The sequence below is a fragment of the Adiantum capillus-veneris genome, chromosome 17 (assembly GCF_014529385.1).
Source record: "Adiantum capillus-veneris isolate H3 chromosome 17, ASM1452938v2, whole genome shotgun sequence".
Taxonomy (NCBI): domain Eukaryota; kingdom Viridiplantae; phylum Streptophyta; class Polypodiopsida; order Polypodiales; family Pteridaceae; genus Adiantum; species Adiantum capillus-veneris.
Window position 1 is genome coordinate 93,982,765 of NC_140947.1, and position 72,089 is coordinate 94,054,853.

The 72,089-nt window shown below is 40.4% G+C and overlaps 2 pseudogenes; both read left to right on the forward strand.

Annotated features, from left to right (window-relative positions):
- Positions 1-29,833: 29,833 nt before the first annotated feature.
- LOC147437724 (chaperone protein ClpC1, chloroplastic-like) lies at positions 29,834-30,768 on the forward strand (annotated as a pseudogene).
- A 694-nt stretch (positions 30,769-31,462) lies between these two features.
- On the forward strand, positions 31,463-32,348 carry LOC147437725 (syntaxin-52 pseudogene; annotated as a pseudogene).
- The last annotated feature ends 39,741 nt before the right edge of the window (positions 32,349-72,089 follow it).

Genomic DNA, 72,089 nt, shown 5'->3' on the forward strand with positions numbered 1-72,089 from the left:
TCAAAGTGCTCAAATCCGACATCGGATGAGCAGTTTACGGCCAAAACAGGCTCCAAAAACCCCAAAAACACACCTGCGGCTGTTCCTCCTCTCTTCTCCACATTTTTTCTGGTCTTCTCTCATTTTTTTCAGTTCCCATTCTAAGCTTTATTAGTTGGGCACCCTTGGCCTTTTAGATGACCTCAAACGGACCCCGAACAGGCCAAAAGCTGACCTCGCAGTGCATAGTTGTCACCTTTTTGCATCATCCGCACACTTGGCACTCATTTCTTTTCAATAATGCGTCTCGCAACCACGTGAAGTGGTCCCAAATAAGTGGTCCTAATGATGACCTTTCTGCATAACTCTCACAAGAAAACACCCACGTTGTGTCCGTATTCATCCACGTGCAAATATTGACCCCGTTCGGCCTCCTGACGCCACTAGATGCCATCTGATGCACCTGCTTACCTCATGTCGTTGACCCGCGGATAGCTTCCTTGAGAAGTTTTACGCGCTACCAACTCCTTCATATTGTAGAAAAAACACACTGGTATTGGTACGATGAAAATCGATGCACTATGTACACTCTGTCCTACCTGTACACATGTGGGCCCCACGTAACCACCTAGATCTGGAAAATGGGCAATCCTTTATTTTATGCACCATGCATGTATACGTACATATGCACAATCTCTTACTCCAAAAAACTTCTGACAAAGACATCAAAATATTCGGCCCCACTGTCACCTTGGTGGGCAACTTAAGGTACAAGTCATCCTTGAAGCTGCTAAAGCCCCAAGGATTCCACTGACTTAAAGGCTGAGGGTTATTACCAGATCAAAAGATCAAGACCCATCATGTCAAGGGCAACATGGACGCAGAGGGGGGGAGTATTGAGGACTGAAAACACAAGAAGCCTTTATTGATGACTGAAAATAGAAGAAGCCTTTTCCAACTTTTTGTCTCACTATTTTTTAAAAACGGAGTGACATTTTATAATGGTTTAAGCAGCCAATATTCTTTGTGGAAACAAGCCTCTAAGGAGAAATTGTATATAGGCTAATTTTTGTAACCCTAAAACAACTTTTGAAATAATTTAATCTCACGTTTACTGTGCGCTATGTGTGTGTGTGTGTGTGTGTGTGTGTGTGTGTGTGTGTGTGTGTGTGTGTGTGTGTGTGTGTGTGTGTGTGTGTGTGTGTGTGTGTGTGTGTGTGTGTGTGTGTGTGTTTGTGTGTGTGTGTGTGTGCGTGTGTGTGTGTGTGTGTGTGTGTGTGTGTGTGAGAGAGAGAGAGAGAGAGAGAGAGAGAGAGAGAGAGAGAGAGAGAGAGAGAGAGAGAGAGAGAGAGAGAGGTTTCTTCTCTTCCCTACAGGAATTGGAGCTGATCTCTTGAGACAGCTAATTCCAGTGTTGAAAGATTTCAGCTACTAGTGTGGGAAGATTTCAGACAGCAGACTGGACAGAAATCAGAGACTAGACTGAAATGTAGATACTGAAATAAGAATCAGACTTATGTACTGGGTTTAAGGTTCAGATTTAGATTCAAAAGACTGGACGAGAAGTAAGTATAACTGAAATATATGCCATGATTGGGATTATAGATCAAGATTATAGCGAATATTATTACAGAGAGAAAGTACAGTCGTCAATACTGCCAATGATGCTCAAGTACAATTATAGCCAAAGCGCTAACCCAAGTGATAACAATTGCCAACCCGATAACAATGTAATGGGCCCTATTTATACACTTCGGGTTTACTGTAGTAATTACTCTAGTAATTACTAAGTAATTCGCTGCCCATATTCTAAGAAGACGTTCCCACATAGTTACTATTCAGCCGTCTACATCCTTCCCTTCTTTCTTGAATTTTGGCAAGATTCCAAAATTTCTAAAAAAATTCCCTGTCTGAATCTGATGTGAGACTGAAAAATCCATCGTCTGGTTCTGATGTTGGGATGCCAGCTTGACCACTGAGAGAATGGCCATTCAAAGATTACAAGTAGGAGTTCAAGAAGGACCAGGGATTGCGAGAGGCAGCTGTAGAGCTGTTATCTCTCCCTGCCTGCTGAAAAGAAAAATCGCCACCACTAAATTCTGAGATGGAACTACCCAGTATCCTTCCAGTGGACCGTCTTCCTTTTGCCTTTGCTCTTTGACCAAGACGGTGCTTGAGAAGTCCCAGCACTAGCATTCTCCTTCTGAATCACTCGGTAAATGGCCTCCTACTGAAGCTAATTCCGCCGGTCGGTGGTCATCTCTACCTCATAAGGCGTGAGAGAATGAAAGGTTTTGGTGTCAGGATCATAGAGTGTACGCCTGCCCTTACTCAGTCTAGTTATAGCGAGCTTATGACAATGCGAAGCAGTATGGATCCATCCTTCTGGAAGAGGCTGATTAGTTTTGACGCGAGCTTCGAAAAGAATCTCAGCCATCTCCCTGTACTGTGGTGCTAGACCCGACTTTGCTGCAATGTATTTTTCAGGCAATTTGGAAGATTCGACCGTAAGTTGTAGCAACTGATTAGTAATCCTGGTCAATCCTCGGACTTGAATCTTCCACTGGCCCATACATAGCTAGATCCTATGCAACTCCTCTTTCATTGCCTGAATGTCATTGATTTGGAGGGCATCATTGAGCAACGTCTGCCGAGTCTTCCATTCTACAGTTGACCGCTTATACCAATCCTGAAGCTCATCAGTAATTTTGAAGTATGTGAGACGATGGTTCTTGATGTTGAGGATACAGCGCTGGAAAGAATCTTGGCAGCTCGGTTTCTCTTGCTGGAACAGCATATAAGAGAACTGGAGAATCAAACACAAATTCTAAGAAATTGAGAATAGCCTGGTTCTCCTGCTGCATCATCTTTCTGGTGATTCTCACTAGCTGGAACAATGTTCGGAGAGCAGTTGCCTGTGCTCCTACTCACATTCGCGTTTGAGGTCCTCTGCTAGTGGCTGTCTGATCCTCAAGAATTTCTTTGACTCTCTGATCCAAAACACCTCTGGCAGTTTGCATTTGTACCAAAACTTCCTTGAGTTGTACCCTAACATCCTTCATACAGCGGTAAGTTGGTTTGTTACCCAGCAGAAGTTCCAGTTCCAGAGCTAGGGAATGACAATCTGCAGTAGATTGCCTTTGCCAGTGCAGGATTGCCACTCTCTCATCAGCATTGAGTATCCATTCAGGAACTCGTTCCAACAGCTGGACTGTACTGGGATGCGCTGGTAGTCTACAAGCTTCTTTATCATGGAAAGCTGTTGATTTCCAATGTTCTACCATTTCCCTGGCTCCCACATATAGTCTTTGAAATCTTTCCAAGTCAGTCTAGAGATCATCATCCTCCAGATATCGTCTCGTGATGGAGGCTTGTTGATGTCTCAGTTGCCTATTTAGGGTAATGCGCTGCAATGAATGCTGATGATCAGCAACAACTGGTCCCTCATCCTGTACTTTCATTTTCCCTTTAGCATCTCTACTGAGATGGGACTGATCAGATGGCTGATTCCCAATGTGACTGGGCTGTTTCTCTTCAGTCTGCTGATTACCCGACTGGTGCTCTTTGTCTTGTACTTCCCGCTAATCCTCATTCTGGTCTGGCTGGTCTGGTGACTGGCCTCCTTTATTTGGCCATGTCCCACCAGTACCAGGTCCTGGAGGTGGGGCATCATCAGCATCCTTTGTATGCCAAGCTTCTTGATCATCCTCCTCCTGATCAGCTTCATCTTCTTCATCTTCTTCATCCTCATCCGGAGAAGTCTGTTGCTCAATATAATCCATTATAGCTTGGTTCATCAGAGCATTATTGAACTCACCCACCTTGTCCTGCAAATCGCTCTGCATACTTTTATCAAAGATTTTTAATTTTCAAAGTTGAAAACAACATTGCCTGAGGGGTTTAAAATTTCAGACAAGCTATTGTAGATGTATCTTTTAGTCAGGGAAGCCTTCAGAGCTTTATGGTGCAGTAGCAGTTTTCTGAATTCCGCCTGCTTCATCCTGAGCATTGTTTCAGCTTTCTCGGCTGCTCTTAGTGCTTCATTCCTTTGACTCTTGATGATCATGATTTCAGATTCAGCCTTAGCTATCTTTTTGTTTAACAACTCATGAGTCCTTTCTAATTGAGCTTCCAGTACCCTGTGCTATATGTTCTTCTGCACTTCCTGGGCTTTCTGGAGCGTTCCAATATGATGTTGTGCTTCTGCCAAGTCAGATTTGAGTTTTTTAACTTCATCTTCTGATCCAGCAACCTCCACCAGTTGTCCCATACAATTGAAAATGGTATTCCAAGAAGACTGTATCAGGATTGAACATCTGTCCTTGACTGTGGTTGGATCAGAATCAATAGGCTCATATATTGCCACTGGAGCCACTTAGGGTAAAGTTGCATAATTAGCTTTGCTGAGCATAAGATGCCCTCTCAATTTTTGAGTCTGTATTTGCTACAACTTATCCTGTTTTACCAGTTTGCAGAGGGTTTCCAGTATCTATAGGAACTCCACCAAGCCAAGTCGAGAACGCTGGACCTTTCCCTTTGTTCAGTTGACTCTTGCCTTTGTCCCCTGACTGGTCTGTTATCTTCTCAACAGTGACTAGTTTGACATAATCTTTTCCAGACCCAGTAGCAAATGTACTTTTTACAACTGACTGGTCAGCCACAGTCATCTGAGCAGATTGCTGCTCAGTCTGACTCACTTCAGCTTTCTCAGTGCTTACTGCCTTGACCTGGCTTTCTATTTGTTTCAAAAACCCACTGCTTTTTGTCAGTGTAATTTTTGGCTTCTTCGAACTGCCAGCTTCATCTGCACTTGCTTTCCTCTTCAGGTCGGTGGGAATGGTTTGACTATGTGTTTCCTCATCGTCTGAGGAAAGTTCAATTCTCTTTGGTTCAGAAATTGGCTTCTCACTCCAAACCTGCTTTACCTGCTCATTAACATTTGCAACAGTAGCCCAATACAGGAATTGCCTAACATACCAGGCCTTGGAAAACAGTTTGAGATTTTCGCTTAGTAGTCTGCTGGAGTACATTATGCGAGAGTATTTGACAAAGCTTGATATGGACTTGTGGATCCAGTATCTTGGCCAACACCATAGCAAACAATTTTTCTGACACATACGTTGGGTTGTTCTTAAGGCTTACTGCTTCAGCTACAAACCTGTAAGCAGCGGAGGCTTCAAGTCCTCTGGAACTCCTTGAGCACTGGCCTTGCGCTTCCTTCGAGCCGTTTCATCCTCCTTCAGAGCGATAATTATTTGCTGCACAGTTTCCACAGAAGGTTAAGGCTCATTGGGCATCCAGAATGCAAATGCAATGGCTTCTGGTGTTATTGACACCTTCCTACTATTTACCATAGCACTGCCACTTTCAGCATCAAAGGAATCAAGAACTTTCTAGATGATATCTGAATCAAAAGCAATCCTTGTAGCTTGCAGCACAACTCAAAGATCCCATAGTTGTAGCAGAGTCATTGCTTGATCAGTAAATACATAACGCTGGATTTTACTGTATGGGAGAATGGGAAGGCTTGCCTTTGCCTTAGCAACTATAGCCTGGGTTTCCTCAAGAGACTCTGCATCTTTTCCGAGCGTTTCTTTCTACCCATACACTGTGAGGTCAATGACGATGAAACAGGCGAAGGAGAAGATGACTTACTTGTTGTGTTGAAGCCGTTTCCGGGTGTCGCTGGCAAGACTATCTGACAGTCAACTGTCTCGTCAAAGGTCAAAGTTTGCGGCTGTATTGAAGAAACCTCGGAGCTCGGCGATGGCGAATGGTTGACAGAAGGAAAGCGTCGCGCAGGAGATTTATGAGGAAAAATGCTAACTCGTGCTAAATCTCCTGATTGTTATACGTGTTCGTGCCATAAAAGCTCCACCACTCGCCGCTCCTAGACTTGTGTGTGCCGTTGCTGTCGTGGCAAACATGAATTGGACAAGACTGCGACCCATCCTTGTAATAATTACCACTGGCATGCCATTTGATCGTTGGCTACTTAAAAATTGGAAAGTGTGTCCATACTGGTTCTGAACTGATTCCCACTCTAGCTGGACCATACTGGTAATGATTCTAAGGTCAACCTGATCTGGTTCTTCTAGTACTGGTTCTGAAACTGGAACTGGTTGCACATGAAAAAGTCCAAAAATATCTGATTCCGGTATCTCTTGATCAGCAACCTCTAGTTCCTTAGTAACTTGTTCCGACCCAATTTCTCTGGTCTCTAGATAATAGAGCTTGATCTTTGCTCCATTATATACTCCCAGAAACATCAGTCCAGATAAATCTTTCAATCTGACTGTGCCATTGGAGAAGACCCAATCTACCTCAAAAGGTCCTGCCCAGGCAATCTTCAAGTTTGACTTCTTTGGACCCAGTCTAGACTGATATAGAAGCACTAAGTCTCCTTTCTGGAATTCTCGAATTTTAATTCGGTGATCATGCCAGTGCTTCCTTCGTTGTTGAACAACTTCTTGTTCCAATATAGCCATCTGACTGAGTTCATCTAGCTGCATCAGTTCATCCAGCCTTTCCTTAAGATTATGGTTGAAGTCTAATCCATACTTCACAGCCATTCTCAGACTGGGGATTACAAACTCCATAAGAACCACAACTTCAGTACCATACACCATTCTGAATGGTGTTATTCCAGTAGTAGTTACCTTATAAGTTGTCCTATAAGCCCATAGAGCACTCTGAAGTTTCAAATCCCACGGGTCTGGTTTCTTTTGCACCACCTTAGTGAGAATAGTCTTTATTGTCTTATTACTACGTTTAGCCTGCCCATTGCATCTGGGATAGTAAGGAGTAGATTTCTGATGCTTGACTGAAAGCATATCCAATAGGATTTCCATAGTGTCATTGATAAAATGTGTGCCTTGATCAGTCACAATCTCTACTGGACATCCATATCAGCAGACAATATTCTCAAATAGAAACCTTGCAGTTGACTTGGCTGTGTTGTCAGGAAGAGCCTTAGCTTCAACCCACTTGGTAACATAACAAGTAGCCATCACTATGTACTTGTTCTTCCTGGGAGTTACCTTTTTAAAAGGTCCCATAAAATCCAATCCCCATTTCATGAATACTCCCAATGGTTGTATTGGCATTAAGGGAGTCATATCTGCAGCTGTTGGTCGGCCCATTATTTGGCATATGTCACAAGTTTTACAAAAACTTATGACATCAGCAATCAGTGTTTTGCACAGAATCTTCTTGTAGGTTACTTCGTTGGAAAAGTGTCCACCAGACTCACCATTATGCGCTTCTGAAATCACTTGCATTCTTTCTTCCATATGAACACATCGTCGAAGTATACCATCCACACCCAGTCGATAAAGTAATCCCTCTATGATGGTAAATTTCAGGCTTTTTATGATCAGGGATTTCTTCTGGTTCTGCTTCCAATCTTCTGGAAAGGCATCTTGGGAAAGGAATTGATAAATATCATACCATTCAAGATCCACTGATTCTTCTGCTTCTAACTGAAATAATTCAGCATCCACTGGCTCATCTGTCAAGGGTGATTCTGAATATCCTTCCGTACTTCTTGAAAGAAAGTCAAGTCCACAGTGGTTTCGGCCAGGCTTATGGAAAACTTTGAATTCAAACTCCATAAGGAACATCATCCATCTTATCAGCTTGCCTTGAATAATGACTTTGTTAATCAGAAATAGAAGAGCTTGATGATCCACATAAAAATGAAATAACTTTCCCAACAGGTAATGCCTGAACTTCGTGGCGCTTAAAACCATTCCGAGAGCTTCTCTCTCAGTAGTCGTATAGCCTTGTTCAGCTCTGACTAAATATGTGACTAGCAAAATAAATTGGATAGTCTGTTCTGCCATCTGGCTGAGCTAATATTGCCTCCATTGCCAATCTTGAAGCATCCATATGTACGTGGAAAATAATATCCCAATTCGGCTGCCTAAGGACTGGTTTACTGGTAATGGCTTTTTTCAATTTTTTGGAAACTCTCCTCACACTCAGCAGTTCAATTGAACTTACTGGTCTTCTTTGTAAGCTCATATAGTGGTACTGCTTGAGAAGCAAACTTGTGTACAAATCTTCTATAGAAATTCACATAACCCAAGAAAGAAATCAACTTTGAAGTAGTTCTGGGTGCTTTAGCTTGCTGGACACGTTGTATTTTGTCATTGGCCATCTCTATTCAATTGTGGGAACCCACATGTCCCAGTAGTTGTCCCTTCCATACTAGAAAAATAGATTTGAATGGATTCAAACGAATCCTCTTCTCCTGACAGCATTTAAAAACCATCTCTAGGAATAAAAGGTGCTGGTCCTCATCTGAATAGACAGTGAAGTCATCCATGAAAATGGTGAGGAACCGATGAAGAAATTCATTAAAAATCTCCATCATACACCGCTGAAAAGTAGCTGGTGCATTGCACAGGCCAAAAGGCATCACCAGATACATGAAAGCTCCCCACTCGGTGATGAAAGTGGTCTTAGCTCTATCTTTAGTAGCGATCTGTAACTGGTTATAGCCGCTATAACCGTCCATGCAGCTATGCATCTCATATCCTACGATCTCATCAAGCAACATATCAGTAAAAGGTAAGGGAAATGGATCCTTAATAGTCTGGGCATTTAGTTTCCTATAGTCGACACAAACTCTTAATTTCCCATTCTTTTCAGGAACGACGACTATGGGAAATAGCCAATCACTGCTTGCTACTTCCGTAATGAACCCAGCCTTGAGAAGATTATCAATCTCCTCCTTGACCTTCTTTGCATCATTGGGGTTCATCCGGTATCTTTGCAATCTTACTGGCCTAGCATGCGGTTTCAGTGGTATTTGGTGCTGACAGACTTCAGGATCTACTCCCTTCAAATCTGTATGTTTCTAGGAAAACACATCTTTATAGTTCTGGAACATTCCCCATGACTTTTCCTTCATTTCCGGGTTGAGGTGCTTGTTGACCTTGATCATTCTGGGATTTTCCTCTGATCCCAGGTTCCACTCTTCTACTTCCTGATCGTCTGGAAGCAACCAGTTTGGTCCGCCTCCTTTTCGTTTGGTCGATTCTTCAACATAGTCCGAGGATGGTCCATTCATTTCTGAATCATTATTCTGATCCAGTGGGTACTTTTCAGAACATACTGGCTCCTCTACTATACGAGTATCAGCTGGTTCCTCCATCCTTCCAGTTAGCTGAACTGTTCTTTCCCATGCATTGACTTCGGTAAACTGATCAGGAAATTGTCTTTTCTGCTTGTCAGCCTGCTCTTTATTCAGCAAGACTGCATTCAAATCGATTTCTGCCAAAGGGAATATGTTCATAGCCGCTAGAATTTGCTCAATTTTCTTGGCTCTGTACTTCTGACACAACTCCTTCGGTCTCAGTTCCTTTTTCCAGCTCCTGGTGTTGCTGGTTTGGATTTGGATTCTGCGCCACTGGCCCCTTCTATGGTCAAAGTTTGGTTTGCATAGTCATGAACATCATGTGTTGTTATTAACCATGGGCACCCTAGTAGCATTCCATATGCTCGTGCACATCTAGGACTAGGAAACTGGTTTTGAATTTCTCCCTCCTAACTCTTATCTGCATGTTTTCAATATTACCCGTCGCTTGTACGACTCGATGATCTGCCATTCTTACTTTGAATGGTGCTGGTTTCATATTAGTGATACCCATTCTTTGTTGAAGATGGGCTCCCATTATGTTGACTCATGCCCCTCCATCCAGAATAACGCTTGACAGAGGTTCCCACTACTTCCTGACCTTGTAGTCTACCTGAATAAGTGGAACTTCATCATCCCGGACAGATGTCGGGTCCATTTTTCTGGCCTCTGCTTTAGTCTTCCTGCGCTATTTGATAAAGTTGGCCACCTCAGGCAAGGTTTTTCTTATATCCTCCAGCTCTACAGTCAGCTTCTGGATTCTATCACAAATTTTCACATGAATTTCTTCTCGCTCTTGGTCAAACTGATTGTCAGAGCTTGAAGAGCTGGTATCTTCACACTGCCACTCTTCTTTTGCAATGATTCTACTCTTTCCATCCACTCCAGTTTCATCAGCTAGTCCATGTACCACAGCCAGCATGGTCTCTGTCATGGCCGGTACTGACTGATCTTTATCAGTCGATTGGACTGGTATTCTCTGAATGACTCTAGCTTCGGAACTTTTCGGCTGCTCTGGCAGCTTCTTACTAAATCCTCTGTGATTTTAGCTGCTAGTTCTCGCTGCTCTTGCCACTCATCCACCACCTTTTCTTTACCTTTGGCCTTCCAAACTTCCCTTTGTTGAGCCCACTTGCGGTTGTTAGGATTGACTGGTACTGCTGAAATGTCTGGAGTTTCTTCAATAACTACTCCCTTGCTCCTGGTAACCACCTTGACTAGGACTGGCTCTGGTGCCTTAGCCTCAGTAGTAGTCGTTACCGATGTATCTGGACATTGGGCTGCAAAATGAACATACTTCCCACAAGTGTAGGTATTCATGCTCCTGTTCTGGAAGTTGCCTCTTCCTCTTCCTCTTCCTCTGCCCATTCCTGGTTGGTATCTGCCACGTCCTTGACCAGTACCACTGGTACGTGGTCTCTCCTCTTGAGCTACTTTGAATGGTTCTACCTTCACTGGTTCAGTGTATGCAACCATTGACAGATCCTTTCCTCTCTTAAAATGGTGAATTTTGATGCCACAATTATTCCATAAGTGACCAAAGGCTTTGCAGTAGGTACATTGTGGACATTCAGTGGAGATGTGATCCTTGGATTTGCATCTTGAACACCAAGTCTCCATCTTTCGGACTGGCTGTCTTGTGTGGCTAATTTTTGCAATCTGCCTAGCCATCTCTTCAATTTTCTTGGTCCATGATCCCTTCTTTGATTTCTCCTTTGTCCTTTCATTGGAGCTGCTCTCGGAGCTACTGAACATTTCACTGGAATCAGAAGTTTCAGTAGCAGAGCTACTGCTACTAGTTCTTCTCTTCTCGTGGCTCTTCTCCTTCTTAGCCTGCTGTTCCAGCTTTAATGCCCTTTGTACCAGATCATTGAATTTTTTTGTAGGGGCTGATACTTCTTGTTCCCTAAGCTTCTTGCTTCTGAACCCATTCAGAAACCATGCCCTCAATCTCTTCTCAAACGGCGGTTCTTGCAACTTCGTGGTTAGCTCTTTTATCTTTTCTACATAGCTGCGGGCTGACAATTTCCTCTGTTTGATCTTATCTAATTCATAGAGAATATCTTCGTCCCCCCTATTGTCGGAATATTTCAACGTGAAGGCCTTCAACAATTTGTTATATGATCTCAGCTGGCATGCAGGGTAATGGTAATACCATTTCCTCGCTGCCTCCTTTAAGGTCTGTGGAAAATATTCCCCCCAATCATCTTCATCAATGTTTTTTATTTCAGCATACTGCTCGAAAGCTTGTATGTGAACATCTGGATCATCCTTTTTCCCCCCTTTGAATATTGGAAAGAAAATCCTCAGAGAAGCTGTGTAATCATTTCAATTACTACTGATCCCACCACTTCTCTTCTTGGCTTCAGAATGACGCTTGGGAGCCTTCTTGCAATTGTCAGTGTCAGCATCCCAATCAATCTCTGTCTCTGTCTCAGTATCAATTTCTTCTCTGTTTTGTCTGCTAGAAGTTCGGTGACTTCCCACACTGCCCTTGGTATGCTCATCTCTCTAGCGAGACTGAGAAGTCTTGGAACTCTTTGCCTTTCATGCTTCCCGTTCTGCCCGTCAGCGATGAGAATGACTGGAGTGCTGTGAGTCCTGTACCTCATCAGCCTGACTATGCTCCTCCTGAGCCTCAGTATCACTCATTTTCTCTTGCTTGGGGTCAGACTCTCTTCCTGACTCCTCAGGAATGGGGTCCACATGAATGGTAGATTTCCGACCACGATTGGACCTTGGTGCCATTGCTGAAAACTTCAACTGGGAGAAGAGTCTTTTAGTCAACGAGCTTCAGCTCGAGCCACCGTGATCGCCAAAATGGAATTGGAGCTGTTCTCTTGAGACAGCTAATTCCTGTGTTGAAAGATTTCAGCTACTAGTGTGGGAAGATTTCAGACAGCAGACTGGACAGAAATCAGAGACTAGACTGAAATGTAGATACTGAAATAAGAATCAGACTTATGTACTGGGTTTAAGGTTCAGATTCAGATTCAGAAGAGTGGAGGAGAAGTAAGTATAACTAAAATATATGCCATGATTGGGATTACAGATCAAGATTACAACGAATATTATTACAGAGAGAAAGTACAGTCGTCAATACTGCCAATGATGCTCAAGTACAATTATAGCCAAAGCGCTAACCCAAGTGATAACAAGTGCCAACCCGATAACAATGTAATGGGCCCTATTTATACACTTCGGGTTTACTGTAGTAATTTCTCTAGTAATTACTAAGTAATTCGCTGCCCATATTCTAAGAAGACGTTCCCACATAGTTACTATTCAACCGTCTACACCTACACACTCTATAGAGCCTCCATTGCGAAAGAAACACCACCAAGGTGTTAGCAATAGCCATGGCTTTAATCCAACACCAAGCTTGCACGATTCTGGTGTCGTCATGCGAAGCAAGCTCCTACAAGCTTCTAGGTGAGTTTTCTTGCAAACCGTGTGTCCAATTGGTGATTTGTTTATACCTGTGGGTTCACTGAAAGTAGAGCTACACATTAGGATCTGCATTTTGCTGCCTGTCTTTATACGTGATTGTTGCACATGGTGGTTCTAAGTAGGATATCAAGTCAGAGTCTATAGGGTAATGACCTCTTGATGAGGAGAGTGTTTCCTATGAATTTCATGAATTTTCAAGAGTGTTTGGTCTAGTTTTGTATAGCATGAGCATTGTAGGTTGAGTTGTACTCACAAGTGCATAGGACGTCTAGATTTCGTTTCCTTGGCTGACATAGAGTTGTTGGTCTTGTTCTTGCGGCGTATCTGCCAACACTTGGTCATACATGGAGCATGTGCCAATCTAATGGCCAATGCATTGCCGATATACCCATATGTTACCTTGTGTTCATGCTGAAGGTCTTGACAAAATTTAAAGAAACTTGACCGCATCTGTTACCATATACATGTGGTAGTGATGTGTGTGAACACACTAGGACCGATCGGGCCATTTTTTCCCACTTTACGAGGTTTTTCCCCTCGTGTATTGTATATACGCCCATCACTCCAGGGCTATCTATCTTTCCATTGCACACTAAGTAATACACTCTCTATTGTGTGTTTTGAGCTTTCTTTGTCTTCTCCAAGCTATGCGCATTTCTTTGCAACCCTAATTCCAACAATTGGTATCAGAGCAGGTTGCATCCTCCCGGGCTTAGTTGCCAGCTACTCCAGCACACGCTTGCTCACTTTCTCCGATTTCAATGAGGTTTGGCAAGCATTTGCAAATTGACAAACATTTTGAGAAAGCTCGTAGAGCTTAGTCTGCTCAGATTTCTGATTCGGACTCATTTCGTCCTCCTTTTCCACTATAGGCAGGCCTGCACATACAATTTTGTCATTTTGTGCAGAATTTTTGTCTAGTGTAGTTTTTTGCATAACAGGTGCCTTACAGTCTTCTACGGTTTGTCTATATAGCATGTGTTATTATCGCTTCATTTCTCCTTTTTTTGGGTAGTTTTCACATTAGGTGCAACATTTACCATGGAACAGATGTATTCAAGATGTTTGCTATTGAACGGATTGGATGGGGACAATTACCCTATGTGTGCTTACATGATGCAACATGTTCTTGTGTCAAAGGGCGTTTGGAATATTGTGCGAGGCATTGATGTATGTCCTGGTTCTAAGGATGTAGGCGATATTGAGGATGTTGCAGGTCTTGCTGCAAGGATTGCTGCTATTAGAGTTGTTTTGCCTATGGTAGAACAAGATCGTTGGGATGTAAAGGATGCACAGACTCATGCATTGATTGCGTTGTCTATGAAGCGCACCATTGTTCCTCACATTCGTTCAGCAAAATCTGCAAAACAGGCTTGGGATACTCTAGCAGGTCTTTATGCAAGCGGCAATGAGGCTAAAATTGCTTTGCTGCGTTGTCGTGCTATGACACGTACATAGTGGGAACGCATGCTACAAGATCTATCTTGTAACTTTTTAGATACATAATTATGTTTCCTATAATGTACATATGCATATTTAAGTATAATAATAAGCCTTCTATCTCATCCTATTATTTTTCTCAAGGGTAACCTATCCTTACTTTACCATCAGAAAATACTATGGGAAAAGCATCAATAGCTTCGTCTCTTTAACTTGGGGCAAAAAGCATTGATTCTTTATTTTTACTATCTCATTATCATCTCACACCCTAGCTAGATCCTATATCTAGGGTAAACTCCAATATATATATATATTCTATGTATTTTTTATACTTTTCTTATATTTCTTTTTAAATAGCTACTAGGAGGGAATCAAATCCTAGTGGGACACTAGGTGGCATGATTTCAAAGATACACTTATTTTAATGCATTATTGCAAGCATGATTACAAAACTTTTTCAAGGAGCAATTTCATGCTTTAATATGGCATGAGGTGTCCTTTGGAATTAAATGAAAGTCTAAGCTAAGGGGACCACGGGAAGACTTTTGCTGCAAAAAATGGACCCTATTTTGATGAATTTTTTACACAAGGTTCAAATCCGAATTGGAAAATGATTTTAAAATTAAAATCTTAGCTAATGAGCTGAAGTTTTTGCCCATATTTTTACTTTTTTATTTGAAGCCACGGTTGAGGAGATATAATCAAAATACTGGACCCCAATCTGCCCACATCATGCAGGGACAGCTCATTTTCAACTTTTCCAATTCCTATTCACACTGGCTCCTCTCTTCTTGTGTAAACCCTTGGGGGTTCCCTTCAACTATAAAATGGGACCTCTTATTCCTTGAAAAGGGAACTTAAGCATTCAAGCCATTGAAGAGAGGAATTCTTGAGGGAGTGAGTAGTAATGCCTAATTGTACTTAGCCATTCACATAAGCCCAAGCCTACACTTTCTCCTAGAAGGAGACTAGCCATTCTTGAACCAAGCTAACCTTGGAAGATCAAATCTAATCAAAGAAGGTCTTGCACTTGGTGTATCAATCAAAGTGGAATTATCCACTCTTCTTCTCTCTCCATCAATAATGGTGCCAAAGGGTTTGTCAAGGAAGATGTGTTCTACATTGATGTTTTCTTGATTTCTTGTTGTTTTCTTTTTCATCTCTAATCCAACATATATATATGTATCTAATCTCATCTCCTTAAGCAAACCTATCTCTCTCATTCTTAGTAATTCATCCTCTTTGAAAATTCTAGGTTCTCTTTTCTACAGGTATATCTCTCCCCGCAGTAACCTTATTGCCTACGGGCAAGAATAGGGCTTGGGAGGGAAACTTCTCATCTCTTCACTTCTCTCATATCTACATTTCTCACATACTATCCTAGATGAATAACCCACATAATGATCATTTCTATCGCTTTCACTTTGTACGATCTATTAGAATTAACGTATGGATTAGCCGAAAAATACACTTTCAACAATGTATAGTGGTTCTCTTTGGCCCAAAAAGGCTTAATGAAATACTTCTATCATCGGATCCCATCATACTACCTCTCATAGACTATGATTTTTCTTTTGATGTAAGCGTAGTTATCTTGCTATGAACCAAGAGGATTTGTACACACAATTAATCCCAATCACTAGACAAAATATATATATTATGGTAAGCACAAAACTACAATTCCAAAGAACAATTCGTAGCCTATTTGGTCAGCCAAGATTGAATGCCATTAACTCATCTATTAACCCTTTCATATTACCCATGATACGATATGACCATAGCCTTGAGTGCAAGAGTGCAAGGGAGAAAGAGTGAGTCTTCTTTGATTGCACTTCTTTCCAAACCCTAGTCTTCATGGCATCTATGGTTTAACTCCTTCATATAGTTTTTATTGAGTTCTCTCACAAACTCTCACAGCCATAAGCCCGGTGCTTTCCTAGCAAGACCGCAAATTTCTCGACATATTTTTGGTGAACCCGATGTGAAACTGCCAGGGTGAGATTTTGTGGATAACCATGGGTGATCATGTTGAGCAACAGGGTATGCATTTTGACCTAGCAACAATACAAATGTTTCAGGCATTTGCAATGTTCATGCAACAACAACATGTCATTGAAAGAAGGGAGATTTCAGCAACGAAGGCCATACAAGCAGTCGTCAATAGAATGGATCAGTTCAATGGCAAAGATGTAACCAAGTACTTTCGCGAGTATGTGAAGGAGATGGAGTTGCATCGCGTGTCAGAAGGTGAGATGATTCAAAGATTTGAGCTAGTTGTTGCTCGAGAAATTAGAGATCATGTTAGGGTAATTAAAGATGGGCATGGGAGAAATTGGGAAAAACTCAAAGTAGCTTTAAAGGAGGAATATTTCATGGAGGACTCTGAGAGAGTGACCAAAAGGACATTCTTAGAATGGGTAGTCAAGCCAAAGCAAGGACTATCAATAATAGAGCTACTTAGGGAATTTGAGCGGCGCTATGCACAACTCACCAGGACAGAAAGGGCCACACTAGATACAAAGAAGACAGATCTTTTCTTACAAGCTGCAGGTAAAGAGTTTCAAGAAAATTTGGAGCTTCTTCTTGAAGATAAAGATGCTAAGCAAGGACTAAATACCGACTAGAATGAGGTTGAAGGTGCTGTCTCACTGCTTGCCAAATGACAAAGAAGAAGGGACAAGATAGTAGTAAACACTACAAGTCCTTCCACCTCAACTTCTGACAAAATGGTAAAGCCTACTTTTATCGCTCCTAAGTTTGATGAGTCCATGCTAGATGAGCTTGTGAAGGGAATGCGTGACTTGAAGGTGAAGTTTGCAAATCTTGAAGAAAAAGGCCAACCATCAGGGCCACTTCCTAGGCAAAGACAACAGCCCAAAGAAGGGTTTGTTAATAGATGTATTTGGTGTGATAGTACAGACCATGTAAGAAGGGATTATGATGATTTTAGTGATGCTTTGTCAAAAGATGTTGTCTTTTTTAAGGATGGTAAAATCCACTTAAGAGAGACAGGTCTACCCTTGAGAACTAACTTTGGGAAGGGGGGAATGCAAACCTTAGTTGAAGATATGGAAACTAAGCATGCCACCTCTTCAGTTGAGGCAGCTACTTATGGAGTAAAAATTGAACATTTTTGTGATGAAGAGGTGAGTGACCATCATGGTCAAATTTGGCCAAATGTCATGCAATTAGCTAAAAAGGGAAAGATTACAAAAGAGATTCTACATGAAGCAGGTGATTGCATACGTCTAGAAACAGGATGGAATGATCCAGTGGACTCATTGTCAGTGCATGCCTACATTACAAAATGAGGCAATTGTAGAACAGAAGCGCAGACGTGAGAATGCTGATGAAGGACCATCAAAAAGAGCTTCTAGAAGTGGGGGAAGAAGTGACTCAATGCCTTCTCAAACACCCTCAACACAAGGAGCATCTCCACCTGAAGTACTCATGGAGGAGTCTACAACAGGAAAGAAGAAAGAGCCAACGAAAGGTAAGACAAAAGGCCCAACTTATAAACTATAATCTGATATTGAGGTTGCTACAGATTTAAAGAAAGTCTTGGAGGAAAGGATCTTGAATAGCAAGATTGAGTTTACTCTGGGAGAAGTTCTTGGCATTGCAAAGCGTGAATTCCATGAGGAGATCATTGACATCATCAAGAGGAAGAGGCAAACCCTTGCTGAAGTTTCTCGTCCACAGGTTGAAGGGGAAACCTCAAAGACACAAGGGATGCAACTGCAAAATAAGGAGGATGATGGAGCTATGGTAGGATGCTACCAATCTAGTGGGAGAGTGAAGCAAGTGCATTTCTCAAATGATGATGAAGAAGTTGAAGATATTCCTAGGAGCTACTATTCACGAAGTCACTGGGAAAGGGCTACTACAGAAACTTTGGTCAAGGTAGGTGATCTTGAAGAACCATTTGTTGCCTTGATTGACCATGGTTCAGAAATAAACATAATGTCAAAGAGTCTCTACAACAAGTGCAAATGGCCGATGGACACAGATCATGGCTGGATGGTAAAAGTGGCAAACAATTCATCCGGTGAATTGTATGCATCATGTCCAAGTGTGAAGGTAACAATAGGTGATGTAAAGATTGACCAAAACTTCTTTGTACAGGATACATCTTCATATCATCTCATCCTTTGACAGCCCTACATTGTGGGAGTTCGAATGGAAACAAAGGTAATGGATGATGGTTCAACATATGCCAGGATACGTAGCAAAGATGGTAAACGAGCTGTCCAATTTCTCACAGTTTGTGTGAACCATGAAAGAAATCGTGACAACCTCAGAGAACATCCTCTACCAAAGGTGAGCAAAGAGTTTCGTGATCATAGAGAAATGATGGGTTTTGGCCAAGTACCATTGTAAAGCGGGATTTCAGTGGTACAAAAAGAAAAAGGGTCTCACCTGATCCAAAAATAGGTGAAGCATTTTCAACGAGCTCCTTGGTAACAAATAATGGATCAGTATGTTTTACAAAACTTGAAGATTTGAAGAGATGTGAGAGGCAATATGTGCATAATGTACAAATAGGCATGAAAAAGAGTGGGTTGCTAGAGCCTACTGAAAATGTTTTGGGTTTGTGTGAACAAGTTTCTTTTGTAGATACTATGGGTGAGCTTGATGCTATAATGGGGTCTAATTTGCATCTTGAAAATGAAGTTGTGGAAGTTTGCTCTATGGAAATGTATCAAGTAATAGAAGCCTTTAAAGAAAGCCAAACAGTTGGCCCAGAAGTCCATGTTGAAACTAAATACAAGAGTGTAGCAAAGAAGGTGAAACCAGTAGCTTCACCCTTACCACCCAACAACAGGGAAAAGATTGAGCAGGCTTCTTTACAACCAAGTTTGAGGAATCCTAAAAAGATTGGGCATACCCTCACAAAGGAGTCTTTGCAAGACTTGCAGATTGGTCGCAAGGAGTTTCTAACACAGGAGGAGACAAAGTGCTTCAAAGAAATGCTTTCAAAGCATGGTAAGGCTTTTGCATTTGAGCCACATGAGATAGGATGTGTCGATCCTTCTATTGTAGCTCCTATGGTAATTTTCACAATACCTCATGTGCCTTGGAATCTGCGGCCTATTCCGGTTCCAAAGGCTCATTTGCCAAATTTAGTAGAGCTACTGAATGAGAAAATCAAAATGGGAATCTTGGAGCCTTCTTGTGCTCCATACTCAAACAGGTGGTTCACAGTTTCGAAGAAGAATGGTTCTCTACGCTTCATCCAAGATATGCAACTCGTGAACAAGGTGACAATTAGAAATGTAGGTACAGGTCCAATTGTGGATGAGTTTGCAAAGGCATTTGCAGGGAGGGCAATCTACTCAATGGGGGATCTCTACTCAGGGTATGATCAATTTCAGCTTGCAATCGAAAGCAGAGACTTGACAACCATGAGGACACCGTTGGGTTTGGTAAGGATGTGTACCTTGCCACAGGGAGTAACCAACTCGGTTGCACATATGATGAATGGGATGAATAAGGTCTTACGTGACTTTATTCCTCAAATCACAATGCCTTTCATTGATGATTTGCCTATCAAAGGATGTGAAGAAAGTGACAAAGATGAAGCTATGGATCTCAAGGGATGTTGCAGGTTTGTGGTAAATTACATAAATGATTGTGATAAAATTGTGTCTAGGTTGGAAGAAGTGAATCTTACATTGTCAGGGAAAAAGTCTATGTTTGGTGTCAATGAAGTGCTTATTGTGGGGCACATGCGCGGGCCATATGGTAGGAAACCTTGTCCAAAAAAGGTAGATGACATCCAAAGAATGAAAGAAACATGCACTAGCATCACTGAGGTTAGAAGGTTTCTGGGAGCATGTGTCTTCTATGTTATTTGGATTCCACATTATGCACATGTAGCTGATCCTCTTTATCAACTGCTTAGAAAGAATCAGAAGTTTAAATGGACAGAAGCACATGTAAAATCCATGAAAAAGCTAAAGGAATTGCTCCAGTCAGCAACAACTTTGAGAAAGGTAGACTATGAGTGTCAAAGGCCAGTAATTGTGACAGTAGACACCAGTCCTACAGGGATTGGATGGGCAATAGGGCAAGATGACAAAGAAGGACACAGGTATGTGGTATGATTTGGAGAAAAGGTGCTAAGTGCTCACCAAAGAAACTAGATAAAGAGAGAGTTATGGGATATGGTTACAGCCTTGAAAAGTGGGAAAGAGTACCTAATTGGTGCATGTGTGGTTGTAGAAACAGATTGTCTACCACTTCTTGGGATGATTACAAGCTGCTCAACTCCAGACATTGCTATGTTGCGGTGGATTGCCTACATTAAGTCCTTAAATCCTGAGTTTAAGCACATTGTAGGTAAAGACAATACAGTGGCAGATATGCTATCAAGGGCAAGGTATGAAGATGAGTCACAAATGATTGACGAGGGAGATGATGTAGGCACAAAGTTCTATTCTATCTCTCATGTCAAAGGTAACAATGTTTGCATGACTAATCTACTTGAATCATTCTTGAAAGATCTTTATGAAGGTGATTGGATTTCTATTGGAAGCTACTTGAGTACTCGAACAAAACAGGATGATTGGTCTGAACAAGAATTCAAGAGGATACGCAGGAAAGCATATGGGTACTTTTTGAGGGATGGTTACTTGTGGAAGCATCCTAAACAAAAGGGTGCTACACCACAACAGGTTATATGTAAAAAAGAGACTCAAGTAAAGCTCATGCAAGAGTTTCATGAGAGTCTATGGGCTGGACACAGGGGTGTGTGGGCAACCTTCTCCAAGTTGAAAGAAAAATAATGGTGGAAGGGTATGTATAAAGATGTATCTCAGTTTGTAGAGACATGTGTAGCTTGTCAAGTGTATTCAAATGTTCGACATCGTGATGGATTGCACCCTACATATCCACTAGACATGCACTATAAATGGGTTGTGGATCTAGTCACAATGCCTCTAGGACTCTGGCAAATGAGATATTTGGTTCTTGCACGAGAGGACCTAACTATCCAGGTTGAAGGAAGAGCATTAAGAGCTAGAACCACAAAAGCTGTGTGCAAATTCCTTCTTGATGAGGTGATTTGCCATTATGGTTGTGTGGGAAAAATCACTGCAGATAGAGGTGAACTGGATGCCGAAGAAGCAAGGGAGTTCTTTTCTAGATTAGGAATCAAGCTTTCTCTTACTACAGCTTACAACCCTGAAGGCAATGGAAAGAGTGAAAGAGGGCATCATCCTATCATCAAAGCTTTGACCAAGGCTTGCGAAGGAAGAGTTGGTGAGTGGCCAAAACTGTTACCATATGCTTTATGGGCTGATCGTACAACACATAGCTCAGTAACTGGCTACATGCCTGCGGAGCTAATGTATGGTCAAAAGCCAGTGATGCCGATTGAAGATACAATTCCCACATGGAATGTACTACCTTGGCAAGAGGGGCTTAGCACGGAAGATCTCATTGCACTGCGTATAAGGTAGCTAGAGAAAAGACCTGGAGACATTGAAGCTGCAAAAGAACGACTCAAAAATGCAAGGTTGAAAAACAAGGACTACTTTGATAAGCGACATCGACTCAGGAGCAAAGAAATTGACAAAGGTGACTGGGTTTTGGTGTATGATAGTAGCCTTGGTAACCAGCACACAGTCATGCACAAGTTTTCAAAAAGATGGTTTGGACAGTATGTTGTAAAGCATGTGCATGAAAATGCTACTTACAGCTTGTCTGAACTAGATGGTACAGAAGTAAAGATTCCCATTGCAGGAAAAAGGATAAAAATGTTTAAGAGAAGAGGAGACAATGATCCAGAAAATGTTGGTGAGGAGGAAGAGCAAACCACAGGTAAAGATCAAAGTGAAGATGAAGATTTGGAATCATCCACTGAAGAAGAAATCAAGGAAGATGTACAAGAGGGCTGATCTTACAAAGAAATAATGTGGCACATACCGGAGGATGTGCAGGTTTAGAGGGGGTGGATGTTGTGCTGTGACACGTACATAGTGGGAACGCATGCTACAAGATTTATCTTGTAACTTTTTAGATACATAATTATCTTTCCTATAATGTACATATGCATATTTAAGTATAATAATAAGCCTTCTATCTCATCCTATTATTTTTCTCAAGGGTAACCTATCCTTACTTTACCATCAGAAAATACTATGGGAAAAGCATCAATAGCTCCGCCTCTTTAACTTGGGGCAAAAAGAATTCATTCTTTATTTCTACTATCTCATTATCATCTCACACCCTAGCTAGATCCTATATCTAGGGTAAACTTCAATATATATATATTCTATGTATTTTTTATACTTTTCTTATATTTCTTTTTAAATAGCTACTAGGAGGGAATCAAATCCTAGTGGGACACTAGGTGGCATGATTTCAAAGATACACTTATTTTAATGCATTATTGCAATCATGATAAAAAACTTTGTCAAGGAGCAATTTCATGCTTTCATATGGCATGATGTGTCCTTTGGAATTAAATGAAAGTCTAGGCTAAGGGGACCACCGGAAGACTTTTGCTGCCAGAAATGGACCCTATTTTGATGATTTTTTTACACAAGGTTCCAATTTGAATTGGAAAATGATTTTAAAATTAAAATCGCAGCTAATGAGCTGAAGTTTTGGCCAATATTTTTACTTTTTTATTTGAAGCCAAGGTTGAGGAGATATGATCAAAATACTGGACCCCAGTCTGCCCACATCATGCAGGGATAGCTCATTTCCAACTTTTCCAATTCCTATTCACACTGGCTCCTCTCTTCTTGTGTAAACCCTTGGGGGTTTCCTTCACCTATAAAAGGGGACCTCTTCTTCCTTGAAAAGGGAACTTAAGAATTCAAGCCATTGAGGAGAGGAATTCTTGAGGGAGTGAGTAGTAATGCCTAATTGTACTTAGCCATTAACATAAGCCCAAGCCTACACTTTCTCCTAGAAGGAGACTAGCCATTTGAAACAAGCTAACCTTGGAAGATCAACTCTAATCAAAGAAGGTCTTGCACTTGGTGTATCAATCAAAGTGGAATTATCCACTCTTCTTCTCTCTCCATCAATAATGGTGCCGAAGGGTTTGTCAAGTAAGATGTGTTCTACATTGATGTTTTCTTGATTTCTTGTTGTTTTCTTTTTCATCTCTAATCCAACATATATATATGTATCTAATCTCATCTCCTTAAGCAAACCTATCTCTCTCATTCTTAGTAATTCATCCTCTCTGCAAATTCTAGGTTCTCTTTTCTACAGGTACATCTCTCCCCGCAGTAACCTTATTGCCTACGGGCAAGAATAGGGCTTGAGAGGGAAACTTCTCATCCCTCAGCTTCTCTCATATCTACATTTCTCACATACTATCCTAGATGAATAAACCACATGATGATCATTTCTATCGCTTTCACTCTGTACGATCTATTAGAATTAACGTATGGATTAGCCAAAAATACACTTTCAACAACGTATAGTGTTTCTCTTTGGCCCAAAAAGGCTTAATGAAATACTTCTATCACCGGATCCCATCATACTACCTCTCATAGACTATGATTTTTCTTTTGATGTAAGCGTAGTTATCTTGCTATGAACCAAGAGGATTTGTACACACAATTAATCCCAATCACTAAACAAAATATATATATTATGGTAAGCACAAAACTACAATTCCAAAGAACAATTCGTAGCCTATTTGGTCAGCCAAGATTGAATGCCATTAACTCATCTATTAACCCTTTCATATTACCCATGATACGATATGACCATAGCCTTGATGTTTTCATCTTCGTATTGTTTTGACATTCTCTTTTGTGTTCTTTCTTTGTGTGTGTGAGTGCAAGAGAGAAAGAGTGAGTCTTCTTTGATTGCACTTCTTTCCAAACCCTATTCTTCATGGCATCTATGGTTTAACTCCTTCATATAGTTTTTGTTGAGTTCTCTCACAAACTCTCACAGCCATAAGCCCGGTGCTTTCATGGCAAGACCGCAAATTTTTCGACAGTGTAAAGAGCTGGAGTCGAAGATTATGCATGAGGAAGATAATATGGACACTTTTCTTGCTGGTGTCAAGGGTATCAATGAGAAACTTAGTTATGCAGGTGAAGTCAATTCAGACAGTTCCCTTGTGCAGACTGTTCTTGATACCTTACCAGATTCTTACCAGACTGTTACTAGTACTTGGAGACTTATGACCCAAGGAAATCCTGAAGTTGTCAAGTTTGATGCATTATGCACATTGTTGTTGCAAGAGTAACTTTATAGAAAAACAGGACTAGACAGCGTGCAATTGAACATGCTTTTATTGATTCTCCATGAAAGGGTGGTAACAACAATGTAGCCACTTCTTATGGTTCTGCTGCGAGTGGCAAAACTTCTATTCCGAATGCTTCTACTGGCAGTACTTCGCCTAGCAATTTTGGTCATAAGGGCAAAAAGAAGACGTGTTGCCATTATTGTAAATCTAACGATCATTGGATCAAGCAGTGTCCTAAGTTGAAGGCCAAAGAGGCTAAGAAGAAAGAGGGTGGTTCCATTACAAATGCTGGTTCCACTACAAATGCAGCCATTGTTGAGTCTTCTATAAGACGAGATTGTAATGCTGATGTTGATGCAAATGGGCTTTTAGTGCAGAGTTCACTTACAATCCAGTTGTCCATGATGTATGCATGTCAGTTTGCTGCAGATTCACATGTGTGGTATTTTGATAGTGGTGCTACAAAGCACATTACCTCACATCGTGAATTGTTCACGTCTCTTGAATCTGTCCCTCATGGGAATTCAGTTACTTGTGCCAACAATGCCTCTTATTTGGTTCAGGGAGTTGGAAAGATTGTGCTTACTACTGCAAATGGCAGTTCTTTCACACTTGTTGATGCACTTTATGTACCTAGGATCAAAAAGAATCTTTTGTCTGTATCTACACTTGCTAGACTTGGACTTGTAGTCAAATTTGTGGATAACAGATGTACAGTTCATGATCTTAGTTTTGGTGATGAAATTGTTGCATCTGGGATTTTGTGCCGTGGGCTGTATAAGCTCACTTTGTATGACAAGTGTGGACAACATTTTGCAAATGCAGTTGCAGATTTAAGGGCTATTTCAGATGCAAAACTTTGGCATGCATGTTTTGGTCATCTGAATTTTGCCAATTTGCTACGTTTGCAAAAATCTGATATAGTTTCTTCTTTGTCGCCTCTTGAATCACCTATCAAACATGTCTATGAAGGATGTATTTTGGTTAAAATGCAGCCTTCTAAGTTTCCAAAGGATGGTTCAGTTAGGGACACATTCAGGTTGCAGCTTATGCATAATGACATTTGTGGGCCCATGCAAACTCCGTCCTTCGGCAATTACCTTTACTTCATGACTTTCATTGATGATTAATCCAGGCATGCATGGGTATTTCCGCTTAAAGCGAAGTCCGAAGTTTTTATATGCTTCAAACAATTTTTGGCTATGGTTGAAAATGTCTCGAAGTGTACTATGGGCACCCTCCGTTCCGATCAAGGGGGGGAGTATATGTATCATGAATTCAATGCATTTCTGGCTAGTTGTGGGATAAAACACCAATGTATAGTGCCTTATACACCTTAAAACACGGTGTTACTAAGAGGATAAACAGGTCACTTACGGAAATGGCACAATGTATAGTCAAAAGTCAAGCTTTGCCGCATTACTTTTGGCTTGAGGCTAGCATGTGTGCCACTTATGTACTAAAAAAGGTATCCTACGAAAGCTTTGCAGTCTATTACTCCATATGAAGCATGGCATGATACAAAGCCTTCTATTGAGCACATGCGTGTTTTTGGCTGTTTGGCATATGATTTGGTGCCACAAACACAACGCAAAAAATTGGATGATTAGGCTGTCAAATGTATTTTTGTTTGTTATAGTGATGAAAGCAAAGGTTACAGGTTGTATCATCCGCAAACAAAGTGTATTCTGGTTTCACCAAATGTAGTGTTTGTGGAAGATTCTGTTCAGCCCTTGCTGTCATGTACTAGAGACAGTAATGTAAGCTCACATGACATTTATGACACTTTGTTGCCTCTTTTTAGTGGTGGAAATACGAATGTAAATTCTAATGAGGCAAATGTACAGCCTATGGGGGTTTCTGAAAATGTTACAGATCAGCCTATTACTGATGCAAATGTACACGAAGTACTTGATGAGGAAAGGTATGAAAATGAGCAGGCTAGAGGTATGCCAAAATGGCTGGTGTATACATTGCATGATAGTAAATTGGATGCACCTTTGTCTAGTCGTACTCGTTCACGCTCTTGCCATGCATCTTATGCATCAGATTGTTATGCTTTGGCTGTATCTAGCTTACATGATGTTGAGGAGCCTTTGTCTTTTGATAAAGCACAAAATTTAGAAAATTGGATGGCTACCATGCAATCAGAATATGATGCACTTATAGAAAATGAAAAATGGACTTTATGTGATTTGCCTCCTAGAAAAAAGGCCATTGGTACGAGTGGGTTTACAAGTTGAAACCCAAGCCAGATGGTGAGATCGATTGTCATAAGGCTTGACTTGTTTGCAAAGGGTTATGCACAACAAGAAGGTATAGATTATGAAGAGACTTTTTCTCCCACTTATCGAATGACTACTGTGCATTTTCTATGTGCATTGGCAGCTCATTTTGGTTGGGATGTACATCAATCAGACATTGTTACAGCTTTCTTGAATGGTGACATATTTGAGGAAGTTTATGTAATGCAGCCTCGCGTTTTTGTCAAGAAAGGACAAGAGGACAAAGTGTGCAAATGCAACAAGGCTTTGTATGGGTTGTAGAAATCTCCTTGTGCTTGGTATGAGAAAACTGACACTCATTTGGTCAAACAAGCCTTTCATAACAGTCCAACAGAAAGCACATTGTGTAAAGTGTGAGGGTGATGTACTTCTCATTGTGGTTCTTTATGTCAATGATTTGTTGATCACTGGACCAAATGAGAGACATATTGTTGAATTTAAGGCTGATTTGAATGCTACTTTCAAGATGAAAGATGTGGGGCTGTTGCATCATTATTTGGGAATACAGTTTAAGCAGTGTGATGGTGGTATTGCCTTGTGTCAGAAAAGTTAAATAGAGACATTGCTATGTAAGTTTGGGCTTGAGGATTGCAAACCTATCATCCACTCCTATGGAAATAGGTTTGAAGTTGACTCTACATGATGCTGGAAATCCTGCTGATGTCACTCTTTACCAAACTGCTTTTGGATTCCTCATTTATGTATGCAACACGAGGCCCAATATTTAGTTTTCAGTCTCACAGGTCAGCAGATTTATGCATAGCCCAAGGTCTAAGCATTGGCAGTCTGTCGAGAGTATTTTTTGCTACCTTAATGGCACTTTACAGCTTGGCTTGTTTTATCCCAAGGGGGGATCATTGCCACCAGACTTACATGCTTTTTCGGACTCAGATTGGGTTGGCTGTTTTGACACGCGAGTATCCACAAGTGGTTTTAGTTTCATGCTTGGCAGTTCATGCATATCATGGTTGATCAAGAAGCAACTTATTGTGGATACTTCAAGTTGTGAGGCTGAGTACAAGGCAGTCTTCACAGCTACGATTGACTGTGTATGGCTCAGACACCTTATGGCTGATTTGGGTGTTGGTTAGGACACTGCCAATACTATCTACATTGATCGTCAGAGTGCATTGGCAGTTGCGAGGAACCCATTTTTCATGCTCGCACAAAGCACATTGAGGTGCATTAACACTATGTCAGGGAGAGGCTCTCAGCAGGAGAGATCAGCTTGGATTATGTGCCAACACAGGACAACCTTGTAGATCTTTTCACAAAGGCATTGTCTCGTGAGAAGCTTGAAGCTTTCCCCAAAGCTTTGGGCTTACTCCACTTTGTGGACTGATCATGTCCTCAGGGCATGGCACTTCCCTTTACTCATGTGTCAGCTCTCATTCACCAAATCACTCCGGGGGGGATTTGTTACCATATACATGTGGTAGTGATGTGTGTGAACACACTAGGACCACCAGGGCATTTTTTCCCTCCTTAGGAGGTTTTTCCCCGGTGCATTGTATATACACCCATCACTCTAGGGCTATCTATCTTTCCATTGCACACTAGGTAACACACTCTCTATTGTGTGCCTTGAGCTTCCTTCATCTTTTCCGAGGAATTCCAAAGACCGAGCAAGATTTGTCGAGCGAACCAAAAATCGAGCAAAATAAGCCAATCAAAGAGGACAACATACATATCATTGTCAGCTCTTGATACATTATGACAATACTTAATTTCATGTGAATTTTCATAAAGTTAGTAAACAATATAAAATTTTCTTATTAATATTTCTCTACATCTAGAGGCATCTGCATGTATGCAAGAAAAACCAAATTTTCTTATAGGTGTACACATTCCATGTATATCTGTCTCTCCCCCTCCCTCTCCCTCTCTCTTTCACAAGCTTTGAGAGTCACAAATAATATGCACTGCACTCACATGATAATTTTTAAAATTTTGGTCCTAGAGGCTCTATTTGACCTTTGAGAACGAGAAAGGAATCTCTCTCTCTCTCTCTCTCTCTCTCTCTCTCTCTCTCTCTCTCTCTCTCTCTCTCTCTCTCTCTCTCTCTCTCTCTCTCTCTCTCTCTCACACACACACACACACACACACACACACACATTCCCTTCGATGCGAGATAGGGTGTTGGGGCAATGGAGAAGAGTCAAATCAATTGTGCACAAATTATGCTCATTGCAAGTTTGAGATTCTGAGTACCAGAGTGCTCAGCTTTTGGTCACATCCGAACTTTATTCTCTCACATTTGCAGCAATGACTTAGACCTACACACTTTCCTCTCCTTGCCATAGTGTGGGCTCTCCATTGCGACTCTCATCACCACAATTTTGGAGCATCGAGAGTCACTCATCACTCAAACACATACTACATCACATGTAACTTTGGTCTCATAGGTCATATTTGACCTCCGAGGACGATAATAAAATCTATCTATCAGAAGTAGACTCACTCTAATGTTAGAACTCTCTTCTTCTTCTTCTTCTTCTCTTCTTCTCTATCTCTCTCTCTCTCTCTCTCTCTCTCTCTCTCAACAATAAAAACTTAAAAGTCCATCCACATCTCCCTCCCTCTCTCTCTCTCTCTCTCTCTCTCTCTCTCTCTCTCTCTCTCTCTCTCTCTCTCTCTCTCTCTCTCTCTCTCTCTCTCTCTCTCTCACACACACACACACACACACACACACACACACACACACACACAACAATCAAAACTTAAAGCTCCATCCAGGTAAACCAAAATTTTGAGAAATGGTACCGTCTGGCCACAAAATAATTTTCCATCTCCACATATTCAAGCACTACTTTGTAGCTAATAAATTTTTTATAAACTCCATTGAATCTTTCCAAATGAAGATTTGAGGGATGGCATCTGCAAGGGATTTGAGGACCTGAAGGACATCCACAATATTTGCGTAGGGCATTTGACGGTAGAGGATTTGCGACATTTGGATTCAGCTAGTAGGCATGGAGGCCCCAATTCTTCGGCTCAAGCACGCTTACACCCTCTAGAATGGGCAAGGGGTCGAGCCACCGACGGAGCCATGGACGTCACAGCTTTGAATCAAAAATTTCCATCTCAGTGTGTGTGGTGGGGGCCTTATATTATAATCATTTAAGAAAAAACCCCTTCAATCAGTCCGCGGATTGATTTGGGGCATTCTTAGATCCCACATTTTGCAGTAATCTGGGTAGTGCAAATTTGGTACAAAGCGGATGAGAATGGGGACCAATAGAGAATTTTAAGGCTTACTAATGACGTCGTGTAAGCAGCTGGTGGTGGACGAGCACACAATGAAGTTGGTGCATGGTATCCCACCATCTATTGATCGCTCTCTTGCACGATGCCTCCTCTATCCCCGCCATCGCTCTCACCTCCAATTCCGTTCACTTGCAAGCCCTGCGCGCCATCACCAAGGACTCCATTACCTACACTAGCACAGCACAAGCGCCGGTCGATGATCCTGCCGGATGCAGCTCCATTAATAATGCACTAGACGAAGAGTTATGTCCTCATATCAAGCTAAGTCTAGAAGCACAGCATGTCGTGGAGAAGCTTTCTTGCTTTGAAGCAAGGTGTTTGGGTTATCGGTTTATTGGCCCCGAGCACTTGCTGCTGGGACTACTTAGAGAAAGAGAATGTAGCGTTGCCGTCTCTGTGTTAGACACACTTGGAGTTGATTATATTCATGTCAGAAGTGAAGTGATCCAAATGATTGCCCTATAAGAAGATATTGAAGCAACATGCTTGATCGCGGTACCACTGCAAACACTCGCAATCGATATTCTAGGCGGAAGAAAGGCATCGCTATATTCCCGCCTGAGGGTATCACCATCACTCCCGCCAGCATCGATGCAGCAATAACAGACACAATTTTCATGTCTTATTTGCATGCTTTTGCTACTGACCTCACATAGCTCGCAAGACAAGGTATGCTCGACCCTGTCATTGGTAGACAATCTCAAATCGAGCGCACAATCAAAATTCTCGGCCGGCGGACTAAGAACAATCCATGCCTTGTGGGCGAGGCTAGCATGGGAAAGACTGCCATTGTGGAGGGCATTGCACAGATAATTGCTTGCGGTGCAGATGTCTCCCAGGCTATAGCTCGAAAGAGGATTTTCAGCCTGGACATTTGATCACTGTCCGAGGTAGCCCTTGCTCCATTTCTACACCCCTCAGTACACAACAACAATGATAACCCCCTCACACAGCAGAAACGCCTCGCTCTCAGTTGCTAGCTCTCGCACAATGACTCTCTCTCTCTCTCTCTCTCTCTCTCTCTCTCTCTCTCTCTCTCTCTCTCTCTCTCTCTCTCTCTCTCTCTCTCTCTCTCTCTCTCTCTCTCTCTCTCTCTCTCTCTCTCTCTCTCTCTCTCTCTCTCTCTCTCTCTCTCTCTCTCTCTCTCTCACACACACACACACACACACACACACACACACACACAGTTAAAAAAAAAAAAACTCTCTGAAAGAGCGCACGCCGGCGCGCGCTTTTTCAGAGAGTTTTTTTTTTAAAACTGAGAGACCAAACCCCCATATTCTCTCCGCCCCTCTCTGCTGTAAAACTCTCTCTCTCTCTTCGTTTAATTATCCTGAGCAGGATCGAGTCGCGGAGCCAGAGTTGGCCGAGTAGGGGCTGCCTACAGAGGTTTCCTAGACGGGGCGGGTCTTTAGAACTGAGAGGGCTGAGCCTCGCATGGAAAGGTGAAAAGGGACGCCTGAAGGAGGCCGCTAGAGGTGGCAGGCTGCAGAGGAAGGAGAGGGAGAGAGAGAGAGAGAGAGAGAGAGAGAGAGAGAGCGCATATTGTTTTTTCTGCTTGACATTGGCATGATGTGAGGGACTGTGAAAGCGTTTTGAAGGTGCCCCCGCCCTTCGTTCCTGCATGAACTTGGGACCGCATTTCCTTTTCACGTCATTGTAGGGTCATATATGATGGCACAGAATGATTCATGGATCCAAGAGTTTGAAGATGCAGTCTGGCTTGCAGAGGATATAGCAGCCTGCATTGCAGAGAGCAACTCCGAATCCCCCGTTGGCAGTGGGTCCCGTGCTACTAACAATTCCTGCCTCGTTTTTGCCACAAGCTAGTAATACATTGCTCTCTATTTGACCTCCTATGCTCACTCAGTCATCTCTTAGTGATATTGCATGTTTGTTCTTTTGAAAATTTGTGTTGTGGTTGTCTATGAATCCAAAATTGTCCATGTGCTCAATGGCACTCTGATTGTATATGATTGCTTGTTGTGTCTTGACTGCAGACAGAATATCACCATGATTGACAGCCTTCAGTCCCTCTTTAGCAATCCTTCCCTCACCAAATCTGTGAATGAAAAGGACTTAAGTAAACAACAAGACAGATTTCTGAGTCTTCATTCTAGGATGAATCAGATGTCAAACAGCCTAAATTCCTCCCAAGCTTCTTATAGGATTAATCTATTGGGTCAGGATGGGAGAGGGGAACCTAAAGAGAACAATAGAACAATAGGTTTAGATAACTATGGAATTGCTCGGCTTCAATGACAGTCTGACAGATCATGGGGGAGCAAGACGATGACCTTTTGAATCATGAAGAGACAATGACAAGCACAAAAAACATTGCCTTGGCTGTAAATAAAACGTTGGATTTGCACACAAAGCTTTTGGATAATTTAGATGACACACAGACAGAACAAATACACAATTGAACGCTATGCAGAGGAGGCTAGGCGTACTAGGGCAGAAGACAAGCAGTGGGTGTTCAGTGATGTCCCTCATCTTGATGGTTCTTCTGATTGTGATACTAGCCCTTGTCATAATTGCGTTGATCCGATATTTGTGAGGTATGCTAGCCCTCGTCATAATTGTGCTGATCGGGTACTGTGTGAGGTGTCTTTGTGCAAGCAAAGGATTGATGGTGAGGTTTCAGTATGTGGCCCTTTGGAATTCACAAGCTGTTGCTAACTTCTAAAGTGACTGCTGGCAAAAAAAAAAAGGTTTGACAAATAAGTAATGCATGTAATCATCATGTCTCATGATTCTATCAAAGCCGCCTCAACATTGACCATGGTCGGTGATTCAAAAGGAAGCTGTAAAATAGCGTGTGTGTATGCTATGGGTAATTTCCTGTTTGGAGGACCACCTTTTATCAAGGCTGAACTACTTTTTGCCTTCTATGTAAGCAAAGATTGGTATCTGGTTTGTTAATACTGAATACCCAGCAAGACATGAGACGTCTTATTTTGTGATGTTTGTCTTGAATTAGAGTAACGGATTAGTTTTTTCTTTATCGAGAGAGAGAGAGAGAGAGAGAGAGAGAGAGAGAGAGAGAGAGAGAGAGAGAGAGAGTCATTTCATGCACCATGTGGGGTGCCTGGCATTTTCTAAAAATAAGAGGGAGAGGGAGAGTCAACGGGAATTTTTGAAATCGAAAAGGACATGATATTAAGCTAAGACACATTTTTCCCAAACACCTAGGACGATGCCTTTCTAGAAAATTCTAGGCATATAACTCTATAATTTTTTGTTGTTGTTTTTGTAAATTGATTAAAAAGTTCCTATATTGGTCAATTCAGGAAAAACATGATTTTATTGTAAGAAAAGAAGCCTTTCATAATTAGTTATGGTGTTTTTCGGTGATGTGTCGTGTAAGAAGGGTGTCTTTGTATGAAGATCACAGCCTTGTAGAGTATAGATAGGACAAGACGACATAGAAAAGATGATTGGTGTATAAATGAACTAATGAGGTGCAATAAATTGCTATCAAATTGATGCGTCTAAGATGAGGAAGGATGCACATGCTCTCAAGTATAAAAAATGACAATCAAGAACCAAAGTAGTGGACATAGGAGCACTACAAATGACCTTACAAAAAGAAACTTACGATGACTTGAACATTAAGTACAGGGCTAGAGCTCTTATTATTCTATCAATATTACTTTATGCTCAAACATGTGAAGCCCAAGCAAGCCTAAGAGAGAAGATAATATTTTCAAATATTGTGTTTATTTTCTTAAAAGTAAACTTTGATGTTTTGGACTTCAGGAGGTAGTCTATTCATCGATAACCCTTTTTGTTGTGGTGCATGAATATATAACAAATGATAAATAATCTATTGACAATAAAATTTACTATATCGTGTCCAAACACTTGCTCGGGTTTGTCCTTGCTCGGAAAAGATCGCTCGGTGCATGGTAACACTCTCTTCTCCAAGCTATGTGCGTTTCTTTGCAGCCCTAATTCCAACAGCATCAATCCACCACCTTGTTGTTTAGGACGTCACATTGAAAGAAAAAAATCTCAACAATCCTTATCTAGCGCAATCATATAAACAAAGCGTACTTGGATTGCAATCGTTAACAATGCCAACCTTGTATCTGGCAATTTGTCATCTCGTTGGCTTGGAGCCTTGCTCCTCTCTACATGATGCCCTGGCACCTTGTGCCTCCTCAAAAGGCAACAAAGAGTTGATCTACATCATCACACTTGCTCAACATGAATGAAGAATTTCTCTATGCAGCATCACTCACTTGCCTAAGCCATATTGCCGTTCTCATTTTGCTGCAAAAACATACATCTTACGAGGGTTCGCCGCCAAGAAATATCCATCTTTGTGATGCCGAGTCCATGTGTGAGGCACTTGCATGCTCAAATACATGACGAGGTTACCATGCCTTGAAATCTTGTGCATATTGCAATGGGCCCAAGATCTGGGCCCAAGATCACTGTAAATTCAGAAAACTTGTTGAATTCTAGAGTTCCCTCCATGCTACCTACTTGATTTTTTTTCAGATAATTCTTTGAAATTATACTATTGAATTGTCAGCTACTTCCCCCAACACGGCGACTTGTCGAGTTACCAAAGTCAAAGACCGATTGAATGAGGGGGGGTTGGTCCATTGGCACCCTCCCTTGCCTTTAATTTTTTTCCCTAAGGCCCTTGACCTTGGGTGTTCAAATGGGAAAAGAAGACTCCAAGGCTATGGCGACACGCCCACCTACTACAGAGACCGAAAAGGAGCAGCTCAATGTGATGCTTCCCAACTTGTAGGCTCGTGACGAACAAGGGTCCGCTCCTCAGCGCGACCCCGTCAATATTCTTTCCCTGTGGATTGATGTAGGTTGATATCGACCCCATACTCGCTCCAAGGGCCTCTGTACACATGGGATCCTCGACCCCGACCTTTGCTTAGCGACCTTGCACATGTAATCAAGCTGTGACTTCTTCTTCTCCCCCCATGAAAAGCGTGAAAAAGCCCCCCAATCTTGAGGCCCACGCCCTCCATGGCACGAGAAGAAACAAGCCGTGCAAGTACATCTTCCCCCTTCCTCCATAGCTCTCCCCCCTGATCTCTAATACCAATGTAAGACGTAGGGGGCTAGAGCATGATCATCACCACCTAGCCATGCCTATATAGGCCCTTGGTCTGCTAAACATAGAGACCCCCTTGACTGCATGTCCGTCCTATCCCTGCCTCATCCTACCCTTGGCATGACAAGCTCTAGAATCCTGGTAGCAAAGGAGCCGTTCAAAGGTGAGAGGAAAAGAGAAGGCAAAAAAGGAATTAGTGATATGAGGAGGTGACATGGTAGCTTCTCTTGTGGCAGATGACTTCCATATACAACGCTACTTGCATGCTACGGATTACCAAATAATTGGAAGCCATAGTTGATGTCAATGAGAATATACAAATTGAAGTTTCCAGGTGAAGTTTGTGGATTTCCTAGGATGGCAAAGAAGGACAAGTAGGTAGGAGCATTACACTTAGCTTGAGCAAGAATGCATCTCCTAGGTCAATGTGCCATGTTGTTAGTATGTGTGTAGCAGCTTGGGTAGGATCAAACACATTTTTTATTTTCTTGTTGCAAGTACCCTGACAGTCTACTTCTCTCTCTCTCTCTCTCTCTCTCTCTCTCTCTCTCTCTCTCTCTCTCTCTCTACCGTGAGTTGATCAATGCAATAGCTTGTGGCATGTGTCAAGCCACCTCCACAAAATTCTAGTCCTTATGTTTCCTATTGTTTGTCTCTTTGCCTTCCATGTCTAACTAATAGCTACAACTCGCTGCCCTTACCCCATGGCAAACCTCTTGAGCTCATGTTTCTTGCTCAATAGCTAGAAGCTAATGTCCCCACCACCGAACATGTCTTCTTGTACCACCCCCTACTTCTTGACTAACCACTCGTGTGTTCTTTTCCTCTGCCACATGCCAAGCTTGATTTGCCTTCTCTGTAATAGAGTAGTATAGATATATTAGATGCTCATATCATAAAAGCTATCATCAATAGCACTACTCCTACATAGTATTGTCTCTTTGGAAAATCAAATGCATCTCATTGTCTACTCTTTACAATATCCATCTTGCAATTCACCTGCTAAGTTGAAGATGGGCACGATAAGCCAACTCTGCTACTACAGACAAGAGCATAAAGGACCCTACAAAATACCCAAAACCACATACTACAAGCCATAAACCAACAAATATGCATACTTGGATAATCCCACAACACATAATCAGAGCATATAACACAAATAGAGAGAGAGAGAGAGAGATAGAACACGAGAGAGAATAAGAGAACACATGTATATGCCCCTCCTAGAGTGAAGTGCTACACCGGCACCGCGAGAGAAAAGAGAGGAGAGAAGAGAAAAATAGACATATGCAAAGGGTACAATCTCCCCTTGTGCAAGAGTGAGTATTTTCCTCTTGCATGTATTTATTTATAGATTTCTTGAATGCTCAAAATGAATACACAATTGTCGATCGGACATAAACGCGGCTAGAAAACTTGAATAATACAATATACATAAATGTAATGTACTTTAGCGTAGCCTATAGATCGATCCTACTTTTTCCACCTGTCACAATTGTAGTAAATAAAAATATGTCAGTTTCCATTACATACCTCTCCATTAGAAAGCAATTGTCCTCAAATGTAAAGATAAAAATATGCAAACCATACTTGTCAAAAACAATGGCTAGTATTCATGGGTCAGAGGTATCACATATTAAAATAAAAAATCATAAAATTAAACAACATTGCTTATACCTATCATCATCCATATACGTCATATTCTAGTGTCCCATACCACTAGAATAAGTAGTATATGTCATACCCTGATGAATTGGGATATCATTGGTCACACTCATCATTCAGATCAATATTTATAAATTCCAAGTCAAATTGCATAAACACTATTGCGACAAGAAAACATCATATACCAAATTCATTTTCAATTCCAAATTTTGAATCCAAATCAGTGTCATTATATACCCGAGTTAACAAAATCATAATAGAGACAACGGTGGCCAGCCAATGGAGCATGATTTTGTTATCAGTGTTGCCTCAATCGACGAATCTACACCAATGAGATGTACTGCCTAAATTGGTGAATATGCACTTGTGCTGCCTAAATGGATGGATTTGTACTTAATATTTTCTAAAATAGTGAACTTGCAATTTATTGGTGTGCTGCCTAAATCGACAACTCTACACTCGTGCTGCCCAAACTGGCGAATCTGCATGTACACCTGGAGTTGCCTAAATTGTTGATCCTACACTAGGATGAGTATTTCCACATTGCCTAAATCAATGAATCTATGTGTACATGAACAATGGACTAGATAAGGCATAAAAATTACAAAACATTTACCTAGTACCAAATTGGAGTAGGTTGGAATGTTGAAGTGTGTACCAAATGTGATGATCCCAAATAAACTCAGCTTATGCAAGTAGTTGTTTGAAAAGTTATTTTAGTGGAGATTCCAATGAATGTAAGTACATTGCCATAACATTAGAGAGAATTTAATTTAGAGTTTATAACGGGCTCTGTTATCTAAAAGTGTCCGATGGTGCTCTTGCTTTTTGCAAAGTTGCTTGGGTATGAAAATATATGGAGGTTATCTAATATGATAGCATTGTACTTAATTTTATCTCCAAAATTGTTTCTCAAATACAAAGCAGTAAAGATGATTTCTTGTTAAATTCAACAACAATTTAGTTGCACACCAATTACATTAGTATTTGAAAAACTATTAAAATGATAAAACTGATGCAATGTTGCGGTTGAAATCATGAAGATTTGACTATCGATAAGTGGATAATGAAGGTGCTATATAAATTTGTAGAGTTTCTTGAAAAGTTGGTAAAACCAGTGGATACTGATCTTGTGACAAAGCGGTACCAAGCTCAATGAATAATTGTTTGGATAGGCTACAAGTAGGTCTCTTGAAGGAGAGGTGTTGATATCAAGTTTTGGCATAGAAGTAAGTGCCCTTCAGTGATTGTAGCCCTCTTCCAAGGAGTATTAGAAATAGTGGGAGGGATGTGATACATGAGCAAATAAATGGAGTAATATCAAGTAATATGCAACAAAAATTTCATTACCATACTGGGAGGGATGTACTAGAAATAGTGGGAGGGATGTGATATAGGAGCCAAAAAATGAAGAAATATCAAATAATATGCAACAAAAATTTCATTACCATATGATGCATTATTTAAGATAATTTACAAAGCAATCAAAGTGAACATCTAATTACATTACATCACTACTAATGGGTATAACCATACATTACTAAGCTAACAACTCATGCAAATAGTGATGAGAGAGCAATTTTCTTCTCTTACATAGCTGTATCTATCTTTTATATTGAGGTAATAGCCAGTTCTGGTGTTTGTAGCTATAGTGTATCTAGTTAGAGTCCTCATATGGTCCTCATTGCTAGAATATTAAGGCCTAATGAATTTTTGAGATAGACAATCTTGCAGGTATCATCAATAGGCCTTCTATCAATATCAGTGTACCTAGATTATGAACTATTAGGCAACTTAGAAAACAAGAGCCTCTTATTTACCCTGAAGACACATAGCAACATTCAAGCCCGGGGTGTCCACTAGGAAATATGTGAGATAGCACGTGCAAAAAAAATAAAGGATTCATAATTAGGTACATTTACAGAAAAATCTAATTACATGAAGGGTTTATTTATTGATAAAGTGAAAAATTTTCAACATAAGAGATAATTTGTTTTTACAAAAATGCATACATAAGGGGTACATATAATACTTGGAAATATACAGATAAGGGATTCTTTAAATACCTTTGGTTCTCACGTGCTATAAGTAATTTTTACATAGTGGACTCCCTAGGCATTCAAGTTGCATGACGATAGGGTTGTTTACAAATTCATTGCCCAACTAGTGTGTTTGGTGGGGGCTAGAGGCAAAAGAGGGGTTGTCTAAAAAGACACAGGCTAACAGGCTAGGAAGTGCACGTCTCCTCTTCTCTCTTCTCTCTCGTGGTGCCGGTGTTGCACTTCGCTCTAGGAGGAGCATCAAAAAAATTTCTCTTATTTTCTCTCGTGTTCTGTCTCTCTCGGTTTGCGTATAGCTCAAATTATGTTGTGGGATTATCCAAGTATGAAAATTTGTTAGTTTATGGCTTGTAGTATCTGGTTTTGGGTATTTTGCAGGGTTCTCTATGCTTCCACTTGTAGAAGTGGTATCAAAGCTTTGGATACATTCTTGGGCTTACAATGATCATGGCCATGGATAATATCATTACTAAAGATAAGTAACGCTTGCCTTGAGTTTGATTTGTCTTATAGAAATGTAATGGAAATGGCCTATGAACTTTGAGAATAGAAAAATTAAGAGAATTTGAGTGAGCATTTTTGTGAGATTACTTTGAGAACACAGAGGGTGAACTTAATTGATGGTAGCAACATGGAAATAGTACTTAATTAACTTGCCATGAACAATAATTTTTCAAGAGAGAGAGTATTAGAGAACATGAAAATAGTTGAGGACCGGATTTACTTGAAGCCGATCCCCCCTCTAAAAGGCATTTGTATTATAGATTCTCCCATCAATAGAGACTTGCTACAATACAATCTTTGTGAACCTTGTGATCTTAGTGATGCTATGAAGATGGAAAGCTTCATCCATCAAGAGCTTAACATAAACTTTGCAAAAAGAAATAACTATCCCAAGACTCAGTCCCAAGGCCTCAAACACCTTCGAAGGAGGAGAGAGCTAGCGGGGAATGAGGGTAGGGAAGAGGAAGAAGAATCATCCATAGGCGAAAGACATAGTTCCTCACTTATCATCACTCTTCTTGCTTACCATAGCATAATATCATAGTAATGAAGATAAAGAAGATGGAAAGCTTAATCATTGAAGCATGGCTCTTGGTTGGATTCGCATTCCATAGCCAAGAGTGTTGGTGTAGGCTCTCACTTTTCAACAACTTGGAGAGGAGATGGAGCTCTTAAACTTTTCACTCCACACAATGAGAGAATGTGTCTGTGTGTGTGGGAGAGTATACCCCCCTCTCATGCTTGGTCCACACCTTTCTCTCTCTCTCTCTCTCTCCCCCCCCCCCTCTCTCTCTCTCGTGTGCGCTCGCTCTCGTATGATTTAATTATTTCACTTGGACATGTGTCCTCTTTTTCCGCTTTGAGAGAAAGAAATTAATTATTTATTTTCATGTATCTAAATTCTCATTGGACCCCTTTAAAACCTATCCAATAGCATTCAAGCACATCATGAGGGCCACATGTGGAGGATCATTTGAACATGTGTCTTTTATGCTTATTAAGTCATTTGGTTTGAATTGAATACTTCAAGCACTTAGTCAATCAAGCATGGAAATGTTGATGCCTCTTGAGAGTTTATCTTTGAATTGAACATTTCAAGAACCTTAATCATTTAAGAATGTGAGAGACACCTCAAGATTTTGGGCAAGGTTCCCACTAACACTTAGTAAAGATGGTCCATTTTCACCCTACGACATCATTCCATAATGGATGACTAGTCTATTTGGTGCTTGGGAGACATAGCTACCGCAAACATGTTTGCTCTTTAGTCCATATCATTCTCCCAAAGTAGAGTGAAAAAAGTCTACTTGGTGTGTGTTTGAGTGACGTCCTCATCACAAACATGATTCTAAGCATGCATACTATTTGAATTTGTAAACAAAAGAGGATTAGTCTTATAAGACAAAAACATTGTTCATTTAGAAATCATTTACATTTGCTTACTCTAGTGCAGCATTGTAAGCATTGACAAGGTTCATACTATCCTTAAGCTACATTCCTTGCAATCTTCAAATGGATAAATTTTGAACTTAATAATATAATTTATCATGCCATATTACCTTGTCTTCATGCCGAGGGTTGTAGCACCTCTTCTTGGTCTTTGATTTTTGGAGGGCCTTCAATAATTGGTTCTATGGTGGCTCTCCTTTGTAGGGCTTAAGTAGGATCACATGAAAAGAATTGTCTATGAGTCAATGGTAGGGCAGCTTGAATTGACAAACCATGTCATTGATTGGCTTCAAGATTTGAAAAGGATCATAGTATCGTTTTGCTAGTTTAGCATAATACTTTTGATGGACCATAGGAGTTTTTCCCATCGTTTGTCTCAATTAAGCCTTGGGAAACTTAAGTAAGACCCAATCATTTTCTTTGAATGTTAAGGCGCTTTTGTGCTTGTCAGTAGCGGCTTTTTGCCTTTATTGAGATATGGATTTAGCCTCCTTAAACTTTTGAAAATATTCTTGTGGGTCATGGCTATACTCATCAGCATCGAAGATCTTCCCATGTAATTTAAGTAGCAAGGGACTTTTAGGTCTTCCCTCTATGATCTCAAAAGGTGCAATCTTTTAGTAGTATGCAATATATATTATTGTAAGTGTACTCTAGAAGGGGTGAGTACTTCTTCCATTGTGATCGTTGATATACTTCTGTAACATAAATCTTTAGTAGATCGAGTATCATAAGATTGGCTATCTCACTTGGGCCATCCGTTTGTGGGTGGTAGGCCAAAGAGAAATTAAATCTTGTACCTAGATTCTCAAAGAAATTAATGATAATTCTAGGATCTCTATTTGACACAATGGATGTTGGTAATCCATGGTGTTTGAAAATCTCAATCCGAGATGTAAAGATGGTTGCCATTTGGTGTGCCTTAATAGTCTTTTTGACAGGAATAAAGTGTGCTTGCTTGCTAAACCTGTCAACTATTGTCCATATTCCCGTATTCCCATGGATAGACTTAGATAATCCAAAGATAAAATCCATGGATATACTCTCCCATGGTGAATTAGGGATGGGCAACGGATGGAGTAATCCAGGTTTCTTCCCTCTATCATACTTAGTCTTTTGGCATACCACACATTTTGAAACATACTCTTGTATGTCCACTTTCATGGTAGGCCAATAGAAATATGTCTCCACTCCTTGAAGAGTAGATTGAATGCCTCTATGTCCCGCATAGGGAGGAGCATGGGATTCATACATGACTTTCTCACGAAGGGAGTGGGTAACACATAGCCTATTGCCATGGAGAAGATAACCATCCTGCAAGGTGAATGGTTCCTCTTTCTTCCCCAAAGCAAGGGCTGACATTAAATTTTTAAAGTCAAGGTCAGTATCATACTCATCTATCATAGAAGATAGATCATTGTGAGTTGCTTTAGACACCGCATTGACTTTTGTTCTTTGTGAAAGTGCATCGGCCACTTGATTATGCTTACCGACAATGTGAGCAATATGAAAATAAATTTTCAAACGAAAATTTGCCCACCTCATTTATTTGTTGGAAAGCTTGGTTTGCATCATGAAGTACTTGAGACTTTGGTGTTCTATAATAGTGCTTCCATGTGTCTAGGACATGTAGAAAAACTAAAATCTCTTTCTCATAAATGCCCAAGTCCTGCTCATCCGTATTGAGCCTTCAACTCTCATATGCTATGGCATGCCCTTCTTGAAGCAAGACTGCTCCAAGGAAATCACCACAAGCGTCACATTGGACCTCAAATGGCTTTGAGAGATTCGGAAGCATGAGGACTGGTTGAGAGGTAAGCTTCTCTTTGAGCTTGTCAAAAGCATTTTTTCCTTTAGGAGTCCATGAGTAAACGTTCTTATTTGTTAAGTCATACAATGGTCTTGCTATTTGAGAGAATTCTGCTATGAAGCATCTATAGTATGCACACATACCTAGCTCATGTAGATTCCTTGGATTAGACCATGCTTTTATTACTCCAACTTTGATGGATACAAATACCATCTTGAGAGATAATGTGGCCTGAATATTGAATCTCACTTTTATTTTGATTAAGAAAAAGCTTATTCTCTCTCATAACGTGAAAGAGTACCTGGAGGTGTCACTTGTACTCAAGAAAATTTGAGTGGCCTGAAGAGTTTTGTCCATCATGAGTTTGAATGTGGCTGGAGCATTTTTCAAGCCAAAACTTGTAACTTATGTAATACGTCTTCTACCCTCGACACTGGAAATCTTTTTTATAGTGATCCTATTTAGTGCTCTGTAGTTGACACACATGTGATATGTGTCATTTTTCTTTTGCACTAAAAATATTGGTGAACAGAATGGAGAGGAGCTAGGCCTCACCATCCCATTTTCCACCAATTCATGCACTTTCCTCATGATCTCCTCTTGTTGAGCTTGTGAAACTCAATAAGGAGGTTTATTAGGTGGTGAGCTTCCTAGTAGAAGCTCTATTGCATGGTAATCATCCCCTCGTTTTGGAGGTAGCTCACTAGGGATGTCATCAATGAAAACATCTTAGAATCCATTTAAGAAATTAGACAACTCTAATTCCTCTTTATTCCCTTTATTTCTACTTGTGAAAACATTAGAATTGTTTATAGATTCTCTAACAAAAATCATATATGCAAAAATAGAGCTTTTCATTGACTTATAAAAAGCAACTGTATATGGTGTTCCCCAACTCATTAGCATCTATGTACATGCTCTTCTCCCTGTAGGTGACATAGATTCCCTTTCAAGGAACTTTATGTTGACATTCATGCGGTTGAACCATGGTGCCCCTAGGATAACATCCTCATGTTGGAGAGGAAAGATAACTTATTTGTTGACATAGCTTTGGACATGAAGCCTCAAATTACCGATCAATGGAGTAACTCCCATCTCAAAAGCATTAATGCCCAACTTAGTGGACAACTCCGTTTATATAAAGTTATCAGTAGATCTAGGGTCCAACAAGATGAAAGCAGCATGCTCCCTTACTTTTCCCCAAGCATAGGAGAGTGATGAGCCTTTGCAATGAGTATCCTCTTTTGGAGCTTCAACCATGGACGCTCTAGGAGTGTCTTTGATTATATTTCTTTTGGGGCAAGGATGATAACCATGTCCTTACTCCTTGACTTAAATCATTTATGGTCTTTACAAAAGGCCTATAATTCTTCGAGAGAGAGCTCATTTTTATCTTTGTAAGCCCCTTTCTTCTTGGCCTTGTTATTGTTGGTGTTGGTGTTGCCTTGGGAAGAGTTTTGAGCATTCCTCTTCCCTTTAGCTTCATTTTGATCCTTGTTTTGCATGGGCTTGAAATTTCTTTTAACCCCTTGTTGGAAATTGATCCTTGAAGCAACCATAGTGTGGTGGATGACTTTGGTGATAGTGCTAGGCCATTGTGAGTTGACCTACTCGATCATTTCTTCAGATAATACCGCACAAAATTGTTGCTTTTGTTTGGAGAAGTCTATCCTTTGAAAGATTGTAGCTTTGAGATGTAAATCCCAAAACTTGTCCACATATTTGTGAATAGAATCATGTGAGAGAAGCTTCAAACTGCACCATTTGGTAAGTAATTTGTCCTTTGCATCGCTTTTGCAAGGAATTGCTTCATGTTTTCCATGTCTTTGGGGCCTTGCCATTGCCATGAAGGCTAGCCCACCATTGACGAGCAGATTTTTGGAAGTGCATAGCAACATGGTGTAGATTATAGGACTCCGTGAAGCCCTCATCTCCAAAGGCCACATTAAGTTGTTGGATGAAGGCAAATACTTTGTTGGTGGCACCAAAGGTTCCATCATAGGTGAGAAAAGAGATACCCCTTCCTCCCTCTTTGAATTTCTTTAGATTTTGGGACCTTCGCCATGCAAGGTATGATTTGCAATGTCCTCTCCTCTTGTATTCTCTAGGAGAATAACTATTGATTTTGTTGGAAGGGGAGGAGGGTGAAGAACAAGGAAAAGAGGGTGACGTCTTTCTTTCCTTTTTCTTCCATTGTTTCATCTCTTCTCTTTTGTAGTGACGAGGAGAAGGACTATGGGTTGACCGTTTCCTCTTGAGAGGAGTTGGCAATAGTCTAGACCGCCATCTTCATGGAGCCACATCTTTAGAAAGAAATTAGGGATTTTCTTCTTTCTCATTCTTTGGATTCCTCCTCTCTTATGGGAGAGAGTCTTCTTTTGGGAGTCTCATCATCAAGAGGCCTCCTAAACTCTCTCTCCTGTTGAGAGAGGAAAGGAATTCCCATAAGCACGAAGTTGTTGAGTAACTTTGGCTTGCAAGGTAGGGTTGCTCTTAGCTTGATGCAACCTAGTAACAAGATTATTGATAAAAATGGGGGCATCATCATTAGCACCTTCATGTTCAAAATCAAAGTTATCAATGTTCTTTCTACTCTCTTGGTTGTTGTCAGCCATGCTAATTATACTTATGTGTTTACTTAGTGTATTCTTTGGCAATTCAAAACCTTAGTTGCTACTCCGATTAGACTTTCAAAATAAGCACTAAAGTATCCACACCCACAGCTCGAATTGGTAAATTATAGAGAGTAGTGGGGTGGGTCTAGCATAGTAGAATTACCAAGGGATGGCTCCTTTCAGACTTCTTATGTCTCAATTTTGGTAAAGCCGTAGGCAAGTCAAAAAAGACCCCATTATTAAGACCACAGCTCCTGAGGTGTGCACCATATCCCACATAGTGGGCTCAACAAAACCAATAATAGATCCGAGTCCCACTTACCCCTATATAAGTAACAAAATGAACCATTAATAGGCTACTTAAGGACCTCTCTTCTTAAGCAAGAAAAGAGAAACCAAATGGTATGATACCAATGTAATGGAAATGGCCTATAAACATTGAGAATAGCGGAATTAAGAGAACTAGAGTGAGCAGTTTTGTGAGATTACTTTGAGAGCATAGAGGGTGAACTTAATTGATGGTAGAAGCATGGACATAGTACTTAATTAACTTGGCATAAATAATACTTTTGCAAGAGAGAGAGTATTTGAGAACATGACACTAGTTGAGAGGACCAGATTTACTTGGAGACGGTTCCCCCTCCAAAAGGCATTTGTATTATAGATTCTCCCATCAAGAGAGACTTGTTACAATACAATCTTTGTGCTCCTTGTGACCTAGGTGATGCTATGAAGATGGAAATCTTCATGCATCATGAGCTTAGTATAAACTTTGCAAAAAGCATCAACTATCCCAAGCCTCAGTCCCAAGGCCTCAAACACCTTCGAAGGTGGAGAGAGCTAGTGGGGAATGAGGGTAGGGAAGAGGAAGAATAATCATCCATAGAAGAAAGAAATAGTTCCTCACTTATCATTAATCTTCTTGATTTTCATAGCATAATATCATAGTAATGAAGAAGAAGAAGATGGCAAGCTTAAGCATTGAAGCATGGACCTTGGTTGGATTTGCATTCCATAGCCATAAGTGTTGGTGTAGGCTCTCCACTTCTCAACAAGCCTGGAGAAGGAGATGGAGCTCTTGCACTTTGCACTCCAAACAATGAGAGAATGTGTGTGTGTGTGTGTGTGTGTGTGGGAGAGTATACCCCCCTCTCATGCTTGGTCCACCTCTCTCTCTCTCTCTCTCTCTCTCTCTCTCTCTCTCTCTCTCTCTCTCGTGCCGCTCTCATAGTATTTAATTATTTCATTTGGACATGTGTCCTCTTATTCCTCTTTGAGAGAAAGAACTTAATTATTTATTTTTGTGTATCTAAATTCTCATTGGACCCCTTTAAAACCTATCCAATAGCATTCAAGCACATCATGGAGGGTCATATGTGGAGGATCATTTGAACATGTGTCTTTTATGCTTATTAAGTCATTTGGTTTGAGCTGAATACTTCAAGAACTTAGTCAATCAAGCATGGAAACATTGAATCTCTTGAGAGTTTATCTTTGAATTCAACACTTCAAGAACCTTAGTCATTTAATCATGTGAGAAACACCTCAAGCTTTTGGACAAGGTTCCCGCTAACACTTAGCAATCCGACAAGCACCTCATGCTTGGGTAGGATTCCCACCTCAAGGTGATCCCTAGCTTGTCTAAGATCAAATGACTATTTAACCATAACTTTTGGAGGTCTTTAATGAAGATGACCCTGACGTCTTTAAGCTCCATTAGGCAACATTGCTCTTTAACAGACCATCTCTCATTTGGACCCCTTTAACCATGGCCCCATGTTGAGACACATCGATGAGCACATGTCTGTATTCTAACCCTTGTTCTTGTTTATTCTCCCACATTAAACAATCAGTTTAATATACAAAAATCATTTGGGTTGGTTAGATATTAGATTTTATGACATAGAAAAAATCGTATGTAGATGATTATTACTCATCTTAGGGTGTATGCATGATAAGGTGTACCCAGTTTTAGCAGTTGTCCCCACCAAGACAGCTAAGGAACAACCTCTTTTTTGCCATTCCTATGTACATTTGACTTGCTTGCACGTATTTTGAAGAGGCAAGATTTGGTAGCCACACAAAGCACATAATCGCAAAGACAATGGAAAGATCTAATCTCCATTTTTTCACATCTAAATGGAAATTTTATTGTGTAAGGACTGATTTGGTTCAACCTGTCACAACATTGTGACCTTGATGAAGAAATACTTATAACTTTTTATGATATTTTCTTCTTTACTTACCCTCTTGCACATGAAATGTTCACTTGGCAAGGAACTTAACTTGATTCATTGATAATTTTTTGGATCATTGGATAATTAATATTCATTTTTATTTGCTAGAATTTTTTACAAAAACTTAAAACTTTTACACTAGATATCTAATGATGTAGAACTTATTTTGCATGATTCAACGATCATTTGATAGATTATGACCCAAGGAATATGAACATGCAAAAAAATCTAAACTTCAACCGTTCATAGAACCTTGATATAGTTTTTTTATAAAATCTAATAAATAATGTACATTGCCACTCATTTTGATTCTCACATATATCATAACTCTTAGTGTAAGGTCCTCACAAAAAACAATTTGAGTCAATTTGAGTAAGGGAAAGACACTTTTTTCATTTGTTTAAATTTTTTCACTTGCACCATTCACTTGAGGTGTGCCTCCTTAGATTTGGTAAAATACCAAACATTAAAATCTAGACACTTGTCAACCAACCATTGCTTGGTTCTACTCTTCCAATCCTAGCTGGCTAGTCCACCTCATACAAGAAGGCTACCATATCATCAAAAGTCCATGTCATCACTCCATCTCACCTTCCACATCACCACAATCACCACTTTGACTGTAACATTTGGCTTTCCATGTCACTCTAATTGCCAACTCATCCACCACCCTCCACTGCCACCTTGCGTGCCACTTCACCTTAAGTGCCATGTCATCCACCACCTTACATGCCATGTGTAAGTATTGCTTGCATGGATTGCCACATAGAAATATGTCTCTACTCCGTGAAGGGTAGGTTGAATCCCTTGATGCCATGCATAGGAAGGAGCATGGGATTCATACATCACTTTCTCACAAAGAGAGTGAGTAACACATAGCCTTTTTCCATGGAGAAGATAACCATCTTGCAAGGTGGCGAATGGTTCTTCTTTCTTTCCTAAGGCAAGGACTGACATTACAGCTTTAAAATTGGGGTCAGTAGCATACTCATCTACCATAGAAGATGTGAGTTTCTATGGACACCGCATTGGATCTTGGCTGCCTTTATACTGCATCAGCTACATAATTGTGCTTGCCAACAACGTGAGCAATATGGAAATTGAATTGTGAAAGAAAATTTTCCCACTTCATTTGTTTGCCGGAGAGCTTGTTTTGCATAATGAAGTACTTAAGACTTTGGTGATTCGTACGTAGGATGAATGGAGTCCTCAAAAGATAGTGCTTCCATGAGTCGAGGGCATGTAGGACATCTAGTAGATCCTTCTCCTAGAGAACCAATACCCGCTCGTTGAAATTGAGTCTCGACTCTCATATGCTATGGCATGCCCTTCTTGAAGCAAAACTGCTCCAAGGCAATCTCCACAAGCATCACATTGGACCTCAAATGGTTTTGAGAGATCCGATAGTGTAAGCACGGGTTGAGAGGTAAGTTTTTCTTTGAGATTTTCAAAAGCACTTTTCTCTTTAGCAGTCCATATGTGCTTAACATTTTTCTTGGTCAAGTCATGTAGCAGTCTTGCTATTTGGGAGAATTTAGCTATAAAGTGTCTATAGTATGCACACACACTAATAAAGCTTCGTAGCTCATGTAGATTCCTTGGGTTAGGCCATCCTTTTATTACCTCAAGCTTGGTTGGATCCATACAAAAACCATCTTGAGAGATAATATGACCTAAGTATTGAATCTCTTGGAAGAAAAACTCACTCTTCTTTTGCTTAATGAAAAGTTTATTCTCCCTCATAGCTTGAAAAACTACCTAGAGATGTTGCTTATGCTATATGATAATGTCATCAAAGAACACTCCAGTAAACTTGTGATACGGTCTAAAGATTTTCTCCATTAGGCGGTTGAACGTGGCTGGAGCATTTATCAAACCAAAAGGCATGACAAGATATTCATAAAGACCAAAAGTTGTGCAGAAAGTGGTTTTTACAATATCTTCATTCACTATCCTTATTTGATGATAGCCACTTTTAAGGTCAATCCTACTGAAGTAGGTCAAACCTTGTAGCATATCACACTGATCTTCTACTCGTAATACGAGAAATCTGTTTTGATAATAATACAATTTAGTGCTCGAATATAGTCCCATCTTTATCTTTGGCGTCGCTTGTAAGGAATTCCTTTATGATGGAAACAAGTAGAGTTTTCCATGTCTTTGGAGCTTTGCCATTTCCACAAAGGCTAGCCCACCATTAACAAGCAGATTTTTGAAAGTGCACAGCTACATGATGTATCTTGGAGGATTCAATGAAGCCCTTTTCTCCAAAGGCCACATTGAATTACCGGATGAAGGACAATATTTTGTCAGTAGCACCAAAGGTGCCATCATAGGTGAGAAAAGAGATACTCTTTCCTCCCTCTTTGAAGTTATTAAGCTTCTGGGACCTTTTTCGTGTAGGATAGGATTTGCGATGTCCACTCCTCTTGTATTCTCTAGGAGAATAGACACTGCTTTTGTCAAAAGAGGAGGAAGGTGATGAAGAAGGAGAAGAGGGTGACCTCTTTATCGCCTTTTTCTTCCTTTTTTTCCTCTCTTCCCTTTCAGAGTGACGAGGAGAAGGAGTACAGGATGATCTTTTCCTCTTGGTTTAGAGACTGTTGATTGCAAAGAGTAATGGAGAGGGTCTACCATTTGCTCGGTAGACTATGGTTCTTATTGAGCTTACTAGTAGCTCAATAATGGTTAAGCTGAAGGCAAGCCCCGAAAGAATCCATTATTAAGTCTATAGTTCCCAATGGTTTACCTTGAACAACCAAATTAATAGATCCCTATCCCACTTATCCTCTTACATTGAACAGGTCCAACCTTTCATGTGGAAAACTTAAAGACCTATCTTCTTAAGCAAGAAAAGAGAAATGAATAGCTCTGATACCAATGTAGTGGAATATCGCTAAACATTGATTGTAGCGGAAATTGAAATATTAATAGTGAGAAATTTATTTAAGAGAATTATTAAAGAGTATAAGAAGAGTATTTGATGCAAGGTAGAAAAATGAACATTAGTCCCATTTAGCTTGGCATGAACAATACTTGTAAAAGAGAGAGAAAGGGTTAGAGAAATTGACAACAATTGAGGACGAGATTTATGTGAAACCGGTCCCCCCACCAAAAGGCTTTTGTATTATAGCTTCTCCTATAAAGAGAGATTTGGTACAATACAAGGTTTTTGTTCCTTGAGACCTTGATGGTGCAATGAAGATAGAGAGCTTCATGCACCACAATTATGCCCATAACTTAGTCTAATGAAATAATTAACTTGTCCCCGGCCTCAATTCCAAGATCTCAAACACCTTTGAAGGTGGAGAGAGATAGCACGGAATGAGAGGGAAGAGGAAGAAGAATTAACATACCAGAAAGAAGTAGTGTCCTTTCATACCATCACCCATAGTGCTTAGCATATCACTTAGTAATGGATATGAAGAATATGACAAGCATAGCATTAAAGCATGGCTCTTGGTTGGATTTTCATTCCATAGCCAAGAGTGTTGTTGTAGGCTCTCAACTTCTCAAGCTTGGAGAAGGTGCTCTTTCACTTTCACAAAGTGATAATGAGTGAAATGAGTGTGTGAGAGGGCGTATACCCCTCAAGAAATCCCCTTGCTTAGCTTGGTCAACCCCCCTTGTAGCTCAAGCTTGAATATGATTCTACCCCTCTAAGCCTAGCCAATCACATGCATAAAGCATATCAAGCAACAAGGGTAGCATTGGGACAAGTGTCCTTCTTACCACTTTGAGAGAGAGAGCTTGATAATAGCTAGATATTTGATTAATTAATTTAAATACTCATTGGCCCCCTCTTTAGCCTAGCCAAAAGGATTCAAGCACACCATGTGGATAAGCATGGGGAGAACCTGACATGTGTCCATTTGCTTCTTGAGGAAGGGGTGCCCTTTGGGTGAGTGAGAGGTTAATTCAAACATTCCCCTAGCTTTGGGGCTCACCCCCTCCTTTGTAGGGCACCTCTTTGACTAATGCCCCTCAAGCCCCTGCCCCTCCAAACATAGGAAGCTTCTCAAGCACCTAGAAGTATGAGCATGGATTCTATCTCTCTCATGCCCCTAACTTGTAGGCTTGCCCCCCTCTTTGTAGGGCTCAACTTTGACTTGGACTTGGACACCTCAAGCGTAGGGCCAGCTTGGCCAAGGACCTTAGCCATCAAGCATGCCTAGCATCTTAACTATTACACCTAAAGCATGGGCCTAGATCAACCTAAGGCCCTAAGTCTAAGGACTTTTAACACTAACCTTTGGAGGTATTTAATGAAGCTAACCCTAAGGTCTTTCAAGCTCCATTCGTTGGCATTGCTCTTTGACAGACCATCACCCATTGCCTTTGGTCCCGTGCTGAGATAGATCCATAAGCATATGTCTATATTCTAACTCTTGTTCCCATTTATTATCCCACATTAAATGATCAGTTCAATATGAGAAAATCATTTGGGTTAGTTAGGTATTAGATTTTATGACAACTGAGGTCAACGTCAAGGTGACAAGGGACAAGCCGCATGGACAAGGCATCAAATTTAGGAAGATGGATATCACAATGCGAGAAAAGGTTATGAGATTTTGTCTTCTCAACTCAAACATAATGCAAAAGTGGCTAGAGAGGTACAAAGGGAAAAAGCAACAATGCTTGACAGATCGCTTGCAATTTAAGCCCAACCATGCCACTATAAATCTTTCTTTTCTAAATCATCTTCAAAAATTACCCGACTTTCCTACTGGGTGGTGGCTATATTCGACAATATCAGAGGCAAAGAGGAACGGAGTGTTGATCACTAAAGAGGATCAGGAAATGTCAAGGGGTTGCGGTTGCCTTGTGAATATTTTCACAAGTTCCTTTTGTAGGTCCACATGATCACACTACTTTAGTAACTTTAAGTTTGTTTCAATTTTGTGGTTGCAATATCACAAATATGGAGCTTTGTGGTCGTATGGGAGACACTTTTAGAGTGCAACTTTGGCTACATCACATCTTGAAGATTAGCTTTATAAAGTTTGATATTTTTATCTTATATTTCAAGTGGTTCAAATTTATTACCAGCAGCCCTAATGAAACCGTGCACAAAGATAAGAGTGGACTGATTCAAGTGTACTCTAGGCGGTTGTGGACAAATGTGCGGGATACATTTGTACTTACACAACATTGTGAACTAGTTGTGTTCACAATAGATCCACTATGGAGAGAAAATGATGAAAAATACTTGTCTAAACCGCGCTGGCTCTATGTTTTTCAAGTTGACCCACGGAGCAAGCAAGTGTGTGAATGATTGAAAGTTGAGATCAAGGATATTCATAAACAAAGTGCACGGCTCATGGATGATGTAAGTGAGGATTTTAGCAGGAGGTCAGTGATGATGAGCAGATGCGTGAACTTAGAAATGAGCTTTCATATATGCAAGCTGATGTGGAGATTGACGAAGAAGTGGAGTTTGATGATGAAGATGCAAAAGTACAGGTTGAGATAGACATCTTTGGTGCTTCAGCTCTCATAGGAGATGAGAGATTGACTACTGATTTTTTTGGGAACTCTTTTGTAAAACTCTTTTAATTACTCTACACCATTGGATAGATATAATGAGTTGTGTTGCAGTTTTGTTTTTTGTTATTTGCAATGCTTAAGCTTTTCTTTTGTGAACTAACATATTGTATCTATGTTATTTGTGTATTTGTAGCCATGGCCGATGATGGCGATACATACTCTCTCTCCTAGTTTTAGTTTTCCTGTCACTCGGATTGGCATGTCACTCAAGTAGATGGGATCCTTTTTGTCACAGTTTACACCAAAGAAGGTTGCTTACGCATATAAAATTTGGGGAGCTGGTTCCTTTAGACCTACTATGGCCACCCCTATTCCTAGGACTAGTGTGCCCCCTATGCCGACCAGTCGTACACCTCAGTCGAGTGTTCCCCCTACATCGCCGAATTGTTCTTCTTCGAGACGAGGTAGGCATCGTTCTGGATGTGGTCGTTGTTGTGGTAATAGTACTACTGATGCGTCCACACCATTGAGAGAGTGTCCAACACCACTCTCTTCAATAGATAGTTCACCGATTTGACACACCACGTACACCTCGGGGATTTAACAAGCATGATCCTAGCAAGGTGTACAAGACCAGGGATGGGGATATTGTGGTAGATAGGGTTTTGAAGACCATGTGACAGAGGATTTGGTAGCTTTGTACATTTCAATTTGGCCACTCTGTAATGGAGATTTGGGGTGATCAAGATGATGAAAGAAAGAATTACATCGTCAAGGCCATTCACAGAGAGTACATGCCAACAGAGGGGTATGATCCAGTCTCAAATGATTAGATCTTGAGCGTGACAACTGCCACAATGTCACACTGTTGATCAGAGGCGAGAGACAAGTACAAGGCTGATAGTACGAAGCCGGCATGGTTGGATGCAGAGGAGTGGGCGAGGATTGCATGAGAGACATAGAAAATCCTCAGAGATTCTAGCAACAGAGAGATGCAGCCATTGCACGTTTGGAGTCTTCTGGAGCGTCACATCTTGGGAGTGGGAGCTACGACACACTTCGGCATGATTTTGTAAGGATTATAAATATTCTTTAAATTGTTGAATATGTACATGTTATTTGAAGTTTTACCTTATGGTTAATTGTTTTTCTTTGCAGGAAGTTGCCATCAAGCACCCTCTGACACGTCGAGAGGAGAAGTATGGGTACAATCATGGACTTGTTGCCCTTTTGACCCAGTTGCAAGAGGAGAGAGAGGCCATTGACTAAGAGGCATTACCATGAGGGTGACATCCTCCATATATGGTTTTTTTTGTAGCTGTGGTCTTCTTGATACAGTTGTGCTTATTCATTGTGTACATGTACAGTTTCATGCTTATGTTTATGGTTTTGCATTCCGTTTGCAATTGTGATTATGGTATGGCAATCAAGTTATAGTTATGGATTTGCAATTATGGTATGGCAAACATGTTATGGTTATGGTTTGGCAATCAGGTTATGGTTATGGTTTTGGGATGATGATATGGCAATCATGTTATAATTATGGTTTGGAAATCAAGTTATGGTTATACTTTTACAATGATGGTATGGCTGTTATGGTTATGTTATGACAAGTAGGTTATGGTTATGATTTTGCAAGTATGGTTTGGCAATCAGGTTATGGTTATGGTTTTGCAATGATGGCATGCCAATCATGTGGTTATGGTATGACAAGTAGGTTATGGTCATGGTTTGGCAATCTTGTTATGGCAATGACATAGCAATCGTGTTATGGTTATGGTATGGCAAGCATATTATGTTTATGGTTTTGCAAATATGGTTTGGAAATCACGTTACGGCTATACTTGAGCTTTTCAACTCATGTTTTAATTATGGTTAGAAAATATTCACGTCCTTGTGCCTATGGTTTGGAAGTCGAGGTTATGATTAGGCTTTTGGAAACTTGTCGTGTTTAAACTTTTGATTTTGTGGTTTTGTTATGCTGAAAATTTTGTTAATTTGTACTCACTCGCTCTTCAATGTCAAACTATAGGTAGCGTGTGGTTTCTTTTGCACTCCTCCTTTGGGCAGAGAGGACTGTTTCCTGGTGCTGTAGTACATGCAACATGAGTTCCCAGCCCTCTCTACCCAGATCTTATTTTGTAGGTTTTGGTGTCGGTACAGGTGTCGGTATAGACGTCCGAATAGGCGTGTCAATACGTCACTGTTAGTTTTGGCGCTTATTTCAGCATTTCTATCGATGCATATTCCATTTCTTATTCCGATGGTCCGCATACCGATGCGTATACCGACAATACAATTCCAATTCTTATATTGATGCTTATACCAGGGTTTTTTTTTAAAAACAAACTTTGATATGTCAATATCCGCATCAATTTTTGCGCGATGTGTTGTAGTGATGGGAATTATAAAAATCCACTAATTTTTTTGCTTTAGTGAGACTGTCCTACAGGTATGCAGATTTTTCTTCAATATTATCAATTAGCTTAGCATCTTCTTTAGAGCTCTCATTGAACTTTTTCATTTGAATAATCTGATTCTATAGTTGGTGTTTCTCTCTCTTGAAATCAATTAAGTCCAATTGCTCTTGGCCCATGAAGTTCCTCACGAGGTCTAAAGATTTGTATGCGCACCCCCTCATTCGTCTACAAAAAGGTAATTTGGGGCTAGACTTTTTGTCAAATGGCCGGCCTCACAAGCTCGGCCAACTTTCGAAAATGGTGGGCAACTCTTAAAAGGTAGCACGGGAGTGCACGCAACAGAGGTTGAGCTCTGGCCGTCAGCGTGAGAAGCGGGGAGACCACCATTTGGGCTGCGGGAATTGGTTGCTCTAGGTGGCCATCCTTTATGTTATGGCCCAGTGTGACACGAACTGGGCGCCTACCCTGCAAATCCGAGCTAGGTAGGTGGCCTAGTGTGACAGGGGCCTAAACTCTCTCTTTCTACGCCGATTGTCGACAGATGCTTGTAGCTTGCGCTCCCTATTGAGCGTGCTCTGTGTGCTCATGGGCTTGCCTATTTTGGAGACGGTTGGAACTTTCGCTCGTCTAGTTGTAGGCCGTGTTGGAGAATATACCTCCGTGCAGTGTGAATATTGGAAACGGGTTTGCAGCAGGGAGGTTATACTATCACACTGTCTAAGGCCCGTGTCACACTGGGGCACCCAAAGCTTGGCCAAGCGGATGTGGCCCCCCCTCATTCTTCTATGAAAAGGTAATTTGGGGCTAGAATTTTTGTCAGATGGCCGGCCTCACAAGGTCGGCCAACTTTCGAAAGTGGTGGCCAACTCTTAAAAAGTAGCACGGGAGTGCACGCAACAGGGGTTGAGCTCTAGCCGTCAGTGTGAGAAGCGGGGAGACCACCATCTGGGCTGCGGGAATTGGTTGCTTTAGGTAGCCATCTTTTATCTTATGGCCCAGTGTGACACGAACTGGGCGCCCACCCTGCAAATCCGAGCTGTGTAGGTGGCCCAGTGTGACAGGGGCCTAAACTTGGTTCTTTTAGAGGAGGTGGCCATCCTCTATCAACCAATACACACGATATGTCTAAGGCTATGGTCACGCGAGACTTAGTTATCAATTATTTGAACAAATAACTAAGCCTCATTCTTGGTGATATATTTGGCAGCTTTTTTTAAAAAAAATGCATTAGTCCCAAGATTCTACCCTTGTTGCCTCGCCCTCACTACCTCTTGCCCTGCTTGTATCGCCCTCGCTCCATTTTTGCTTGTTGTCTAGCTCCATCTTTGTCTCCAAATCTCCCCCCCTCAGCCGCCCCAAGCCTCATTCTTGGTGACATATTTGGCAGCTTTTAAAAAAAATGCATTAGTCCCAAAATTCTACCCTCATCACCTCACCCTCACTACCTCTTGCCTTGCTTGTATCACCCTCACTCTACATTTTGCTTGTTGTCTAGCTCCATCTCTATCTCCAAATCTCCCCCCCTCAGCTGCCCCACTTTTCCTTGCCCCATCTCAACCTATCTCCGACTGGCAAAACACACCCACACACAATTACCAGTCAAACACCCTCACTCCCTCACTCCACCGAGTCAGGATCTACACATTTAAGAAAATATCCTTGAAATCAATATCTCTTTTTGTAAGGTTTTTTACCTCGTATGTTTCATTTTTCTGACTAAGACGACATCTTCCAAACATGCAACAGAGGCCACTCCCAATACCACCAAGTAAAGTGCATGTTGATAACCCATATGATGCTGAAGACGCTACAATAGGTGTTTTGAATAAAAGAGATCACTCATTGTGGTTACGTATTGTGCTTTTTTTTTATTTCCTTGAAGTTAAATGGGTATCACACACACAACCCAAATCTACTGATGCATCGCTTCAATTAAAAATAAATAAACATGGCATAGTCATATTGAATGGAAGAGGGGTGGATCCTGTGGAAACATATTGTTAGTAACATTCTCGACAAACCAACACATTAGTCGGAATTATCTACAAACCTCATATGGTACACGTATGGTGTTGTTATCCGGTACGAAAACGATAGCCAAATCCATTAACCTGACCTACTAAGGTGGCTAGCTAATAGCTTACTTCAATTTAGAGGTGAAGCACCACCCGGATAACAACTCTTACATCACATGCGAAGCATTCAAAACGGAACCTAAATGTATTGCTAGATATGCATATAAACTTATATAAATGGAGCTTCACTTCACTTCCTGGTCATTCACGCACCACTAGCACTTTGCATGCTCGATCATGAACAAGTAGGAAAAAGCACTCACACTCTCTCAGTGCCTATTGGAAGCCGTAGGCTAAACCATAATCTAAACATCGTGATGTGGCTTTAAGAGGACTCTGCATCTCGCTCTCGACAACATTAAGCCTTGCACCCATTTGAACGCGCACGCGCGCGCGCACACACACACACATTAAACATGACACTTTGGTTTTACCCTTAGTAGGTAAGAGCTTTCTCTCTCATTCCAAATTCTTGTTCGGAATCCCTATCATGTATTTTCATTATGAGTACCCTTGACAAGGATTGACAGGCCATACCCTTTTCCGTTCTTGTTCCATGTTCAGACTTTCGTCAATGGCTCTTATGACACAGATGCCAAATGTCTCTCTCGTTATCTACTCCTCTTGCCACATTGTCTGATAGTAGGGATCACATGCATTCTGTTCGTCCCAAGCCGTGCTCATGGCACCTCTTAAATTACGTATAAAGTATGATATGCTTGTACAAATACACATGTTGTGAACCTGCACTAAACTCATTTGCATGTACACACACACACACACACACACACACATTCCAGATAATAAATAGTAGCCAGATTATCATACAATTTAGTGGCCACTATCTCTCACAGCTGTTTGATGACCACACTATCTCATTATGGTTTTAGCCGTGTCCCAACTTGCTTGTTTGTAAGTACCTAAGGGTCTACCCACACATGAATGCACGCTCGTATTCCTTTATGCAGCTTGGTTAGTGGATGTCTACTTTATATCACCAAGATGTCATACATTATTAAATAATTTGGCAGTTGAGGAATTTGATGAACCTCTTGTAAGAATTGATGGATCCATATGACATTAGGTAGACCTCATAGTTTCAAAGTTGGAACTTGCAATGTTATAGAACCTACCCCTACCCACACTTAGAAGTTGGTTCTACCTACTTCCTCACTCACCACTCTATCCTACCAATGATGTCATATGCATTTTTGAATACTATTTATGCTCACCCTTTGTTGGGATTGTGAGCAACCCGCTTACCCAGTGTCTTGGCTCACTAGCTACATCATCCCTCTGCGCAGGTTTTGCCCTCACAATTTTTGACTTACCTCACTGCATATCGATCAACATGTGTCGCCCATCTTTGCTCAACCCACCCATGGGTTTCTTGAGCTAGCTTTCTATCTCCTTTTCTCCTCAGTCACTATCTCACAGACACATATGATGCGGTATCTATCTATCTATATATATATACACACACACACACACACACACACACACACACACACATACACACATATATATATATACATATCTACTACACAAACGGCACACGCACACACATACCCCACTATTTGTTGATAGTTTTTAAAGATTCAAATAGTGTGTATCACGCCATAGATTGTTGATACTGTGGCGTTACAAAAAGACCCACACCTTTTTGCTAGATATGGGATAGGACCCCTAAAAGGGTATGATGGTTACAAGGCGTGGCTAAATCAACTACTTACTACCCTCATTTACCATGCTGTGAGGCACTATGGTAGCCCTACTATGCCAGACTGCATCGCAGAAGGCTACTCATCCACAAATCCCCAAGGGGAGCTTGATCTACTCAATACACTTTGCAAGCAACTAGCCATGAGTGATGGCAGCATCCTTCTTCTATTTAAAGAGGTAAGGGTGCATTGTGTGTTAGGAAATAAGACGTAGCTAAATAGATAATTGAGTAGATTACTTAATGGAGAGAGACAGATTTACATACACGAGATTATAGAGTAGAGAGAGAGAGAGAGAGAGAGTACACACAATATACGTGGTTCACCCAATGTGGGCTACGTCCACGGGAAAGCAGCCACTCAATGGCTTTAGTACTTCAAAACAAGAAGTAATTTACAAAGGTATTATACCCTTAATGGAGCTCCCGCCTTGCTTCACTCTCACCACCTCACACCCACCTTGTTGCATCAACTTCACACTATGAAATGTGTGTAGAAATGGCCTCCTTTTATAGGCCAAAAGGGCTGCCCTCTCTTATTAGAGACAGCCATGTGTAGCCGCCCTTGTGCGAATAAGTCCAAATCGGACCCTCCAATCCGCCCATGTGTGGCCGCCCTTGAGAAGACAAGTCCGCTTTTGAATTCGGCCACCGGCCACCGGCCATTGAATTCCGACCACCGGCCATCGGCCATTGACTACCGGCCACCGGCCAACCGACCGGTTGTTTTTCGACCACTTTCCGGCCGCCGTCCGGCCATAATATTCCGGCGAAAAAAAAGTCTCGGGGGCCTCCGCCCCCGAGGCCTTTAAAGTTGCCCCTGATTCTTGTCCGTGAAAATTTTGGTTTCCGGTGAGTGATTTTCCTTCACGCACGATGGCTTCTCCTCATAATGGGGGCCTTACAAATGTGCGCTTTTACCACAGAAAATTACAAGGGTAAATCAGGCTCCATACTTAACATTGTGCCCCTCACTTTGGTACAAACGGACGCATGGCTGCCCTGCAAAATAGCCGAAACAACACACTGCTAATCATAAATGAACGAATCCGCATACCTAATGCCTCGCATAGCACATGATCAACGATGCACACGAAGAGAGAGAGAGAGAGAGAGAGAGAGAGAGAGAGAGAGAGAGAGAGAGAGAGAGAGAGAGAGAGAGAGAGAGAGAGAGAGAGAGAGAGAATGCGAGAGAGAAGAGAGGAGAGATGAGAAGAGCAACGCAGACACTGGGTGCAATCTCCCCCCGTGCAAGAGTGACCATTTTCCTCTTGCACGTATTTCATTTATAGATTTCGTCAATGGTCAAATTGAGTACAAACTGGCCGGCCGGTCATAAATGGCCAAAGCTCATAAAAGAGCACTTGAATAATAAATTACACAATATATATTTTCATTCGCATAAGCCTAGCTCGGTCCAGTCTTTTCTACCTGTCAGCTCTGTGGCAGTAAATAATAAAATATTAATTCTATAACATAGCTCTCCGTTGGAAAGCAACTGTCCTCAGTTGCGAAGATAAAAATTTGCAAACAATACTTGCCAAAAACAAGGATTAGAAATCTGTATCAAATAGTAAAAAAAAAATCCATAAAATTAAACAACATTGCTTATGCTTGCCGTCATCCACATACTACCTATTCTAGTGTCCCATACCACTAGAATAAGCAGTATATGTCATATCCTGATGAATCAGGGTATCATTGGTCACACTCTTCATAATCAATTTGCATCAATCTCAATCCAATTCCATAAATACTGTCGCGACAACCCACAAAAATTCAACTCCAAATATCTGCCAACATATATCCGTTTCAAATTCCAATCCAAATATCCAAATCCAAAATCACTTTCATTATGTACCCAGGTAACAAAATCATACCAGTTACAGTGGTGGCCAGCCACTGCAGCATGATTTTGTGATTGGTGTTGCCTAAATCGGCGAGTCTACACCAATAAGACGTGCTGCCTAAATCGGCAAATCTGCACTAATGCTGCCTAAATCGTCAGATCTGCATTGTTTAAAAAAAATCATGAATCTGCAATTTATCAATGTGCTGCCTAAATTGGCGTATCTGCACCAAGATGAGTATCTACACACTGCCTAAATCGGCAAATCTGTGTGCATGTGGCCAATGGACTAGACTAGACATAAAAACATAAAAAATGTACTACCTCGTTCACACCACATTGGATAAGGTTGAGTAACAAAGTACTGGCAAATTATTATGCATTGGCGGAAGCACCTCTGCTTATGTAAGTAGATGCATAGCGCAATGTGAAATGATCGCAATAGTAGTTTCATTTAATATAAGTATTGACACAATGTTAGAGAATGTAGGTAAGTAAAAAGAGCCATACTGTCTGTTAAAAAAATAGATGGTAATCAAGCTGGAAAGTAAGGCACGCGCGTTGAGTTTTTGTAACTGTGTTGTTCTCTGTGGAATGGTATATGTGTAGGACTTTGAAAATCATAGAATTTTGAGAGAGTCCTATTAGCGTATGATTGCTTGTGTTTACGAGAAGATTTTTCAAAACCAAAAATTAAAAATGCGGAGAGAACTCACCTGTGTGCTTTCTGTAAACCATTAGACTCTGGATGATGTACTGCATCTGAAAATATGTACTAGTTTGTGTGTGGGGCGAGAGGTACAAGTAGGAGACAACTGTAACTAGCAAACTTAGACCAAAGTATAGGTAACAGATCCAAAATGTGGTAGTGTGGGGTTAATAAGTAGTCATGAACTTGACAACTACAAAGGGGATTAGTATACAATGGAGACAAATGTGAGACAACTGAGTGGAAAAGAATTTTTCTATAGTTTTAACTTGATAGCATAGATAAAGTAATCGCAAGAAAAAAATGTATGAACCACATTTGATTTGAATTTATAGATTAATGTAAGAGACAAAATTACAGTACACGAATTATTTACAGACAACTAGTAAATGAAGCAGTCCTCTTGATATAGCAAATTGTTGACTCAAAAATGCTTAATAAAAGATTTTATTTATTTATTTTGTTTGAAGGTCGTTGACTAGTGTTTAGTCATCATGTAAAGGCTATACTACAAACAATAGATAAAAAACACGTAAAATTAATTTGATCGTAGCTACTCTTTCGTATAAGTCTCCATGTACAACAGGCATTTCTAGTTAGACAAAATTATGTGAGATAATCTAGGTTTTTTTTTTTTGATAAAGCATCAAGAGAATGCCTAGTAAAACCACATAATTACGCTTGTCATTGAAACTTGTGGTAGGAAGTATGGGAGTCTGTAGCTTATACAAATTACCTAAACTAGAGTATAATTTCTTGAAAGCCAGATAATGCAGACCACGTCACGAAGTGTAGCCCTGTCATTAGGGTGAAGGAAATGTCAAAATAGCTTGAGTAAAAGAAGAGAAAAAGGATCCATCCAATAGAGATGCCAGTTTGTGCATGAACAAGACACTGTGTGTGTGTAGCATTCGAATTGACAAGTTAGTGTGTGTGGGTGTCAAAAAACCATCGAACTTGGGAGGTTGTGCTCAATCAAATACAAAGGTAGTGTCGACATTGGTTTGATCAGTGATATCAATCATCATCCAAAAGGGAAGGGGACAAGAGAGATTTGATGGTTAAATATGTTTATAAATTCATAATTAATGAATGATAGTATCTTATACTGTTTTGTTATTATACTCTATTTATTCTGGTGAGTAATATACTTTATGACTATCAAATTTGTACATGATAATCAATAACTCTATAATATATATCTTATAGTGCGCCCTACTTAATCATTCATATATCAATATTCAATGTGAAATGTAATTTGTCCCTTTTAGTATTAATACTATTCACTATAACACCATAATATATTGGCCTTCAGAATACATATGCCCCCATCTTGAGGTTAGTGATGGCGGATCCTGTAATCGTCAGCTTGGGCCAAACCTATGAGCGCCACTTTATATTGATTGAAAGAATTGATTAAAAGAAATAAACCAGGGTAGCAACAACACCCACTTTTGAACATCATCATCACTAGGGGCTCAAGGAATCGCAGAGTACGTGCATAGCAGTTAAATATAATGTAACAAGAAAAAGAGACCTTGGTCTTCTCACCCCATAGCATTTCCAGTGATGATAGGTGGCAGAGGAAGTGCTATGTGATGGAAGGTAGTGGTAAGAAATTAGGTTTCAAGCCATACATGCACAGCAACTACTATCACCACCACATGAGGATGAAGCCCTACAGTAGCACGCAGGAAAATAATGCCAGCTCTTGTGGAGCCCAGAAGAACGCAAGAGTGATTTACAGAGCCACAAAAATTTCCGAGAAAGTCGGCAGGGACACTGATTGCCTGTATAGACAGAGAGAGAGAGAGAGAGAGAGCGAGAGAGAGAGAGAGAGAGAGAGAGAGAGAGAGAGAGAGAGAGAGAGAAATATTTTGAAACATGGCCCTCAAGTGCTGCTGGCATCAACCATCAACCTTGTCTTTCGATCCTGCATCTCGCTCCTCCAGACGTTGGGTCTTCCAACGAGTCATCTGCTCTTCTCAGAATATGGAGAATTCTTTGGCGGCTGAGGGGAGAGAGAGAGAGAGCCTTGCGTCAGTATGCTCTACTAGAGAGGGGGGGGGGGGAGAGAGAGAGAGAGAGAGACACTCGGTGCTGTTGCGGCATGAGGTGGTAGGTAATAGTCTGTTGGTTGTGAAATCCATGCAAAAAAAAGGGAAGTTACAGATTTGTGCGTGCTAAAAGTTGCAGTGCGCATGCAAGTGGGTGTTAATCAATGCAGTTTCTGGTCTCTGAATGCAGCCCCCCTTATGCGAGCATGTTCTAGTGCCATGCACTCAAAGTGTTCTATTTGTGTGCATGCATGTGTGTATGTGTGTGTGTGGTTAGTTGGCAAAGTTGCAAATGTGTGTGCGTGCTGATAGCAAACGAGAGAGAAAGATTGGGTGGTTGGTGGGAAAATTGGAGCCGTGCCAAAGTAGAGGCGAGTGTGTGAAGTTGCATGGCCAACAAGAGGTGATGGTTGGGAAACTGCGAGAGAGAGATCACTGGGTGTCCTTGCGTAGGGCAGCGAGCTGCTACTCAATTACTGGTAGCCATCTAATGCGCGCGAGAGAGAGAGAGAGAGAGAGAGAGAGAGAGAGAGAGAGAGAGAGAGAGAGAGAGAGAGAGAGAGGAGAGAGAGAGAGAGAGAGAGATGAGAAGAGCAACGCAGACACTGGGTGCAATCTCCCCCCGTGAAAGAGTGACCATTTCCCTCTTGCACATATTTCATTTATAGATTTCTTCAATGGTCAAATTGAATACAAACTGGCCGGCCGGTCATAAATGGCCAAAGCTCATAAAAGAGCACTTGAATAATAAATTACACAATATATATTTTCATTCACATAAGCCTAGCTCGGTCCAGTATTTTCTACCTTTCAGCTACAGTAAATAATAAAATATCAATTCTATAACACACTTAGCTCTGCGTGTGTTTTACTTGCATGAAGTGTGAGGACTATGTATTTTTTACCTCTATTGCACCAAACATGGAGCTTACAACACAACCAAATCAGGTTGGTCACTAAGCTTAGCATCAATGACCTCGTTTCTGTCAATTTTTTTTTTTAAATCGTAAGCACTGTCGCATAAAAAAGCATGTACTTAGTAGTGATTTACTTAAACGATCGAGATGGCTATACTTAGCAATGCATGATATAAATGGTTGGCTCGGTTTGACAATGACAAGCATTACTAAAGGGGTGTTGTTCCTTGTTCTTCAGCATGGTAAGGTCCACTACAGTGGTCGCCTATGACTGGCATCATATGATAATCAATTGTCGAAAAGGTTGTTTTGGGGCATGAATATGGTATTGTTACTAGTTTGATTGCCGCTCTTCATTATTCATAACTAGCTGCAGGTACATAATGTTCAAATTTTTTAGATAATGGGGTTTCCTTACCCGGTATTCAATGTTTTTTTTTTTACTGTTTGTGACGATACATAAGCAAAAACTTGAAATATATTGGGTGGCATAACTGGCCGCTTAGCGTGGTATAATAAACCACCATGTGGTTGTCCTTGCTTAAACAAATCAGGGCACTTTTGAGGATTGATGTTCCTTATTACTTAACCATGTAAAACCCATTATGTGGTTGGCTAGGTTCATATGGTAAGGGCCGAATGGGCTAAGCAAACATGAGGTAATGATCTTACTACTGCTTATGGTGGCTCTGCATTGTACATTGGTTGGGGGTAAGCCGATTAGCTTGTGGCATACTAGTTGTATACTATTGTTTACTGGTCTTTTTGGACTTGATAAAGGTACTAGTTTTTTTCTTTCACTTAGCGCATGTACTACTATAAGAAACCGGGGTTGTTTCCCAATTGCGTATTGACTTTTTGAATAAAAGATGGTCGGTGGATTGTTCTGGGTGGGATCCCCATTGGATGCATACTGCCACTAAACTTGGTGGTTTATTGGGTTTTTTGGTAATGCTATATGGTTTCAGCATTCCTATAAATAGGCTTTAAAAAAGTGCATAAAAAAACACACACACTTACTTTTTCCATGCAGTTGGTCTAGCTAGATACCGTGTTTATATCTAAAGATCTTTGATAATTGGCTTACTCATCAGAGAATGAAGGTAAGTAACATACAAAATTTGAGGAAGGAGAATGCCATAAACCCTATTTGGGGTTAAGTTTTATATGTCATAAAAACTTGTTTAATATTCTTAAAGGAAATTTTATTTAAGTTGCTCTTGATTTATGGCAAAGTAAGTATGGAGCTTCATCAAATGGAGCTGGTTCACTTGGTTTCAAAGGTGGTATGGCCTTCTAAAACGTAAATAAACCTTACACTTTGGGTGATAAAAATCTTTATAAATACTTTGGACTAGGCTTGAAAGTTTATAAAAAACCTTTAAGTTAAGATGGACAAGGATAACAACTGGTATAGTCCATTTGATACCTATAAAACACATTCAAGGCTAATGTATCTGTTGTCTTGTTTGGATGGATGCAGGTAAGGACTCTATCTTATCTTTGGAGGTTTTTTCTGGCTTTAAGCAGTTGTCCTTACATGATTACACATGCACCTATGGCAAGGGAAGTACTTCTGATATCTGTATACTGGAATGAAGATTCATTCATATAAACATTGTACAAAGATGATTCTACGACTGATTTATTTTTGTACTTATCATTCCTTCTCTTTGGAGCCAACTGTCTTTTGAATGTAAAAAGTTCAATTATGTGTTATTATTTATGGTAAAACAGCCCCACACACACACACACACACACTCAAAATGGGGTATTTGGATCTCTCTTTATCATGCATTTACATGCATGCGTGTGCGCGCACACACACAAAGTGTGAAAATTTCTTGCATGAAGAGATTTCGGGCAGATGTGATCCGAAGGCTCATATGGGAGTAGCTATACAACCAAGATGGAATTTGGTGGTTTATCTTTTGAACATATTACAGGTATCAGTTATTATTGAGATACCCATAGAGCTACACAAGGAGAATGAAACCTTTGGATATACTTTCAATCAAACCGGAGAATACGACACACAAATAGGTGCATCGGCACCTACTCAATAAATTTTGGCTTTTTAATAATTGTTTATTACTGATGTGTTATTTTCTCACGCTAATCAGGCTCTTTACAATTGTACGCTGTAAACCTTTGAGCATGATATATTAATAACTGAATGTTATGAAAACATGGTATGTATGTAAACATCATGCCTTGAAACCTTAGATGAGGGTCTATATGAAAATAACAGAAAATAGATGTTTAGACTTTTTTACTTGCATATGAGAATTATCTGGGGCCACCACTCCTAATATGTGTAGATTCAATTGATTATTTTGAACTACTATAGATATGGAATTGTACTTATGCCTAGGAAATAGGTTTGTGGTTTTTACATCTAATAAACAGTATATCAAATGTATTTTTTAAGTGTCAGAAAGAGGATTCTATGTCCTCCGAGTCCTTTTGCACATGAAACTATGACATTACCGATTGTCATCATTTTAAATAGTTTGGTGGTTGACACTCAGATGTATACAGGAGGACTTAAGGGGGTGTCGTAAGAGATGATAATCTATGGGATTTTTTTTTTGATAATTGTTGGAATGCAAAGAAGATAATGTCCAAATTTTTGAAAATCTAACACACAATCAGACTTGACAGACTTGATAGCTTAAGTTTGTCCTAGAGTTGCACAAGGCTTGACAAATCTGTTCGGTGGACAATTTTGTGAATACAAGTAGTTTTTATTTTAATAAATATACTAACATACTCAAAACTCCCTTGCATGTTTTGAACTAAAATTTGTTGGTTTTCTTGTGGGATGAGATATCATTGACCTAGGTGGCTCTGGTGCCCTAGAGCTACATAATATCTGGCAGCTTAGCTGGTAATTCTTGGTGAACACCAATAGTTTTGGTTTTGATACACTGATTAACTTTTTTTAAATTCCCTTACATGGTTCAGGACTGCAATTATCTTGTTATTATCTACTCTATATTGAGTAATCATATGATTGGGTATTTTGTGGTTGATAGTACTTAGTTGATGGAATACTGACATTTATTATATGACTCTAAACTGCATCTCCATGGGAATGACACCATTGTTGGTGGTAAAGAAACATAAAATGCTTTTTGTTGAATAGAAGCATAACTTTTCAAATCAATGTTAGTGTTTTACTTTGCAAATACCTCAATGCTTTTAAAAAAGGGCCTTAATCCTCACGTGAGGGTGTCGGATGAGATGGCATTTGACTAGACTTTTGAAAATTGATTCAAATTACAAAGGAGATGCTGTCCGATTTTTTGTGGAATTAAATGATGTTTACATTATCATAAATAAATGGCTCATTCTTTAAACTTAATATTTGATCTATGTTATGGTGTTAATTTTTGTTGAAATTTTTGACACCAATAACAAGGGGAGAGAGTCGTTGACGCCTGTCTTCCCAAGTAATGCCAGTTCTGAGAGGCTTGTGTTTCTTGGATGGTGATAGGTAAGAGATTCTTTCCTTGGGATTACAATGACAACTGCAACAATAATACAAGATCATCCACTGTTCAGTTATAGATGACCCTTGTATATGATTCTTTGATAATAACATGTAATACACTATATGTCAGTATCAATGTCAATTGTAATCTTAACTTATCTACCTATTATTTAATGTATACATAAGGTTTGGTTATTTACGTACACTTTGGCTGGTCTCTAGCTCCATTGTATGGTTCAATAGTTTGTGAAATCAAACTATTGTTAGATAAATCATTCTTACACACACACACACACACACACACACACATTTGGTTCCCCATTCAGTCATCACAGGGAACTCACGAGTCCAAGTAAAATCCATCTCTCAATAACTCTCCAACATACATTCATAAATGAAACAGCAATAACCAGGTAGGGTATGGTTGTGCATGTAACTTCTTTTGGGTCGCTACATTAGCAAATACATGACAATTGTCATGATGATCAAGATAACACAATAGAAGGGAAATCTTATCACTTAAAAATGTGACCGTATTCACACCACAACATGCGTAATAGGCTCTGTTGTACATTGTTTATTCTATTATTAATATTGCGCAAAATAGTATGATAGGATCACATATTATTTTTTGATGTGCTGAGCATGCAATACACAAGATACATCTAATTGAAGTATGGAATCGTCAATAATGCAATCGCCACCACCATTGATTCACTTTTGAGGCCATCTAAGGGTAAAGAACCAATGAAGCGAATCACGAATACACCTGGGTGATCTTCATCTGCTGTAACCAAAAAACCTCGGATATCTCAAGGATCTGACGCTTGGGTAGGTCACCTAATAAAAATGTAACCTATCACGTGAGTTCAACAGAAGGGTATTTAAAGTTCCTCAAACTTGCATAAATATATATACAGAAGGGCATTATTTTTTCAAATTTGAAAAAAACTTACAGATCTAAAAAGAAAAGGGTACATTGTATTCTTAACAAAATTCACAGATAAGGGGTTTTACAAACATGTCTTGAACGCACATGATATGGTAGTTTTGCACATAGTGAACCCCCTGAGATCTGATGATATTGGAGATAACCCAAAAAATTTGGAATTCAGCTCCAGCAGTGACAAGGTAAGGTGTCTTTTACATAGAGTCAATGGTTTGAAACATCTTGGCCGTAACAAAAAAATTGATGGTAGATACATTCACTTAACATTCCATAATAAACTTATGGATTTCATTCATCGCCATCAGTTGTAAATGTTAGTGCATTTCTCCATTCCTTGAACTTTGGCATATTTCAAGATTTAATTTGGATGAAAATTTACAAAGAATTTGGAAACAATTATGTATAAACCTTGGTCCACTTTGCTACTCCTTTTGATACATCTAACGTATGATGTTGTGTTACTCATAAACAATTCACATCCTTTCTTGTAGAATTTAAAACATTTGGTAGTCACATATTGACTACAGACCCCAAAATTACCCATCATCCAAAACTACTGGAGTTTGTTGGCAAAGGTCTTTGTCATGTAGCACAACTACCTCTTGATTGGGTGAAAACTACTAAAGAATTTAAGTTATCATGGGAAAAGGTGTGAAAAATTATTGCTATCACAAAAATACCTGACATCATACTTTCATCCGATCTAAATTTCAAGAAAAAATTACTTACCTCTTTTCCAACCATATAGTCAACCAAGAGTCTTGGTTTCTAGACGAGGTTATTTTGGATGAGATAACCTTCTTGTTACACAACCTTTTTATTTGTGGTCTGGATAAATCAAGTCAAACTCCTGTGTTCATCTGTAAAAACCTTGGCAAAATGGCAATTCAAATACGAAACAATTCGATTGAGTTCAACCCTCTTCAGACACTGAAGAATATATAATCTCCAAGGTCATGAACTTTTCAAAAAATTTTGCATACTTGAACCTGCGAAACCTACCTTACCTTACCTCATGGGTAACTTTAAAATCCATATAAATTTTTTTTGGTGGATTACCAATGCCCACAGTTGTGTGTTTCACCCATGGCCAATCCTTGGCCTTTGCTATTACGGGTTTAAACTTGGGATTGATTGATTATGCAGAAGTTTATCATAAGAAGATAAAAAAAATTTAAAAAACCTCAACAAGTTGTTACTAGATTATAAATAATCAATACAATTTTTGATTAATCTACCTTACAATATTTTTTGTACATATACATTTGACATAAAAGCATGTTACGAAACCATACCACATTATGGAGAGAATAGTCTTATGGATACACTGGAATGGCTTGTCAAACTTGTTTGCCAACTGGGATATAAAGGGCTCAAAAAATCTAGAAACAAAGTGCCCCTCACAAATACATAAAGAGATGTAAAATTCTCCTTTGAACTTTTTTGTACTGTAAATAAATTTCTACTAGAAAATTGTCTATCAAGACTCGGACAAAATATCTTTAACTAGGGCCAAGGCATTCCAATGGGATACTCATGCTCACCATTGTGGTGTAACCTATATTTAGCATGGTTGGAAATTGCATTTATATGCAAACTTTCTTGACTAGGGAAAATGGATATGTTGGCTGCATTTTTGTACTCATGGAGATTCATGGATGACCTTTTGCTTATTAACAATCGCTTTGTTCTTAATTGCCTTAACCACAATAACCCTCTCTCTGAAGAGGACCCATTTACCATTTACCCACTTGATATTATCAATATCAAGCCCACGTTTAAACCATATTCTACAACATATCTCTCAACACAAATTCAACTTTTGAGACCCTTTATTGGCCAATATACCACTTGCACATTTTGAAAGAAGGAGCATCTGCCCTATCAAAAAGTCTCCTTCATACATGCCAAAATCAATCTAAGGTTTGCGTTTTGCAAATTCTTCCTATCACATCAATGCATCGCACACATCTCATGCCTACATTGATATACTAAAGCTCATTGACTTATTCAATAAAAACGGTTTTAAAAAAAACATGTTGATAAATCACATTGTACATTTTTTGAAACACAACCAGTTCCCTGGAATCAAAATAGATGTATATAGATGTATTTAATCTTGCTGACATATTGGTGGGGAATAGGTCCACTTGGTGGCCTATTTCCCTTCAAGTGGATCTCTTCTCCAAGATGGGGGAGAGCCACACACACACACACACACACACACACACTTTTTGTTACTTGCCTTCAGGTTTTCAGCATATTAAAAAAGCTATACTAAACCATAAAATGTTGACATTTTGGCTTTATATAGCCCTACACTTTTTCCTAGTTACACTGAATGGGTTTATGGGATAGAAACCTTATAAAGTCACGATTGTTGCAAAACCCTTAGCTGGAAAAAAACATGGTTAAAATTTACTTATTGGCCTCACTAACCCTTCCGTGCACTATGGTGGTTATGCTGTGCCGTACCACATCACAGGTGTGGCTACTCATTCTCGGGTCCCCAGGAGGAGCTCACTCTACTCAGTACTCTCTGTACGCTACATGCCATGAGTGATGGTGGCCTTCCTTCTTCTATTTAAAGAGGTGAGGGTGAATTCTGCCCCTCACTTAGCCGTGTGTGCGTTCTACTTGCCTAAAGTGTGAGGACTGTGTGTTTAATCTCTATTGCACCAAACATGGAGCTTGCAACTCAATTGACACAGGTTGGCGACTAAGCTTGATATTAAGGGTTTCATTTATTTCTTTTTTTGCTTGGGATAATGTTAAAGATATGGTACTCACTATCGCTTAAATCTTGGTAAGACCCAATGTTTGGGTTGGCTATACTTGGCAGTATATGAGAAATTGGTGGATGGTTGGTAAGGACCACTGTGTGGTTGGATTTGCTTGAGAGTAAGTGAGACTACTGAGGAATGTTGTGTTAAGTACGGAGCCTGATTTACCCCTTGTAACTTTTTGTGTTAAAAATGCACATTTGTAAGGCCCCCATTATGAAGAGAAGCCATCGTGCATGAAGAAAAACAACTCACCGGAATATTCCTTTTTGCCAAAATATTATGGCCGGACGGCGGTCGAAAAGTGGTCAAAAATCGGCCGGGTCGTTTGGCCGGTTGGCCGGTGGTGGCTAGTAGTCAATGGCCGGTGACCAGTGGTCGAAAGTGAATGATCGGTGGCTAATGGCCAA